The sequence below is a fragment of the Cynocephalus volans genome, chromosome 17 (assembly GCF_027409185.1).
Source record: "Cynocephalus volans isolate mCynVol1 chromosome 17, mCynVol1.pri, whole genome shotgun sequence".
Lineage (NCBI taxonomy): Eukaryota > Metazoa > Chordata > Mammalia > Dermoptera > Cynocephalidae > Cynocephalus > Cynocephalus volans.
The window spans coordinates 40,789,198-40,861,286 of NC_084476.1; the positions used below are offsets into that span (position 1 = coordinate 40,789,198).

At 39.5% G+C, this 72,089-nt stretch overlaps 2 protein-coding genes and 1 non-coding gene across 7 annotated transcripts in view; 1 reads left to right on the forward strand and 2 right to left on the reverse strand.

Annotated features, from left to right (window-relative positions):
* Positions 1–13,349: 13,349 nt before the first annotated feature.
* Positions 13,350–13,455, reverse strand: LOC134366304 (U6 spliceosomal RNA). The gene has a single exon (XR_010022284.1). It is a non-coding gene; the product is annotated as a U6 spliceosomal RNA (small nuclear RNA).
* Positions 13,456–21,212: 7,757 nt separating this feature from the next.
* On the forward strand, positions 21,213–59,708 carry GNE (glucosamine (UDP-N-acetyl)-2-epimerase/N-acetylmannosamine kinase). Of its 3 annotated transcripts, none has more exons than XM_063081838.1 (12): positions 21,213–21,379; positions 26,741–26,949; positions 34,354–34,805; positions 38,573–38,725; positions 40,816–41,028; positions 44,694–44,781; positions 45,829–46,039; positions 51,458–51,587; positions 51,954–52,175; positions 54,194–54,376; positions 56,986–57,102; positions 57,695–59,708. In XM_063081838.1, the coding sequence occupies exons 2-12, from the start codon at positions 26,786–26,788 to the stop codon at positions 57,928–57,930; spliced, it is 2,169 nt and encodes a 722-aa protein (XP_062937908.1). In that variant the 5' UTR covers positions 21,213–21,379; positions 26,741–26,785; the 3' UTR covers positions 57,931–59,708. The 3 variants fall into 3 exon arrangements, with proteins under 3 accessions (XP_062937908.1, XP_062937909.1, XP_062937907.1); XM_063081837.1 differs by having other exon boundaries at positions 21,304–21,379; positions 54,257–54,376; XM_063081839.1 differs by lacking the exon at positions 26,741–26,949.
* Positions 59,709–61,951: 2,243 nt separating this feature from the next.
* Positions 61,952–72,089, reverse strand: part of CLTA (clathrin light chain A) — a 22,143-nt gene continuing 12,005 nt past the window's right edge. The window contains exons 4-6 of one of the 3 annotated variants that reach the window (XM_063081967.1): positions 69,272–69,383; positions 63,351–63,386; positions 61,952–62,402 (exon numbers count right to left, since the gene is read on the reverse strand). In XM_063081967.1, the coding sequence (XP_062938037.1) occupies positions 62,231–62,402; positions 63,351–63,386; positions 69,272–69,383 (320 nt within the window). In that variant the 3' untranslated portion in view covers positions 61,952–62,230. Of the gene's footprint in view, positions 62,403–63,350; positions 63,387–64,628; positions 64,683–69,271; positions 69,384–72,089 lie in introns of all 3 variants that reach the window. The other 2 variants (XM_063081969.1, XM_063081968.1) reach the window with 2 other exon arrangements.

The window sequence follows — 72,089 nt, forward strand, 5'->3', positions numbered from 1 at the left end:
ATGTCAAGTGTCCTTATAAAGACACGCAGAAGAGACACACAGGAGAGGAGAAGGCCATGTGAAAACTGAGAAGAGACTAGAGTCATGTGGCCACAAACCAGGTGAGCCAAGAAATGCCTACAGTTACCAGAAGCCAGAAGAGGCAAAGAAGGATTCTCCCCTAGATCCTTTTGGAAGTGTGGCCCTGCTGACACCTTGATTTTGTACTTCTGGCCTTCAGAACTGTGAAAGAACAAATTTCTGTTGCTTTAAACCACAAGTTCATGGTGATTTGCTATGGCCTCCACAGGAAGCTAATATAGCTGGGAAGTGGCAAGATGCTCACCACCCTCACTTCTCTACTGTGGTGGCTAGTCCACACCACGCACTTGTGCACACACGCGAGGGCGAGAGGCGATCATCTCTTCCTCAGCGCCCTTCACCTCTAGCCTCCTCCCACCTCCTGCCCAGTCCCACTCTGCCCAAGTGGCTCAGTTCTGCTTCCCCACCACTAGCCAGGATCTCCTGCCTGCTCAGACCCCACTCCTGTATGCCTCACTCTTCAGACTGCCAGTCTCCAAGGATCCTGATTCTCTCTTTTGGACCTAGGAGGCTCAGTCCTGGATTCACCCACTGTCACTGTCTCTCAAGTCAACAAGCATTTGTTGTACATCTACTATGGGTTAGGCACTCTTCAAAGTACTAGGGCACTTAGAAGTCCCTGCCCTCCAGAAGTTCACCGTCTGCTCAGTAATTTCTCATCCATTCACCTCTCTGAAAACACGGCCTGTGGCCACTGGTTTCCAGCAATCCGATTAGTACCTGTTCCTGAACCGAAACGTAATTGGAGAGCCTCTTTCAACTGTGCAGTTTCATTTGTTGATCTTTCCTGTGGAAGAAACCAAATGCCAAATGAAAGTAAGGCAGGGGCCAAATCTGACACATGGAGTTACAAACTGTTATTTCATTACAGCCATAGATCTAAGGCTTAGTCTTCTTTGTATAAGAAAAGATAAGGAACAATGAGATTACATTTTCCAATCTAGAGCAGTTAAAATATACATAAACGTTGACTCAGTTGTTAGAAATACATGAGGTTAGGTCCAATTTCAAATCCTGCATCTTTAAAAATGATCATATGATAAAATGTATTTAAATAATCAAGATATTTAATCAATACAGATTTATATTTATTTATCAACTTATCATACTCTGAGTATGAGTATGCTCTCTCTGTATCTGATTTTCCTTTAAAAAAAGAATTCTCATTCAAATCTTCTGATATTGTTGTTCTTATTTTGAATAATCCAAAACACATTTAATCACATTTAATAGATTAGATAATCTACTTTAGACAAAAAGCATGAAGATTAAGACTGAACTGACCTTTAGTCCTCTATTCTGTCTCTCTAAGGTTTCCTTAGCTTTCTCATAAATATCTTACTCTCAGCCCATTTCAATTTAATTCACAATTTATTGAGTGTCTGCTATGTGCCTGGCAAAATGCAAGATTCTGGAAATACAAAGATGAACAAAATAACCATGGCATACCCTTTTGGAGTTTATAGTCTACTAGAAGTGGTTCTTGAAGTGTGGTCTGGAAACCTCTGGCGGGGGAAGGAGAGTTCTTGAGGCCCTTTCAGGGCTGTGTAAGGCCCAAACTACATTCCTGTATTCATAGTAACACAGTCAATTCTCATTATTTATGGTAGTTATGTTCTATAAAGCTGCTGTGAACAATGAATTAGTCAATACTGAATTATTGCTCCTAGGGGAAATACAGGGTTAGGTTCCTGTGAACCTCTGGTCACAGCATTTTCATCAACCAATCAATATATAACCTTGTTCCACGTGTATTTCTATTTAAAAATACATTAACATGAAAGGATAGGAGACGTGTAGGCCATCTCCCATCCACTTACCCATCTTGTATAAGACGATAATCATGAGATGATTTCTTATGGCTTTCCAGATTCTGATGAGGTCTGGGGCTTTCTGATCTGGCTCCCTCCAAATAGAGCTGCAGAATATTTAACCTCTTAGCAGCAGCCTAGAATGGGCTCCTCAGTAACAAGATGTCCCACAACTCGTGTTGCAGTCAATTGGGCCCTTTTGTTTTGGTGTCATCCTTTCGGTGAGGCACAAAAGACCACGGGAGCTGCCACCTTGAGCTATTCTTTCTTTCGCTATCTATGTAAGTATTAAACAGTTTGAATCTAGAAGTGGCTTATTGTACCCGCTGTGGATTGATTGAATTGTGTCTCCCAAAATTCATATATTAGAAGCTTAATTCCCACTGTAACTGTTGAGGGTGGGAAATCCTATTATGGTAATTGAAAGGTGGGGGCCTTAAAGAGGTAATTAGATTGTTGGACCATGCCACAGTGAATGGATTAAAAATGATGGTGAGGGATGTGGTTCTGAGGGTTTTAAAAGCAGAGCACGTGAGAGTCTCTCTCTGCTCTGCTCTGCTATTTTCTGCCACAGGAGACCTCTGGGTCACTGTTGCCACCACTAAGGCCCTCACCAAATGTATTCTCTGGACTTTGGACTTCCTAGCATCTGAAACTGTAAACAATAAATTTCATTTTCTTTATAAATCATCCAGTTTCAGGTATTTATGTTATAAGCAACAGAAATAGACTGATATAGTACCTTTCCCATTCAACAAGTCAGGCCTTGTCCTTGGCCTTGTGTGTGCTCAACAAACAGGAGAGACTGAGAGAGAGATGTTGGACAGGTGTACTGCCTAGGCACTCTGCTCATAACTAGGCCATTTGACCCTCAGCCTTAAACCCAGTGATGTGAAAAAAATTCCAAGTTATATTCCTTGTAAACGGCATTAACTTCTCCTAGAAGAAGATGCCATTGCAAATGATTTTTAGATGATCTTGTGAATAATATTTGCAGTATCTACAAATTCAACCAGTTTATTTATATTGCCATCATTGTAGCACCCAGGGGTAAAAAAAAAAAAAAAAGCTGTGTTTGAAGAGAAGCCTTCACCTCTCCAAAGGTCTCTTTGCTCTTAACTCTCAGGAAAGAGAGGACTTTGAAGTAGCCCACTTAAAGTAGACCGTACAACATGGCTGAAGATTAGGCCTGCCCAGAAGGCCAAGGCTTATCACAACTTCCCCTGTCATACTGTAAAGCTTAGCCTTAAACAGGCTAGGGCTCTGCCTGGTTAAAAACTGTATCCTCTGCTTTATCAGAGAATAAATGTATTTATTCTGTTCCTGTCAATGACCAAATCCAACCACCTCATCCAGAAAAAAAATCGAGCATAAGCATCTCCAAAATACATTCACTTTTAGGTTATTACATAATGATAATATATATATATCATTATATAATAACTTAAATACCCATCAATGGATGAATGGATTTAAAAAACTGGTATACAGGGGTGGGACAGGGGAGGGGGATTAGCCAGAAATTGGTAAGGGGTGACAAAAAAATGACTACATTGTGTAATGTTGAATATACTAATTATCCTGATTTAAACATCACATATTGCACACAGGTATTGATATTCAACACAGTACCCCACAGATGTGTACAATCAATTATGTTTCAATTAAAAAAAACTGTGGTTAGTATATGCATTTATTGAAACAACACACCATACCCCACATATATGTATAAAAAAATACATTAAAGACATTAAAATTTAAAAATTCACTTTTATTTTTAAATTCTTATTATTTACTGATCACAAAGTAATAATGCTCATTATAAAAAAAATGTGCAAAATACAAAAAGTGTAAATAAGCATAAAAAAATCAGTCACACATCTACAATAAGACAACAATTGCTAATATTCTGATGTATTTCCTTTAAGTCCTTTACGTATTTTTTCCTTATATAATCACTAGTCCATATGAGTTTTGTGCCTTGACTTTTGATTCACATGTTTTCTTATTTCTCCATGATTTCTCATTGTAAACATCATGAATGACTGCAGAGTAATTTATGGATGTGTCAAAATTTACCTAACTCTTCCTCAAACGTGTGGCATGATGGCTGAGAAGCCTGTCACTCTTGACACTAGCTGAGTAGAACACAGACAGTATGGTGTGATTGAAATAGCAGTGACCTTATAGTCATATTCTAGGTTTGAGACTGAGTCAGCCACTTACTTGCTTGTGGGATTTGGGGCAAACCAATTAATTCTTCTGAGCCTCAATTCATTTCCCCACATACAAAATAGGGCCAATAATGTCTACTTCACTAGGTTGTTCTAAATCAGGAGTTGGCAGAATTGGCTCAGGGGCCAATTCCAGCCCACCACCTATTTTTGTAAATAAAGTCTCATTGGAACCTGACCATTCTCATTTATTTCATATTGTGCATGGCTACTTTTGCCCTACAAGTGGCTGTGAAAGAGACATGGCCCACAAAGCCTGAAATATCTGGCTGTATATAGAAAAAGTTTGATGACCCCTATTCTAAAATAATGGTTATGAAAGTAACTACGTAGACAGAAAAAGCCTAACCAAAGGTGAGAGATTATTCAGAGCAGAGCTCTTGGCCCACAGTAGGCACTCACCAAATATTTGTTCAGAGGATGTATAACCAAATATAGAATTTTTTTCACTTGACTTTCTGCATTCAGAAGAATGGGTCACCTTTTGGGAGAGGCATGAAGAAGGAGGTGATTCAGAAGAGTAGAAGCATGAGGAGCAAAACGTGTGGAAAGAGACAGGAGAGATTTCTAACATCTGGGAAACTATAGGGACGAGAAGAACTGTGTAAAGATGTTTAGGAGCTTTCTGGGTAATACTCTGAATAAAAGTCCTGAGACGCTCAATTAAAGTAATCTAGAGTAAAGATCAACATTATTCTTTAAGACTTCAGAATAAGACTGGTTTTATTTAATTTCAACACAGTGTAGGGATTCAGTCACAAGGACTATAGCTTTCAAGTAAATTATTGAATGAATGGGATAAAAACAACTGCCAGTATATACCTTTGCAAGCTATGTGACTACCATTCTTTATGTACTCCTGCCCCTCCCTACTCATCACTTAGGCTAGGGACATCAGAGTAAGTTGTTTTGCTTTGTTTTGTTTTCCTCAAGAAAAAACAAAAGAACAAAACAACAGAAAAACCCACTTCATTTAAAAAGCTCTACTACCAGATTTCTTTTAATTTTTTTAATGATAGCTTTATTGGGTTATAATTCATATACCATACAATTCATCCATTTAGAATGTGGTTTTTATTATATTCATAAAATTATTCAACCATAACCACAATTTTAGAACATTTTCATCACCCCCCAAAAGAAACTTTGTATCCATTAGCAGTCAGTCCCTCCCTTTTTCCCAGCAAGTCCCTCAGCCCTAATCAACCTCTAGTCTACTTTTGTTCTCTATAGATTTGCCTACTATGTATGGAATGATACAATATGTGGTCTTTTGTGATTTGCTTCTTTCACATAGCATACGTTTTTTAAAGTTCATCCATGTTGTTGCATTTGTCAGTACTTCATTCCTTTTTATTGCTGAGTAACATCCCATTGTATGAGTATACCGCATTTAATTTATTTATTCATCAGTTGAAGATAGGTGTTGTTTCTACTTTTTGCTTTTATGAATAATGCTGCTATGAACCTGTATACAAATATTTTTGGAGTGTGGGAACATATGTTTTCATTTCTGTGGGATATATACCTACAAGTAGACTTGCTGAGTCATGTGATCATTCTTTTCCTGAACCTACTCCAGCACTGGGCATTTTATTTTTTATTTATTTTGTGGCAGCTGGCCAGTACAGGGATCTGAACCCTTGACCTTGGTGTTATAACACCATGCTCTAACCAACTGAGTTAAGTAGCCAGCCCTGGACATTTTAATTTTTTACTTTGCTAGTTTGAGAGGCAAAAATATTTGCACTCTCTCAAATAGTAAATAAGGTAGGACTTTTGGTGGGAGGTGCTCACTGAGTAGGCATTTCTTTTTTTGTGAGTTCCCGAGTCCTACCCTGCCCCTTTTTCTATTGGAGAGGTCTTTTTTTTTTTACCTCCAGGTCCCAGAGGGAGTCTCTGAGCGGTACATTAAGTATTGAATACTTTTATTAGCGGAATGTCTGCCAAGATTAACCAAGAGGAAGTGAGAAGGCATACAAATTATCTGTGAAACCCATAACTTTCCCTACCTGAAAAAGAGGATACTGCCCTGGCCCACTTTAGAAGTGCTCTCTCCTGCCCCTCCAAAGAGGGTCCACCTGAGCTTTAATGATACAGGCTAAAAAAGGGGACAGGGGAGAAGAGGACTTTTTTTTCACTGTTTTTAGTTAAGAAAGGAAAAAGACAGACTGGGTGTGAGGAAATGGATGGGAATGAAGAGCAGAGATTAACAAAAAATATTGTTGAGGATTATGTATCCATCTCATCATATTTGAGAAGTATTAAAAAAAATAAGTTATTTTAAAATTACTCTTTAGTGGCCCAACCAGTTTCTCTGATTGCAGCACTGCTTTAAGTTCACAATTGAGTCTATGGCTTGCTTTATAATATGTAAATAGATAATGATTAAGAATTCTGTGCCTTAGGGGAGACCCATGAGGCGTAACACCCCTAACTTCCAAATCAAATTACAGAAGACTACTCTATTATTTTCTGTGTAAGCACAAATTCCTTAGGCTTTCTACATATGGTGAAAGGAGAGTGAGCATAATATGTACTTCAGCAGAATTTCTCAACGGGAGTGGTCCTGCCTTTGGGGGCAGGAGAATTTTTTGTTGTGTAGGATAATTCCTGGTATTGCAAGAAGTTCTTATCAGTGAAAACCAAAAGTACCTGTTCCTCATTGTGATGACTAAAAATACCCCACTCCCCCTCCTTTGGGGATGGAACTGCCTCCTGTGAGAATCATTGCACTTAGGAGCAGATGGAGAATATCTATGAAATTCAGCTCAAGCCTCCCTCTGCCTGTGTCATGCCATTTATTTCACTCCTTGCAGCCACCTCATGTTGGTGGGACAGGATAAAGGGGGCCTATCCCGTGAGGCATCCAGAGTCCCAAATGGCAATTTATGTAAAATCTGTTTTTGGCATCCCTGACACGGTTTGAACATTTGTGTCCCCCCCAAATTCATTTATTGAAATACTAACTCCCAATGTAATGGTACTAGGAGGTGGTACCTTTGGGAGGTGATTAATCGTAAGGTTGGAGCCCTCATGAATGGGAGTAGTGCCCTTATAAAAGAGGCCCAAGAGTGATGCCCTATTCCTTCTTCTGTGTGAGGTTACAGTAAGACAGGCCCACTATGAGGAAATGGACCCTCACTGGACGCTGAATCTGCTGGTGCCTTGATCTTGGGCTTCCCAGCCCTCAGAACTGTGAAATAAATTTCTGTTGTTTATAGGCCAATCTACGGTAGTTTGTTACAGCAGCACATATGGACTAAGACAACCCCTTTCAACCTATCAACACCCCACGACCACACTCCAGATTTCAGCCTGGAGAGCGAGAAATGTAAGTCACACTAACTTGATCATTTTCTCATCATCCCACCCCATCCCACTCCCATTGTTGTCCCACCATCCCATGGAGCTGGAAGAAGTAGATTATTCTCTCATCCTTCTCCTTCCTGAGGTGGCATTTGACCTGAGGTCACAATGACAGATGCAGTAGAGAAAAAAGATGTGAGTCTGAAGGTATTTTTAAGTTTTTATGTGCTGTTGCATTCTACCTTTCCGATATTTATGCTTCATACAGAGGAGTCTTCAAAAACTTCATGGAAAGGTGTTTCCATATTATCTTTTAATTCCATTTTTCCACAAACTTTCTGAAGTACCCTCTTATTTGCCTTGTTGCATTGGTTAAGACTTTCAGTGCAGTGTAAACAGTGATGGCGATAGCATGAGAATATTTTTGTTTCACTATCTCATGTGATGTTTGCTACAGATTTTGGCAGTTCTTCTTTATTAAGGAAGTTTCCTGATTTCCGACATGATGGAAAGGGATTTTTTTTTTAAATCATAAAAGGATGGGGCCTGGCCTGTGGCTCACTCGGTGCTGATAACACCAAGGCCACGGGTTCGGATCCCATATAGGGATGGCCAGTTAGCTCACTTGGGAGAGAATGGTGCTGACAACACCAAAACAAGGGTTAAGATCTCCTTACTGGTCATCTTAAAAAAAAAAAAAAAAGAAAGAAAGAAATGCATGTAGCAAATGCTTTTTCAGAATCTAACTTATTATATGGTTTTTCTCTTTTGATAACTGTAAGAAAATAATCTAAGTGATTCATTTTCAGAAATAATTCAGGCCCAGCCTGAAAGTTGTCTGACTGGTCCAGCCCATTCCTGGGGGGGGGTTGTCAGTGAATAGATAAAGTTCTCCTTGAGATGGTAATGTGTTACTAGCCCTTAATTGTTTACTTCAAATGGATAAAGTTTTCCTTGAGATGGTAATGAGTTAATAGCCCTTATTGTTCTCTTCATTTCCTAATGTTTCTCCTTTCACAGAGTGGGCCTCCCCCCCCCCCTTGTCCTGAGCCCTCAGACAAAGAAATTTCTTACAAGGGGGTAATAAATCAGGGTAATCTTAGACGTCATCCGGGAAGACTGTGCACCCCAACCAATGAGGAGGCGGGGGCAGGGACTTGTGCACTAGGGAATAATTGCTTGCTACAGCCCTTTTCTGTGTGCCTGCCGGTCAGACACCCAAACCTTACAAGGCCGTAATTAAAGTCTAGGCTTCGCTGTACCTCCTGTCTCCGTGTCCCTTGGACGGGTGAGGGCATGTCTCACAATAATACAACAGATTTTATCAAAAGATTTTCTAAAATCGAACCACACTAACAGCCCAGAGACAAATGTCATTTGGTCTTTAGCTATTTTTCTTTTCATACACTGTTGAATTTTATTTACTATTTTATTTGTGTTTTTTAACATCTATTCACACAACTTCGGTTTGTGCCAGCCTGTGCTAGTTCAGTAAAATGTGCTAGCCTATGCTAGTTTATGTCTCCCATCCCATTCATCAGTTTTTTAAAATGGCAGTATAAAGTATCCTCTTCTTAAAATTGGATTGCTTTTTATTACAGCTTTCCCCATGGAATGTAAAGTGGTGTGGTAGATAAGACTAGGTTGCTCATGTGTTCAAATGAGCATTATTCAATGGAATAGAAAGTCATGTTTCACCAGCAGATCATCAGTCAGTATCCCTTGCCTCCAATCTGGCTGTGGGGGTCCCTAAGCACGAAAAACACAAGGTGCATTGTTTATAAAATGTAGCACATTTTCCATTCTAATGTAGCCTAGATAAAATGCAACAATATTGATTTTCCTTCAATCTCATGAAACTAAGGGGTCTAAATATCTTGAGGTTTGTGGCTATTAAGGAAACTTTAAAAATCCTTTGCTTTTACTTCTTTGCTCAAAGTTGTATATCAATAAATGTCTTGAATGTACCTCTGTGTGAAAACAATGTGAAAAAGACTATTGACATTTTGATTGTAGATTTTTTTGTTTCTACCTTCAGAAACTCAGAAGATTTTTCCAGTGGAAAATAAAATCATTAGGTAGAATGGTATAAACAGGGGAATAACACTGAGATGCTGACTGTCCTCCCACTTTCAACCTACTGTCCAGGAATACAGGAAGAATTCAGAGCCACATTAATCTTTCTTCCTTTTCACAGAGGCGGGGCTTAAGATTTAGTCTGGAATTTGAATGCCTATTATTGACTACTCTGTGGCAGCAAAACCAAGAGAACAAACAGCTGCTCTGCACATTAATTTAAACCACACCAGAGTACAAAGCTTGTGCTTCCAGATGGAAACCAATGTGTATCCTCCTAGGGAGTCCTGCTTTCAAGGACCTCATGTAAGTAACTTAGCAATTCAATAGAGCTTTATTACTAAAATTGCAATTAGAAAAAAGGGGTAATTACAAGGAGGAAGAGGAAAGCTTTGGTTTTAAATGTCACATCCATCATTTTTTTTAAATGTCATTTTTTTACTGCTAACTCAGGTTAGTCATTTTGTGGTTGCTATTTGTTTCTCAGGTACTGTGCTGAAACTCATGGTCTCACTGCACTTCCAAACTGGAAGCTGAAAATTAAGTCTTTCCTTCAGACTCCTGATGCTTTTATCAGATAAAATGGGTTTGCTTTCATTTTTGTTTGCGGCTGGCTGGTTTGAAGATCCAAACCCTCATCCTTTGCTTTTACTTCTTGAATTCTGTGCTTCATAAAAACAATTTATTTCCAAAAGAGGCAATGTTTGCTGCAACTACTTTACTTTTTTCTTTTGCTTTTGAAACATGGCATATAGAGCTGCCTAGTTTGTACTTCTTCCTCCCCAGTTATTTAACTATTGACTGACCACACTGGCAGCAGGTAGGGGTGTGTGTGTGTATGTGTGTGTGTGTGTGTGTGTGTGTGTGTGTGTGTGTGTGTGTGTGTGTGTGTGTGTGTGTGTGTGTGTGTGTGTGTGTGTGTGCATGCGTATTTACACCAAGTTAATTAGTATCTAAGTCAAATAAGAAGGAAATTACCATGTTTATCAATATACAAATATGTCATATAATATGCTATACTATAATATAGTTTAACCTAGATTTTTATTGAGGTGTAAGGAAATCCAGATGTTTTAAGAAATCATTATCACATTTCAATTGGATGATTAACATATATGTATGCATATATACTCAATTTAAAGATTATCTATAGTTAAGGAATGGCTTATAAGAACTTTTCAATCAGGTGATGCCATTCCTGTGATTATTTTCAACACAGTTTGCTTCTAGCTATATACTAATGCAGTAACAGACCTAATTTCAATTTGCTTTCTTCAATGAGAATTTTAATTATTTTTATTTTTCAGTAGCACACACATTTAAATTCAAAGTTGAACTTTCTGAGCTTCTAGCTGGAACTTATAAGTTTTTTCTTCATGTTTCAATGAAACCTACTAAGAAATGGTTATCTCTAGTTACAAAGGTAATAGTTGCTCTAACTCATCTCTCCACCCATTTTTTTATGACTGGCTTTTTAAAAATGTGGCTTGAAATTACCATATTTACCTGCCTAATGTTTGGTGGTTTCTATGACTACATCAACTCTGAAATACTCTATGTGACCTTCAAGTTACCTTCCAAAGTACTCTCCCACTTAATCTAATCATATTTTTCAATATTCCTCAATAAAACTTTTCTCCTGTCAGGCTGGTCTCCCCTGTATGCTATTCTCATTTCCATTTTATTGTCTTCAATTATACCATGTTCTCTTCCAGGAAAATACTCTGAAAATAAAAAAATTGATAGGTTTTCATGGCATACTGAATGTGAGACATAAAGGAGGGGGAGAAGTCAAGGATGCCTCCAAGGTTACTGCATAGATGATAATACCATTCACTGAGAATTAGAATGGAGGAGAAAGCCCAGGTTTATGGGGAAAAAGAAAACTTAATTTTGGACAGTTGATTTGAAGTATCTGTAGAACACATCCAAAGAAAGATGTTCTATGAGCAACTGCATATTTGGGTTTAGAATGAGAAGACTGGGCTAGAGATTCAGACACAGGAATAATTTTAATCATTTGTTTTTTACTGATGGATCCTTTTTTTTGGCTGCTGGCTGGTACTGCGATCTGAACCCTTGACCCTGGTGTTATAACACAGTGCTCTAACCAACTGAGCTAACCGGCCAGCCCCAAAATAATTGTTTGTTAAGCCACAGAAGTGGATGAGGTCATGCTGGGTGTATACTAAAATGAGATGTAAGGGATGCTAAATACAGAATCCTAGGAATTATTAACTTTTAAGTAGGGGTTTGAGGAAGTATAACAGCCAGAGATGTTGGAGGTAGGCAGGAAATTAGGTGTCTTGGAAGCCCAGGAAGTAGAACATTTCAAGAATGAGGCAGTGACCAACAGTGTAAACAAGGGGTTAAGAGAAGAGAAGTTAGAGGGCAGAAAAGACTAGGTTCATGGGCAGCTGGAAAAAATGAGTTGGAAAAGAGGGAACATGACCAGGAAAGCATCACAGAATGTTTAACATAAAGTGCAATAGACTAACGTCCCTGGGTTTCTGCAGAACTTTATACCCTATTAAGTTAAATAAAGGGCCAGCCCATGGCTCACTTGGGAGGGAGAGTGTGGTGCTGATAACACCAAGGCCACCCTATGTAGGGATGGCTGGTTAGCTCACTTGGGAGATAGTGGTGCTGACAACACCAAGTCAAGGGTTAAGATCCCATTACCGGTCATCTTTAAAAAAAAAAAAAAGAGTTAAATAATGTCTGAGAATCTACTAACTATCTAAGACTTAGACAACTCCTATATGTAAAATACTATAAAAGAGTTCTGAACTGGCCAAGAGTAAAAAGTGTAACAAACTGAGAGTCAAGGGCAGAAAAATCTGGTGGAACAGGTAAGGCTAGAAACATAGCTGGGTGCCTTGGGCTAAAGAGAAAGTAGTGTCTTTCAAAACAGAAAGACATGAAGTTTATGGAGTAAAGAATGCTCATCACAAGTCTGTGTCTCCCATCCATACCTTTCTCCAGATCCTCAGGCTCATGAAAATGTCTTGTAGGTGCTGCAGATTCCAAAATTAGGGTTCATTACCTTCTCACCTACTCCAGCCCATTCCCAAATCTGCTTCTCCTCTATTTCAGATAACAGCATTGCTAGTCACTCAGTTGCTTGAAATAGAAACCTAAGTCATTCTCTTCCATCATCATCCCTTCAATCTCATCTCTGCCACCAAGTTCTGTACATTCTTTCTCCACATTCCCTCAATTCCATCCTCTCATTTGTTTTCTTTTTTAAAAAAGATGATCGGTAAGGGGATCTTAACCCTCAACTTGGTGTTGTCAACACCACACTCTTCCCAATTGAGCTAACTGGTCTTCCTGATATAGGGATCCGAACTTGTGGCCTTGGTGTTATCAGCACCACACTCTCCCAAGTGAGCCACGGGCTGGCCCTAATTCTTGGATTTATTTCTAAGTGACTTGCTCTGTACACAGCAAGTCTTCCAAATGTCTGCTTGATGGAAAGGGAGAGGGAGTGTCCTTTTTGTTCCATCTTTACCTCTCCTTCCTTGAATTTCATCTTTCATCTCCACTTTGTCCAATGGCTTTGTCTCTACATGATGTTTTTGATACCCCTGTGTTCTGTTTCCAAATACCACTGTGCATTTCATGGCAGGCACTGGGGGACTGGCATTAGAGAGTATTTAAAGTCAGACTCCAGGGCTGGCCCGTGGCTCAGGAGGGTGCAGCGCTGGTAGCGCTGAGGCCACGGGTTCGGATCCTATGTAGGGATGGCCAGTGCACTCACTGGTGGAGCGTGGTGCTGACAACACCAAGCCAAGGGTTAAGATCCCCTTACTGGTCATCTTAAAAAAAAAAAAAAAAACTATTCAAATACTTCATGAATTAGTGTGTCATTTTTGCACAGGGGCCATGCTAATCTTCTTTGTATGGTTCCAGTTTTAGCATATGTGCTGCAAAGTAAGCATTATCATCTTGTTCTTAATTCCCATGACTATGGCTTTAATTCAGGTCCTGCAATATTATTCCTAACTGGTCTCCCTTCTTCTAGTCATTCCTCATCTTCCCAATTCATTTTCCATTATTTCAATTAAGCAAATCTGATCATGTCACTCCCCTGATTAAAACCCTCCTAATTATAGTGAGGAGAAAGTTTGACCTCCTTAGCATGACATCATGCAGGGCCTTGCTGGCTGGGCCTTACTCCAAATCCTAGCTACGCATCCAACTACTTTCTGTCTCCACACATCTAACATATAACATTGCTAAATTTCTCCTTGTTCTTCAACTCACCATGCTCTTTTATACTTGATTGATTATAAAGACTGAGCAACAGTGTTGCACTACTAAAATTATACGCCTAGATGGTGGAGGATGGTCAATGGGGGAAGTTGAATACAAGTGACTTGGCCTACCCACAGAGCAAAGAAGAGGGATGGCAATGAATCTTTGGTAAGATGTGATCCTCCCTTGACTCAATGTTTATTGACTGTGTTTCTTAAGTAAGGTATGATTCAAGTAACTGTAAGGGAGACAAGCATACCTAACAGGTTAACTTCAAGGAATTTATGATCTGATTAAAGAAATAGGTTATATATGAGGGTACTTCAAAAAGCTCATGGAAAGTGGAATTAGAAGATAATAAGAATCTTTCTATGAACTTTTTGGTTTTTTTCCTTTTTTTCTTTTTTCTGTTCTACGAACTTTTTGAAGACCCCTAGTATAGTGAAGTTACTGATGCTACTGATTTTCTTAGGTTTCTAATAATACATCAGATGCATAACTTTACGCTCACAAATATATACATTCAAGGACAACAGGTAATTAATTATAAGCATGAAACAAGCAATCTAGACAAGTGCTACAGGAATTCAGAAGAGGAAGAAATTATTTTGGGATAGGGTGTTCAGATTAGGTTTCACAACAGAAATAGGATTTGAAACCTAAGTAGAGCATAAGTAGCAGACAAGGAACAGCTTTCAAACTGTGGAGAATGGGGCCGACCCCGTGGCGCACTCGGGAGAGTGCGGATCCTATATAGGGATGGCCGGTGCGCTCACTGGCTGAGCGCGGTGCGGCCGGTCACAAAAAAGACAAAAAAAAAAACCAAAAAAACTGTGGAGAATGACATAAAAAAGGGAGCAAAGGAACTGTTTAAGGCAAAAGGATCTGAGTAGGAGAATAATGTTGGTAAGATCAGCAAGCGATCAGGGACCCTAAACTTTGGAGGACCTTAAATGTCACACTTTATCCCCTAGGCATTCTTTATCCAGCAGGGAATGAGGAGCCACTGAAGTTTTTCTTAAGCAAAGAAATAACTTGATGAAAGCAGTCTTTTAAGGAGATTGATCAAGCAGTAGTGTGTAGGACAGATTAGAGGGAATGCAGGCAGGAAGAGTTAAGTCGCACAGTAATTTAGGTCTTTGATGCCATATTTTCTCGATTCTAAGACGTTATTGAAATAACAGAATTTTATAATAAAACACTCTACATTCCAAATATACATTGATTATAAGATAAATCTTGATTTTAGGTATATAAAATCATACAAAAATAGGCATCTCAGAATTGAGAAAATAACAAAGTCCTGAGATAAGATGGTAGGCATGGGAAGGGAAGGTCAGATGCAAGAAACATTTTGAAGAATTTGAAAGATTAGATGTTAGAAGTCAGAGAGAGTAAAGATTAAAATATGACTCCATGATTTTGAGACTGAATGAAAGCAGCAAATTAGTACAGTTGTTCCTCAATATCCATGGGAGAATTAGTTCCAGAATGCTCAAGTCCCTTATATAAAATGGTGTAGTATTTGCATATAACCTATCTCCCTCCTCCTGTATACTTTATTTAATTATTTTTCTGGTGCTGGCCAGTATGGAGATCCAAACACTTGACCTGGGTGTCCAAACACGGCGCTCTAACCAACTGAGCTGAGCTAACTGCCAGCCCCTCCTGTATACTTTAAATCATCTCTAGATTACTTATAATACCTAATACAATGTAAACGCCATGAAAATACTTGTTACACTGTATGTTTTTAATTTATAAATTTTTTGTTGTAGTGTTATTTTTTTCCGAATATTTTTGATCTGTGGTTGGTTGAATCTACTGATGTGAAACCCGTGGATATGCAGGGCTGACAGTACCATTAAAAGAAATAGGGAAGTCAACAGGAAAAAAATTGAATTAAATTTTATATACTGAGTTTGAGTGAGGAAATATCCAGCAGGCAATTGAAGAAATGGGCTTAAAGCTGGGAAGAAAGGTCAGGCTGGAGTATGTATCCAAGGAATTATCTACATAAAAGTCAAAATAGAAGGCTTGAAAGTGAATGAAATTCTGAAAGATGGAGTATGTAGAGGACCAGAGGCAGAAGCATAATCAAAAAATATTTCGGGGCAGGAAAAGGGATAGGGAAGAAAAACAGAAATGATTTGAAAGGTAAATTTAGATCCATTCCAGAGTAGGGGCATGAAAGACATGAGAAGAGAGAGGTTGAGGCCTTATGTTCATGCTTAGGCTTTATACTTATTAATTATGTATATTTGGATGTCTCTTGAGCATTCATGCAGGTATGAAGAAGCCCACTTCAGTACTCCAATGGAATATCCATGTGGGACCCCATCTTCCTCCTTAGCTGCACGCTAACAAATGTAGGCTATTCCTCAGCTTCAGGAGTTTTGGACCAGTACCTTGGCTGTTTCCTTAGCCTATGTTGGGAAAAGATGAAATTTCTGTAAAGGCTTGTTGCTGGTATTGAGTGCTGTTGATCTTAGCTAGTTCCTTTAAAGAACAATACTTCTTATATAACTTTCAATGAGCAGTTATTTTAGAACACAACTGTGTTGATCCAACTTTTTATTACAGAGTCAAAGTTACAGGCAAACTAGTTTTTAACACTTTCCCACTTCTGCTGGAATAGCTGTGCCAATTAAACTTTCTGAATTTCTATTAGTCAGGGATGACTGAGCCCTCTCTGGCTTACCTCATTTCCCTAGCAACCAGATAAGAAATAAAATGATTTATTGGTTTAAAGCATAACACTTTCATAGCCCATAAAGAAAATACAGTTTAAAATCCCATTAAAGGGAAATATTTCACAAAAACAAACACAAAGTCATATTTATTTGTACCTCTCTTCTATAACTGGGAAAGCTAGCACAGAGATGGCTCACCACTGCAGGTGTTCTAAAAATCTGATTGCCTGGCATGATAAACTGATTAGTAACTGGAGCTATGAATAGTGATTTAATGGTCCTAAAATATGAATTTCAAAAAGGATTCTCTTCCAGTTATGAATATTTTAATCAGTACACTTGTAAGCATACCTTTCAATCTCATGCTCTTGCAAATCTAAAGTTGACCCGTACAGTTTAGAATGTTACTGAGTTTTCAGCCAACATAATCTTAATTCCTTCATGCTTTTCCTAGGGGAAAAGAATTGCTTTCTCTACGTAGTGTAGCCTTGTAAGGCTACCAGTGCTACAGGAGCAAATCTCTCTGTTCTGAGAAGGCTATAAACAATTTGGCTTAGGCAGTGATACCTGGTTTGTAAGTTGTGTTTTACCTCTATATTCTCTAGAGACTCTGACAATTAAAAGTATTGTGGTTGAAATACAGAGTGAGGGGAGGGAAACAGCGAAGGAAAAGATATTATTAAACAAATATTCAGCTTAATATGGTGATTCATTGCTCAGTTTTTTCCACCTCTTGGTTGATTTCTTCATGATATCAGCATAGGGTAGAGATGGCAAATACATGGCACCATCCCTGCCTGCCTTTTGTCCCCCTAAAAAATAACACTACAGTGGCAGACACTACAGCTATTCTTCATTGAACTCTTACTAAGCCTTAGGGTTATTTTTGACACAGTTCTTCAGGCAGTCACACCAATCAGTTGGAGTTGGGGGTTGAAATGATGAGGTTGGGGATTCTCCCTGGCTTACAGTTTTGTTATGAGTATCTTCTGATTGCAAGGAACAGGGCAATGTAAGAAAAAGAGGATTTATTTTAAGGATATACATGAATCGAAATAAAAAAGTTCAGGATCCAAGTCAAGTCAGAGGCTAGATTGTCTCACTAGGGCTACCTGTACTACCTGTCATAGCATATCTGTGTCTATGTTTTTAATGTGCCCCATTTCCCTCTCACTTCCAACTGGCCAATCCTCTCTGTATTCCGCAGTCCAAATGCTTCAGAGAGCTAGTTTAACATGCTTAGGTAATTATCGTTGTATCTACTAGCTAACCACAGCCTTGGCAGCAGGTCTTTTCATGGGTTATAGATAGATAGCTCTTGAGTGGGCAGTCCATGGGCACTGGTAATGTTTTCTTTCTTTAACTTAGTGGTAGTTTTCACTCCATGACAATTCAAAATTCAATACCTGCTTAGATATCTGTAGCTACTTCAATAAAAAATTTATTAAAAAAATTTTTTTGCCAAACTAATCTCATTTTCTTTTTTGAAAACTTTATTAAATTAGTAGATCAAGAGAATGCCATAGATACTATATATCTTGATTCATAATGTGTAAGGGCTCTACTTAGTATAGAGAGGAAATATAGAGAAATAGCTAAACAAGTCGGATGAAGGGCTGGACTCATCTGTTTAACAGTTGTTTAACAACTTTGCCTTCTGTGCTTTGGTCTTATCTATAAAATGGGGGTGATAAAAGGTACATAGTAAGGTTGTTATGAATATTGAGTGAATATAGATAATGTGTTTAGAATAGTTAGCAACTAATACCTGGGTATAATTAACAGAGAGGCAGAGTACTTTATAATAATTAAATCACCAAATAAAGGAATAAGACAAGTCCCTGTGTACCTACAAGAAATGTTCTCAAAGTGGCCAGATGAGCATCTGTCAGGAATGCTGTAGAAAGATCTCCTTTAATGAGAAGGTTGGATTAGTGATCTCTTAAGGCCTAGGATTATTTGATAGTCTAATTATGCCCTGAATGCTTGAAGTTATATTTCTGCTTATGAAGTAATCTGTAGAAAAATCTGATTTTTATTATACTACAAAGCCATACTTTTCTGCAACTTGTAAAGCCCTCAAACGAAAAGCCAAAGGAAACCAAACCAAACAAACAAAACTTCACTTCTTGGGAAGATTTTTGACATGTTATTTCAGAGTGTTAAATAGCAAAGTAACAGAGATCCAGAAATGTAATATTATTTACACATAGAAAAGTAATCTCAAAAAGTGAAGAGAAAAATGTCTCCTAAGGCTCCTTCCTGCAACATCATCTCAAGAGAACATAGGAGAAAATTCTAAAGAGAAGGTCATTTCATTTAAGATTAAATGGTTCCATAAATACAGAACTACATGACTATTTAGGGAAATACAAAATTCTCAAAACTGATCAAACAAAATGTACAAGTAGCTTAATAAGTGTGCACAAATTCTCATTAAAAGTATTTATATTTATAGCTACATTTCTCCTAACTATAGTCATAAGCATTAGGTATTTAAAAAACATATAGTATAACATACACACAAAAAAGTGCACATATATTAAGTGTACTATTCAAACATTTACAAAGTAAACTTACCCGTATAATTAGCACCCCTACTGAAAAAAAAAGAACATTCAGCATTGTTTTTGAAATCAATTTTTCTTAACCTTCAAGACACAAAAAAGAACATCCTACTCAATATTTCATGGTATGGCATGTGCTTTTATTTATTTATTTATTAAAAGATGACCGGTAAGGGGATCTTAACCCTTGACTTGGTGTTATGAGCACCACACTCTCCCAAGTGAGCTAACCAGCCATCCCTATATAGGGATCTGAACCCGTGGCTCGGTGTTATCAGCACCACACTCTCCCACGTGAGCCACAGGCTGGCTCTGGCATGTGCTTTTAAAAGCAATATGCCCATCTTGAACATCTCCCATGACTTTGAAAAACCACTCATGGTATGCAGAATAATGGCTCCCCAAAGATATCTGCATCTTAATCCCCAGAACCTATGAATATGTTACCTTACATGGCAAGAGGGACTCTGCAGATATGATTATGGATTTTGAGATGGGGAGTTTATCCTGGACTATTGGGTGGACACAATGTAATCACAAGGGTCTTTTTAAGTGAAAGAGGGAGACAGGAGAGTCAGAAGGAGATGTGACAAGGGAAGCACAGGTCAGAGGGGCCATAAACCAAGGAATGTGGGCGGCCTCTAGAAGGTGTTAAAGGCAACAAAACAGATTCTCTCCTGCAGCCTCCAGAAGGAAAGCAACCCTACTGACACCTTGATTTTAGTCCCTTGAAACTCATTTTGACTCCTAACCTCCAGAACTGTAAGACAAATTTGTGTTTTAAGACAGTAAGTTTGTGGAAATTTGTTACAGGAGCAATAGGAAACTAATAAACAATTTATACTCTGGTGAGTCTGTGTGCCAATTCATATATTTTATTGCCAATTTATTAGCTTCAGGGGGCTATTTTATAAGCAACTCAATCATAACATGTCCCAAATTAAAATTTTACTTTTTTCTTCCCAGAACTGGTCACTCCCCCAACCTTTCTCATCTTTGTAAATGGCACAACTAATCACCCCAATTACTAATGACAGCAACCTGGAAATCATTCTTGACTCCTTCCTTTTCTTTTTCCCTTATATTTAATTCATAATTTTCATCAGTTTTACTTCCAAAATAAATCTCATATCCATCCACTTCAGTTGAATTTCACTGCTACCATTCTTGACTCTCATCCTATCCATTCTCCACACAGCAAGCCAAAGTGGTATTTAAAAAAGAAATTGATGGCACTTACTTGCACAAAACCTCTTAATGTCTGTCCCTTTGTGGCGGATGTAACCTTTTAGTGGCTCTATGCTAGGTGCAGGGGAACTGCCAGTTCATAAGTATTCTGCAAATTAGAGCTTCATCATTAATTGAAATACATCACGAAATGCAAGTTTGATGGGATCTATAAGTTATAGCAAGACATCTCAATGAGTTGTTAGATTGTTTAAATAATTTCATCAATGGTAAATTTTTTAATGGCTGTACAAAAATTTTTTTTAAATGTTTTATATCATCGATTCACTCAAAGTTTCTCGTCAATGGGGACTCAGGAATTTGAAAAGATTATTAAAAATCTTCATCAGGAGTTGTGTGAACCCATTTCCGCCATATTTCTCCCTTGGACGTCCCTGGGCCTTGGAGATGGCTGGGGTTTCCCTGCAGTGGAGGCCGACACCAAGCTGATTGTAATAATCAGCTAGCAGCTGCCTTGCATTGGTCATCATTCAACGCTCCACCAGAGCCTTCTAGTACACACGGCAATAAGTGGCCAGGCTTAACCCCAGTGACAGCTCGGATGGACCGGCTACACCACAGTATTCTTTTGGTCCTGGTCTATGAAATGACTGAAATGAAAGACATAAGAAACCCCACGTTGGGTGCAAGTCCCAAACAACTACCCCGTCGGAGACCTCGGGTTTCGGTGCCCGCGTGACCGTCGGAGGAGAACGCTTCGGGCGGGAACAAAGGTAGGCAGGCCAGCTCCAAGGCAGGCCAACCTCTGCCACGGCAACGGAAGACGCTTGTCCCGCCCCGCTTCCGGCTTCCTGCTCTGAAAACCGTTGGAAAGGGGTGGGGTGGGGACGGGCAGCAGCCAATCACGGGAACCCTCCCAGGTGACGTCAGGGCGCGATCGCCGATTCGGCGAGCATGGTGGGTGTAGAGGGGCGAGCAAGAAGAAGGGCCGGGGTCGAGCGACGAGTCATCGACCCGCGCGTCGGAGTGGCGGAAGCCGAGGGGGGCGCGCTTGCGTCCGTCCTGCTTTCTGGCGCTGGGTTCGGCTCTATCCCTCGAAGCGCGGCGGCGGCGACGTGGAGGAAGCTTCTGACCAGCGTCTGGCAAGAGCAGCGCGTCAGGTCAGCGGGGACCCCGGAGCGCATCCTACCGACTTCCAGGGCCCCTCCTCCCACCCCCTGCCCCGAGGCCTCAGCTCCTGGGCTGCCCGCAGCTTTCCACCGCACCGCGCCGCCGGGCCCGCACCCCGACCCGGGCCTCGCCCTAAGTTCCCCGGGCCACACGATAGGGTCCCTCTTTGGCCTCGTTCAGGGCTCCGACTTGAGGTCCATGGAGCAGACAGGCTCAGTGCGGGCCCCGGTGAATAGGGGCACGGGGTGTGGAAGGAGGCCTAGCTTGACTCAGTCCCCACGGGCAGTGCTGTCCTGCAAGGAAAGATAGTGTCACGTTACGGAGGTGCGCGCGAGAGGGTGGAGCGCTCCTTGACAGACAAGCTCCCTGGGGTGTAAAGGGTTGGACTGGAAGATGATCTTGAAGGTCCCCGCTCAACTTTGAGTCTAAACTCTGAGTCTGGGCTTCCTTGGAAGTTTGATAAGCCCCGCTCCCCCCGCCTCCCGACCTGAGCACTTTTGTAAAATTGTTATGACATAGCAAAGTATTCTTTGCGCCTCTCATAGGAGAGGTGGGGTACAGCTTAGCACACCTCTGGGAGCTCTGGAAGGAGAAGCCAAATAGAATCATGTCTCGAGAACAGGGTTTTGAGTTTCAGACTTTATACGAGGGCGCTTCAGAAAGTTCGTAGAAAAATAGAATTAAAAGATAATACGAATCTTTTTATGAATTTTCTGAAGACCCCTCGTATAGCCATTTCCTTCTTATTCCTGAGTCTCATCCTCTCTGCACTGAAGGAAGGGTGATATATCATGTTTTCTTCAAGGAAGATTTGCACTAGTGGATGTTTATGGAATAAACAGACACAAGGCAAACGCTGGGTGTGGGGCAGTATCCTGAGTGCTGGAGTCATTCAGATCTGGGTTTGATTTTTGGTTATATAAATTATTAACTATTTAACTGATTTGGGGGAAGTAAATTATTTTCTCTGTACCACAGTGCCCCTGTCTGTAAGATGGGGCTAATAAGAGGGCTGTGGGGATGAAATGAGTTAATGGTTGCAAAGCTGTTGGCACAGAGCTTGGCACTTTGAAAGTGCTTAGAAAATGTTTACCGTTGTTTCTTCTGTTCAGTAACCGCTTGAACAAGGTGTTCATTATTTTAGGTTGATTACCTAAAAAAGTTCTCTTCACAAATAACTCTTTTTCCACAGTTGAGTGAGACATTATTTTTCTGCACAGGGTTGATCACCTTTTGTCGGTATTTACAATGGACAGTCTAGAGTTGAGAGACAGCAGAAAGTGGTCTTCGAGAACTGGGTTTCTCAGAGATTGCCAGTGAGTTCAAGATGAAAGCATTCTTTTCTGCAAACTATCTATCAATCGTCTATCTAGCTTGTGGTGGCTCTGGTTAAAATTATGGAATTGAAGAGTGAAATGGATGCAAATATCCAATCCCTTCTTCTGACTTTCTGAGCTTCAGGCTTGAGGGTATTATGGATAATACACCTACTCCACATTGTTCATTTAAAAGATTTCTTATTTTTATAAATGAAATATTTCGAATATCCTGAAAAGTACAGAAGTCAATATGATACCCTCTACCAACCACCAAGATTTCACACACATGTTGCCATGTTTGTTTCCAATCTTTGCTTATGGTATGGTTTTTAAAAAATAAATGTTTATATAGACAGCTAAAGCCCTTTTACCCCCATTTTCCTTTCCTTTTCCTCCCTCTCCAGGGGGAATTACTTTCCTGAGTTGGTGTGTAATTTTACTATATATAAACAAGCAACATATAGCAATATTTTGCATATTTTTTTAAATGTACAAAAATGATACCCTATTGTAGCTAACTTTTTAGAATTTTGCTGTTTTCCCCTGATGCTGTGTTTTTGAGATTTATCAATATTGACAAACATAGACATAATCCATTTATTTTCATTGCTGTCTAGGATTCCAAAGAAACTAGTTTTATCTTGACATTGTACTTTATACAACTTAAATTCACCTATTGTAGTTCAAGTCCATTTTGTCACTTTTTTTCACTCATGCTATTGATGAAGACTCTGTTCACAGTTTTCAGTATAAAAATGTATCTTTGAGTATGGCATGTTATCCAGAACAAATAGTAACACATACTGGGTGTAGAAAAATTTATTCGTTTTGTTTTTGGTGTTTTTATTTGGGAAAGCGAACTGGCTGAGATCTATTGTGTGGTCTGGTGTCATATATTAGGTTATAAGTTCCTAAAAATGAGTGACTAGGTCTTTCTCAGCTCCATGCCTCTCAGTTTTCTTTACAGTGCTCTACGCAGAGTGGATAATCAATAAATGTTTGTGACATTGAGTGTTTTTACTTTCAGGGCTCCCATAATCCTTCATATATTTGAAACGTTGATGGCCAGCAATATTCAAAACTTTGCCCTTTTAGGTTTGGCATTTCCAATGCCTTTAAACTTTCCTATTTTGCAATTTAATTCAGGAACATAATTAAAAGCATTTTAGAAAGCAAGGTAGGGGCTGGCCAGTTAGCTCAGTTGGTGAGAGCAGAGTGTTATAACACCAAGGTCAAAGGTTCAGATCACTGTACCAGCCAGCTGCCAAAACAAACCGAATACAAAACAGAACAAGCAAGTTGTGCAACAACAGTTTGTAGAATATGTTACCAGTTGCGTAATATACATTACATGCATTTATAAATAAATATATATATGTTTATTTATATAATCATATTTTATCTATAGAAGGATAGATAAGTTAGTTTTCAGGGAGAACTATATCTGGGGAACACAGAGGAGAAGACTTTTGCTATAAAACCTCTTGTGACTTTAATTTTAAACCATGAGTATATACTACCTATTTTAGTCCATTTTGTGTTTCTATAACAAATACCTAGGTTTATTTGGTTTACAATTTTGGGACAACTGCATCTGGCATGGGCCTCAGGCTGCTTCTACTCATGGCGGAAAGCGGCAGGCAGCCGGTGGGTACAAGCAGATCACATGGTGAAAGGAAGCAAGAGAGAGAGGGAAGGAGGTGCCAGGGTCCTATAAACAATAAGCTCTCGCGGGAACTAATAGAGTGAGAACTCACTCCTTAATTCCCCCGCCCCCAGGGAGAGCATTCATTCATTCATGAAGGACCCGCCCCCATGACTCAATCAGTTTCCAAAACTGCCACATTGAGGATCAAATTTCCACATGAGTTTTGGAGGGGACAACACATCCAAACTCCATCACTACCTAATAAAAAAGTAAGTTAATTAAATTAAAATTATTTTTAAAAACTCCTCACGTTAAAAAGGCATCTTACCATTGTTTTCTTAAGATTTAATTTTTCCTTAAAAAAGCTTTGGCCTCCGGCCGGGCCCCATGGCTCACTGGGAGAGTGCGGTGGTAGCTCCGAGGCTGGTGCGCTCACTGGCTGAGCGTGGTGCAGATCACACATTGCCGAGAGTTGCGATCCCCTTACCGGTCAAAAAAAAGCTTTGGCCTTAAGTATCATTGTTGTATTTTTCATAGCTTGTTTATATGGCTAGCTTATTCTCAGTTTAGGTAAAATAACCTTTTTTTCCCCCCTAACCACTAGATAACCAGAGAAGAATAACCGTTGAGTAACTGGTAAATACTAAGCATTTTAGTACTGCCAAATGGAAAGTTTACTGTTCTTTGTAAAATAAATACAAATTGACCAATTGTGAATGATTTGCCTTGTCTCACCCAGCAAATTAAATATCACCAACAATTTATTCAGCTCAGATTTGATCAGTGGAAGGATTATGTATCAGAACATCTAGGACAGCCATTTTTGGAAGAATATTTTTGTCTTTTTAATGATTAGATAGTGCTTAGTTCTTCTGAATACAAGTTTCTTGGCCAAATGCTCATTTCATTATCTTATAAGTGCTTTCCATTGGGTATGACAGGTGGGCAGAGGTGTTGAACAGTAGTATATTTGTGTATGGTAGGGCCATAGTGCTCAGAGGGAGACAGCAACTAAGAGAGGTGGGGTGAGGAGGAACTGAAGTTTATGTAAGGCCTTTCCAGAAGATATAACACTTAGACTGCGTTTTGAAGGCAAGAGGGAAAGGAGGGCTGGCTGGTTAGCTCAGGTGGTTAGATTGTATCTTTATGACACCAAGGTCACGGGTTTGGATCCCCATACTGGACAGCCACCAAAAAAAAGCCCCAAAAACAAAACCAAAAACGGGAAAAGAAGTTTAGGTAGAGATACTTGCATCTATAAAGGCACAGAGATATGAAGATCCATTAGTTGAACTGTAGGCAGTTTGGTATGGCTGGTGTTTTGGTACAGAATAAGGGTAATTTTAGGTAGGGGAGAAATGGTTGGAAAGATGGGTTAGGTCCATATCAACAGTTTGGACTTTATCCTGTAGGTGATGTACCCTGATTAGCATGATAAACAGATTTATAAACTTTGGAAAGATCACTCTGAAAGTTTGTGGGAGGCAGGACAAGACTAAAGACAGGCAAACTATTTTGACAGCTGTTACAATAGTTCAGATCTAAGATGAGGGATTGGACTAGGGGAAGTCCTGGTGAGAATGTAGAGGAGAAGATGGATTTGAAAGATACTCAGGAGGTGGAATTGACTTCAGAGGTATGGTGTGAGGAACAGGAAAGACAAGGATGTCAGAGCATTTGGATTAATGGAAATACATAACTGAGTTAGAGAACAGTTAAGGAGGAACAGATCTGGAAAAGAAAATGAATTCAATTTGGGACTCTGACTTTAAGGAGACATCTGGTAGGCATTTGGAGTTGTCAGTTTTGTAGGCACTGGTGTATAGGTGCTAATGAGGGTTTGAAGGTACAGTTTTTATCTTACTCATCTTTTTCTTCCCCAGCACTAATCAGTGCTTTTTGTTTAGGGGGATGTATAGTGTAAGTGTGGATAGATTACATTCCTTATAAGATGTGATCTTGAAATCTTTGAGAAGTAATTTCCCTCTCAAGACCTGTGTTTCCTTCTGTAAAGTGAGGGAGTTGAACTAGATCATTAGTCCTCAACCAAAGTCTGGTATATTGGGCTCAATTGTGAGGTATGGCAAGAAACTTTAAATAATAATAGTTAAAGGGCTGATAGTTCCTCACCTTTTAAATGAGAGTTGATTTATATCACTTCTTAGTTGCATCTCACTATGTTTTCTTGAGAGTGAAAGAAAAGGATGGAGTTATAGTTAGTCTGCTGGAATTTTGTAACTCTGGATATATCGATGGGAGTGTCACAGAGCAGTTGGGGTAGACAAAAATATTCAGAGTCACAATACTAACAACTGGAAAGTTCTATTTTTATATCTAGGAGTTATTGTTCTGATTATAAACAATTTTTATTTTTGCAACTTCAGGAACTCTATTTTAAGAACCTTTCAAAACGCAAAAAAAACGAAGTCATGGAGAAGAATGGGAATAACCGAAAGCTTCGGGTTTGCGTTGCTACTTGCAACCGTGCTGATTATTCTAAACTTGCCCCGATCATGTTTGGCATTAAAACAGAACCTGAGTTCTTTGAACTTGATGTGGTGGTACTTGGCTCTCACCTGATAGATGACTATGGGTAAGATGAAAGTATTTTCTTATTTTTCATTACAACACTATACTGTAGAGAACTTGGATTTTGTAGCCATGTGGACCCAGCTTCAAATCCCACTTCTCACACTTAGTTTTTATGTGTCCTTGGAGAAGTCACTTAGCATCTCTGAGCCTGTTTTCTCAATTATAAAATGGAGTGAAACACTATGTTGTAAGTATTATGAAGAGTGGATATAGTGATATAAATAAAGCATCCATCACAGTAATGCTGCTTAGTAGATGCTTGATAAATGATAGCTATAAATAATATTATTGCTATTTGTTATTATTACATTCAGGAGAAATGCCACTTGTAAATATATATTGTGTGACTATAATAATGTGATTCAATGTAATCTGTTTTGTGAGTTCTAATGGCAATTCTTTAAAACTGGTTGATAGGTCAACAGCATTTATTTTTTTTATTTTTTATTTTTAAAAGATGACCGGTAAGGGGATCTTAACCCTTGACTTGGGGTTGTCAGCACCATGCTCAGCCGGTGATCGAACTGGCCATCCCTGTATAGGATCCCAACCCATGGCCTTGGTGTTATCAGCACCACACTCTCCTGAGAGAGCCACGGGCTGGCCCTGATAGGTCAACAGCACTTAAAGCAGTAGATATGGAACAAGATTTTAAAAATCTAATTGATCTACAAAGTAAAGTGGAATGTTATATTACCATAACCATTGATATTTATTTTGGTGACGTTAGAGTTTTTATTGATCACAGGTACATTTGAAAGATAAAATTTGGGTAATCTTTGAGGGAGCAGAATATATAAACTAGAAATGAACATTCGTTTTGCGATATGTAATAAAGTGGCCTTTAGTGTACCCTTGTGGTATGAAAGCATCAATGCAGCCTCCAAAGATAGTAAAAAATACAATATTATATATGAAAGAAGCTTGTGTTAAAGCAAAATTGCCCTTTTCAGGCTATTCTTTAAAAATAAGACAACAGCAGCAAAACAAATAAATAAAAACTTGTCTTCAAAAGCCAATTTGGCAATTTGCTCTGAGAAAATACTTAAATAGTAAAGAAGAAACTTATGGATAGCTTGGGGATTCATAGATTTTTTTAAAAAATGTGAAATGAATTCTGGCTATCTAAGAAAATCCACTTGGTGATAGGATCAGGTAGAAGAGAAATGTTAGCTAGAACCTGAGATGAAAGTTTGAGTGAGTTCTTTTACTTCCATAAGAAAGCTTTGATAGGAAGACTAGTGAGAGGCTTTCAGGGAAATTGTAATAAGTTTCTTGTCTGCCTGCCACAATAATTAAGGGTGGAAAAGTAGTATTTGTCTGGTGAGATTGTTAAATAGGAAATTTGACTAGTACTTAATGAAAATGTATATTTAAAGTGCATTCTAACACAAGAAATTGTTTTGGGGGAGAGGAACTGGATGCCTGGGAGACACAAGTGAGACACCTTTCACTGTATAACCTTTTGTACCTTTTGAATTTTAAACTATATGAATGTATTATCTACTTTTAAAAGACATTTAAAAAACATAAAAAGTAAGCTACCTTCTATTTTAACTACTTGGATATTTTTTAAAAATCAGCATTTTTATACTCTTAAGAACTGGGTAAAAAAAGGAAATCAAATGGATAACAACAAACTACTTAGAAATGCATTTGTTCCTTTATTTATTCAACATATATTTTTTAAGCATATAAAATATGCCAAGTGGCAAATAAGGCAGAAACAAAGTCCCTACTCTCATAGAACTCATATTCTGGTGGGGGAGATGGGCGATATACAGACAAACAATAAAAATAAGAGATAATAAAGGAAATAAAATGATAAAGGAAAACCTGTAATAAGGAATAAATTTATGGTCTTAAGTGCTTTCATTACTGGGGAGAAAAATTAGGAGTAACTGAGCTAAATATTCAATTCAAATTATAAAACACTTATTTGAGAAAAAGAAGTTCAGATTCTAGTAATGGCAGAGGAGCATGTATATCTGACTAACTCTTCCATAGCTACCCCTTATGAACTCTGGGAAAATATTTTTTTAAAAATTTGAAGGCACTGTACAGCAACCAACAGCAGTCAAAACTGAAGGAGAGGGGCTGGGTGGTTAGCTCACTTGGTTAGTGGTTAGTGTGTGGTGTTGGTAACACCAAGGTCAAGGGTTAGGATCCCCATACTGTCCAGCTGCAAAAAAAGCAAAACAAACAAACAAACAAACAAACAAAAAAATGGGGGGAGATTCAGTCCACAGAAGAAGGGAACTATAGTGGGTGAGATCCATGTTTAAATAGCTTTTCCCCTGAAAGTATCCTTCAGTTCATATGGTTTAGGTTGGTTAGAAGTTGTTTAGATTGAGGTGCCAGAAAATGAGACTTGGGCTGCCATAGCATCTGGAAATTGAGGGGAGAGTTCTGGAAATGAGGTAGCCACAGAGGAGAAGCCCCAGAATCTGTACATAAACTCTTCTCAAATTCTTCATTGACCACTGAACAGCACATGTGTGGGACTCCAAGAAGCCCAGTAAAATGCAACAGCTGGAGGATGAAGAAACTGAGCAGAAATTTCATCTGCTGTCCACCTCAGGGGAGACAGTTTGGAGTTTCAGTTCTACCAAGTTAGAGGGCTTTATAAACACCCCAGGCTTTTCATTGAAACCCCAGAAGGGCCACACCTTAGAAGTAAAAACTACATCCATCTTTAAGAGCAAAACTGAAACAGATTCACCCAATAAATTGTTAAATCAAGCTTCCACAAGGTGCTCAGCCAGTAATTTATCTGCCTACTCAAACAAAAATTAGCAGTCTTAAGAGGAAGATAACAGAACCCAGAGTCTCTTTAATGTATCATCCACAATGTTCAGTATATAATAAAAAATTACTAGATATGTGAAGAAACAGAAAAGTTTGACCCAACATCAAGAGAAAAAATAGTCAATGAAAACAGATCCATAGATGGCTCAGATGTCGGAATTAGCAGACAAGAACTATCTCAACAATCAGCTATTTCTTTTTTTTTTTTATTTTTCTTTTTTCTTTTTTTCTTTTTTTCTTTTTTTCTTTTTCGTGACTGGCACTCAGCCAGTGAGTGCACCGGCCATTCCTATATAGGATCCGAACCCGCGGCCGCTGGGAGCGTTGCCGCGCTCCCAGCGCCGCACCCTCCCGAGTGCGCCACAGGCTCGGCCCAACAATCAGCTATTTCAACAGAGAAATGGGAACTATAAAAATAGAACCAAATAAGTCTACAACTGAAAAGTAAAATATACTAAATGAAGATGCAGTTGATGTAGATGCTGAAGAGAAGAGAAGGATCAGTGAACTTGAGGACAGATCAATAGGAATTGTCCAGGTGAAGAACAGAACAAAAAATTAAATAAAACAAAGAAGAATAGAGCCTCAGGGATCTCTGGGACAGTATCAAAAGCAGTCTAATGTATATTTAATTCACATCTCAGAAAGAGAGGAAGGAAAAAAGATGGGGTAGAAAAATCTTAAAAGAAATAGTGGCCAGTTTTCCAAATTTGGTGAAAAAAATCAATGTACAGATCCAGAAAGGTCAACAAGCCCCAAAAGATAAATACAAAGAAAACTACATCTAGTCACAGTATAGTCAAACTGCCGAAAACTAAGGAAAATCTTGAAAGTGGCAAGAGAAAAATGACATTTCCTACAGATGAACAGTGATACGAATGATAACTGACTCTTCATATGAAACAATGGATGCCGGAAGACAGTGTAACATCTTTAATGTGCTCAAAGGAAAAAAGCTGTTAATGCAGAATTTTTTCTCCAGTGAAAATATCTTTTAAAAATACAGTAAAGATATTTTCATATCAAAGTGAGCAGCAGGTATGCACTACAAAAAATGGTAAGGCAAAATTTTCAGAGTGAAGATAAATGATATTTTTGGAAACTTTATAGGAAGAAGTGACAAGAAATGGTAAATACAGGGGTAAATATAAGAGAATAACATTTTTATTTTTTTTAGATTGCAAAAAATTTATTGTAAAAATAAAGCTTTGTGCACAAATCATAAAATTGTTCTTTGAATTTGATAATGTAAATAGATTTAAAATATATGACAACAGTAGCATAAAGGATAAGAAGGGAAGTATACTGTTGTAAGCATCTTATTATACATAAAGAGATGTGATAATAATTTAAAGTAAACTGATAATATTCATTTCCATAGATTAACCACAAAAAATAATACAGAGATATATAGATAAAGGTGCAATTGAGGAATTAAAATGGACTACTAAGAAATAATCTATTAATCCAAAAGGATGCAGGAAAAGAGGAACAGAGGAACAACAACAACAAAATAAAGATGAGACAAATAGGAAACAAATGGCAAAATGGTAGACCTAAACCTAGACATATAAATAATTGCATTAAATGTAAATGAATTAATTTCTCCAGTTAAAAGGCAGTAATTGTCAGATTAGGTGAAAAAGCCATATGCTGTCTACCAGAGAGACTATAAATATAAAGACATAGGTAGATTAAAAATAAAGGAATGAAGAAAGATACCATGCCAAAAATAAGTATAAGAGAGTGGGTGTGATTATTTTTATATCAGACAAAGCAGACTTCAATGAATATTTCTAGAGACAGAGATTACCACTCCTACAGACATTGAAATGATGAAAGATCAATTCATTAGGAAGCTGTAAGAATCCTAAATATCTATGCATCTAATAACAGAGTTTCAAAATACATGAAGCAAAATCTGAAAGAACTAAAGGGAGAAATAGACAAACCTGTCATAATAGTTAGAGATTTTACCCTCTTCTCAGGAACTGATGTAACAAATAGCTAAAAAATTCCCAAGGATACAGAAACCTGGAGCAAAATGACCAATCACATTATAATTGATATTTATAGTTCACTGTGCCCAATTACTGCAAAATACAAGTTCTTTTCAAATGCCTGTGAATATTCAACAAGATAGAGGATATTCTGGGCTATAAATAAAGTCTCAATAAATTTCAAAAGGCTGAAATATTAGAGAATATATTTGCTGATTACAACAATTAAATTAGAAATCAGTAACAAAAAAGAAAACTAGAAGAGCTCCAAATATTTGAAAATTAAACACTATATTTCTCAATAGCCCATGGATCAAACAAAAAATCATAAAGAAATTAGAAAATATTTTGAACTGAATAATAAATATTACAGTATATCAAAATTTGTGGGTACAGTTGAAGCAGTGCTTAGAGGGAAATTTATAGCTTTAAATGTATACATTAAAAGAGAAGATTAGAGTCAGTGATCTGTGTTTCCACTTTAATAAACAAGAAAAAGATGAGGAAATTAAAACCAAAGTAAGTAGAAAGCAGGAGACAATAAAAAGTAGAAATCAACAAAATATAAAAACTAATAAACAATAGAGAAAATTAACTGAGTCAAATGTTAATTCTTTGAAAATATGAATAAAATTGACAAATTCCTAGCAATTCTCAAGAAAAAAGAGAAAACACAAATTACCAAAATAGGGATGACAAAGAGGATGTCATAACTGATCCTACAGACATTAAAAGGATAAATGGGGAATATTATGCCAATAAATAACAGTCAATTTAGATGAAGTGTACAGATTCCTGGAAAAAACACTATTTACCAAAACTGATACAGAAGAAATAGAAAATCTAAATAGCCCAATATCTATTGAAGAAATTGAATTCATTATCAAACACTTTCAAAAAAATAATCTTCCACAAGGATGGCCTCACTTATGAAATCTCTTAAACACTTAAGAAAGAAATAACACCAGCCTATTGAGAAAATAGAGGAGTAGGGAACTTTCCCAGCTTATTTTATAAGGGCAGCATAATCCTGATATCAAAACCTGACAAAGATGTAAGAAAAGAAAATTCAGACTAGTATCCCTCATGAATATAGACATAAAAAAATTTAAATAAAATATTAGCAAATCACATTCAGCAATATAAAAAACATATCTTGACCAAGTGGGTTTATCTGAAGAATTCAAGATTGTGTTGATAACAGCAGGGTCAAGGGTTCAGATCCCCATACTGGCCAGCCACCCCCCCCCAAAAAAAAATTCAAATTGACTTAACATTTTAAAATCAGTGTCATTCACAAATAACAATAAAAGGGAAAACCCATATAATCATCTCAATAGGTACCAAAAAAGCATTTGACAAAATTAAGCAATCAGTTATGATAAAAAGTCTTAGCAAACTGGAATAGAAGAGAAACCTTAATCTGGTAAAGGCCATCTTTGAAAAACCTAAGGCTAAGATAAAATTTATACTTTCTCCCTAACATTGGAACAAAGTAAGGATTTCCACTTTCGCCACTTATCTTTAACTTGTACTGGATGCATAATAAAGCAAGAAATAGAAATAAAGGCATAATGATTGTCTTATTTACAGACCACATGATTGCTTATGTAGGAAAATCTAAAGAAATCTACAAAATGACTACTAAACATTTGTAAAATTATATACTTAGAATCCTTAGTGATCTGAGAAAATATTAAGTAGATTACAAAATTGTACATGCAATGTGTTCTCAACTATGTTAAAATATTTGCATTAAAATGGCTAAAAGAAATAAATGAAAACACTTGCTATTGCTGAGTGGTAGGTTTGTGGATAATTTTTGTATTTTTTCAATTTTTAAATAATAAACTTATACATATATTTAGAAAAAAGACTGTATCTTTTAAAATTTAGTCATAACAGGAAACTTTACGGTATTGAGAGTTGCTGTTACTGAATCATGAAGCAGTCTTGAAACTGCGTTTCACAGCCACTTAATTCTGTAAAGCCTGTATTTTCATTCCAAACACAATTATGCTTGAATTAATGATATGATACAAAGAGAATTCAGGAGATAATTTCCGTTGTTCAGAAATTTATAATATTGTAGTGACATATCAGGTATCCTGGTTTCCTGCTCTTTTTTTTTTTTTTTGTAGAAAAAAAATGAGCCTTGTTTTTTAAGTAATATGTTTTCCTATTAAGTGCATATTTCTTTTTTAAAATTTATAAAAAAAAAAAGAGAGAGAAAGAAAAAAAAGTCCTGACAACAGTTAAAAATTTGGTCTGTCCTCCTAATAAAAAAATTCTCTCTCAAATGTTTCTCCCTCCAGGTAATGACTGGGAGGGAGCACAAGTGAGCCTTCCAGGGTGCTGTGTTATGTTTTCATCTGGGTGATGGCTTAGAGGTATTCATGTAAAAAAGTTAATCAGGCTATATGTACACTTATGGCCTATGCTCTTTACTTTTATGTGTAACTTATACTTCAATTTATTTACTTTAACAAGTTTAAAATGTTTCTTCCTTCAGAGTTGGTGTTAGATTGCTTTTCTTGCGTGTTATTGAGCTTTGTTTAAGAACATGCTCTCACATCTTTATTTTTCTCCTGCTTTAGAAATACATATCGCATGATTGAACAAGATGACTTTGACATTAACACCAGGCTACACACAATTGTTAGAGGGGAAGATGAGGCAGCCATGGTGGAGTCAGTAGGCCTGGCCCTAGTGAAGTTACCAGATGTCCTTAATCGCCTGAAGCCTGATATTATGATTGTTCATGGAGACAGATTTGATGCCCTGGCTCTGGCTACATCTGCTGCCTTGATGAACATCCGAATTCTTCACATAGAAGGTGGGGAAGTCAGTGGGACCATTGATGACTCTATCAGACATGCCATAACCAAACTGGCTCATTATCATGTGTGCTGCACCCGAAGTGCAGAGCAACACCTGATATCCATGTGTGAGGACCACGATCGCATCCTTTTGGCGGGCTGTCCTTCCTATGACAAACTTCTCTCCGCCAAGAACAAAGACTATATGAGCATCATTCGGATGTGGTTGGGTATGTATATCAGACTTTATTCAATCCAATGGCTGTTTTTGTCAGAAAATGTTGGGTATGTTTCAGTCTTTTTGGAAACTATCATGGATAGAATATTCCATTAGCAATCAGAAGGCTAAGGTTTTAGTTCATAGATATTCTCCCTGTGTATGACTTTATCTCTCTGAGGTTCACCTTTTCTGTAAAATAGGCTTAATCGATTGATTTCTCAAAATCAATGCTGTATTTATACAATTGAATGCTTTTTACTCCATTAATTTAATGTTGTGGGTAAATATTTAGATACAAGGACAGATCCTGATTAACCAAAAAGCTACATACAGCATTATATGTGTTACATGGTGCAATTTTTTAAAAAACTATACCAATGGAAAGGTTAGGACACCTATATACAAGTCATTTTATTATTATTATTATCATTATTATTGTTTCTGGTGTGTGATTATGGGTGTTTTTATTTTTGTTTTTCTGTATTATTTTAGTACAATGGAAAAATTGTTATTTTTACTTTTAATGCCTTTCCTGTAAGATTGTTGGAATACTCTGAGGAGATAATGAATGTTGAAAGCAGTTAGTAAGCCAGAAGTACTTATTAATATAAGGGATTATTATGATGATTATTAAAAAGCAAAAGTCATAGTTGTAGCATTAAGGTTTGTTACCTTTGTAAATAAGCCTTAAGGTCTGAAATTTTCAGTGATCAGTGATATAGCTCTCTGGAAATTACTTCTTGCTATTCAGAGGTAAAGAAAACAGGTTTACAAACAGAATGTCAGCTGGTTAATTTATAGTGAGAGTACTGTCTAGGGGGAAAATTAGGACTAACCATCTGTTTAGGACCTTCCTTTTCTAAGAAGTAGGCCTACTGAATAATGAAATTAATGAATAGAAAATTGATTTGGTGATTGTATAATCAAAGAAATTGTGTATATTTTTAATCCAGATTACATTAGAACAGGAAAGGAATTGGACTTTCCTACTGTATAAATTAATCCATTCTTCATATTTCTTATCCTTGGACAGATTTGTAAGTATTAAGGAACCTGTCTAGATAATGCTGGTGGAATAAACTTGTGTCTCTTCAGTCTCTCTTTTTTGTATGCTTTTAGGTAAACACTCTCACATTCTGTTCTGGTTATTCTGTTAGCTCTGTATGTGTTCTGGAAAACCTTGTATTACTGAAAAACTTGTAATGAATAGAAAATAACCATTAGAAAACAGGATGCATCAAAATGTACTTATAGGGCTTAAAGTCCTGTTTGGGACCATTTAAGTAATTCTTTATGAAAAGGATGACAAAATAGCAAAAATTGGATTTTTTTTTTGTTTTTTAAAACCAGTGAAAAAACAGAGGAGCCATCTATCCCTGGGAATAATACATTTTGTACAAAGCCTGTGCCTACTTCTTGATGTGCAACTTCTTATGTTATCACTCTGCTTGTAGGAAAATAGGGTTCGGTAGTTCACCTACAACATGCAGCTTTGTAACCAGAACATTAATATATTACAATCTTAGTAAAAATACCAGCAAAGTTAAAAAGACATGTTAAATTCCTAATAGTAAAAGAAATACCCCAGTAAATATAGGACTTTACAATACAGAACAAAATGATGTGCCTTAATGCAAAGAGTTGTATGGAAGGGCTGAGGCTGCTAAGTTACAGTGACAAAGGCAGAATGATAATGTCAGAAGTGGCAGGTTGAGAAGCAGGTGCATGCTTTGTACAAATTGTGTTATTGCCAAGGGTGGGTAGCTCTGGTTCATTGTCTTGTGTTTTCTTTTTCACTGGTTTGAAAAAAGACATCTAGTTTTTGCCATTTTGCCATTCTTATTTCATAAAGAAACTGCTTTAATGGCTCCATATAGAACCTTAAGTTACGAAGTGCATTCCTACTACATTGCATTGTATGGTTATTGTCTGTGCACTACAAATGCTTCTTAATCACAATTAAAGTAGAAAATAAGAAGTGGAAAGCTCTCATGGGGTAAACTGCTAGAATTTTTATTCTTCTTCACCTTCTGCTTGTGCCTTAGCAATAAGTAGTGTAAAATGATCCTCTGCATGGGACTGTAGAAGCTCCATAATATCCTCACTGTCAAAGAAAAATTGTCTCTCAAAAGCCCTAAGATCAGAGGGCTTGCCCTATAAGTGTTTTCAAGACAGAGAAATGAAGAGAAAGAATGTGGGGTAAAGGGGCCTCGTGATGAGACTGTATTTCTCCACAGGTTGTTGCCTGTGTTTACATTGGTGTGCCTTGCATTCTGCCATGAAGATTCATGTTTGAATAACTCAACTACCACATTAAAAGTTGACATCATTCCTCTACTTACCAGTCACGGATGAGTTAACTCACATCACGAAAACGTGCATCATAGGAGAACAGACTTGTACCTGTGGTCACATTGCAGCATATATGTAGTATTTCCATATTCTTTGTAGTGAAGACACTTCTTTTATTGCTACTCCTTCCCCTAAGTTTTTTTGGGTTTTTTTTTTTTAAAGATGACCGGTAAGGGGATTTTAACCCTTGACTTGGTGTTGTCAGCACCACGCTCTCCGAAGTGAGCTAACCAGCCATCCCTATATAGGGATCCAAACCCATGGCCTTGGTGTTATCAGCACCACGCTCTCCCAAGTGAGCCACAGGCTGGCCCCTCTTCCCCTAAATTTTTAATTCTCATTGGATTTTTTTTCTTACTAATGGTCCTAATCTGTATCTAGGACATTATCTATGTTAATCTCACCTTTCTAGACTTCTGTTGAGAGGCTGTTTTCCTTTTGATCTTTGAAACTCTCATGTTTATCAAGTTTCTGATAGATTATTTTAGACCTTTAGGTCTTTTTCCTAGTTTGTACAAAATATAATAATTATAACCCCTCTCTCCCCAGTTTAGAAGCTAATATGGGACCAAGAATTTTTTAAAATAAAATTTTGGAGTCAATATGGAATTTTAAATCAAGTACCACTGAAGATTTTAACTTAGTAAAAATCCTCTGTTACCATTAAATTATTTAAAATAATTGCTGCTTGTTGAATTTGGAAATTAATGAGAAGATATATAGTTCATGATAAAATTGATCATTACAATTAATATTACAGAGAAAGATATTTTCACTAAAAATAAGTGAGTGGAGCTCATTTTCAGTTTTATGATAATATAGGCCCTCTTGATAAATGTTTTGTAGTGTTTGGCATAGCACTGTCAATCCAAACGTTTTTCACTTTAAATTTTTGCTGAGGAACTGTCCTTGAGATGTGTGAAGATTTTCTAATCCTTTGAACAGAGTTTGAAACACCTGCTACTTGTTGAATCTGGTAGGAGATGGTATGGGGAAGCTCCTATGCATTAAATGAAATATGTTTAATACTCATTCAATTGTTAGATGCCCTGATTTGCAACATATTATTATTCATTATTATTGCTGGTTATTCATTAGAAACATTAGTTAGAAATTGGAAAGATTCACATTTTTCTAGTGCTTTGGAATCTTTTGGATTTTAAAACAACGAATTTCTAGTGCCTGCTATTTAAAGTTATATTTGTGGTAGCAAGCATCTTTGTAAAATAAGTTTGCTGAATCCTTGGGCTTGTTGCTATGAGTCATGTGATCCTAATTTGGATGCCCTGTTGAGAATGTGACAAACTATTTTCACCTTAGAATTTTTAAAAGCACAGACTTTAGTGTCTTGCTTTTGGAATATGCTTCTTCCTCTTTTAAGATTCTTAACTAATGAAGTAATATGGTTTGATTTTCTTTAAACAGGTGATGATGTAAAATCCAAAGATTACATTGTTGCACTACAGCACCCTGTGACCACTGACATTAAGCATTCCATTAAAATGTTTGAATTAACATTGGACGCACTTATCTCATTTAACAAGCGGACCCTAGTTCTATTTCCAAATATTGATGCAGGTAATTGAATTTGAAAATGAAATGATACCACCTACCTTTTCAAATTTTGTGTTTCTATTACTTCTTCTTTTGACTGCCTGTCTTGCTCATTTGATCATTGAAGGCCACCCTATTCTGAATTGAATTCTGATTTTCAAAGGATTACCAATCTTGCTGTAGATCAAAGAGTTTGTGATGTTTTTCTCAAGTCTAGTAGAAACTCAATGAGAGAAATACAAAAAAAAAGGTCTCTCTAATCTCCACTTGAGTCTCATGTGTAGTCTCTTCCCTGCAGTTTCCACTGCGAACCTATGCCAAGAGACATAAACCTTAAAAGCTGAAGTGAAAGTGTCTCTAGGAAAGTAATGATTCCACTGTAAAATAGCCATTATTATTTCTTGTTTTCTTTCTCATTTATGTTAGCTATATCTTCAAGTAATCTTGAGCTTGAGCAGTTTAGGTCTGGAGTCTCCAACCAGTTGATCCTCAAGCCTGTGCTGGTTGATCACCTACTGGTAGATGGTACTGTGGGCTTTGATGCTACTGAGACCTTAGGCAAGTTAATGGGGGTGTGAGATGTAAATGAGAAATGCCAGAGCAGGGCTTGACACTGATGAATTTTCACATGCTGGCTATGTTAGCTGATATCACTGCTGAACTCTGAGGCATTTTTTGGTAAAGGAGGCAGGACCGTTTCTCTATAATGCCAAAGTGTCACCATCTTACCTTGAAAGAACCCCTCTCAGTGTCCCTTGAATAATCTTTTCTGTTAGGGGAAACAGAGTAGAGTGTTAATCGAAGTAAAATTAAGAATACCTAATCCAGATTTTGTCCAGGTAATGTATCAGTATTTCAAAAACCTTAATATCTATTTTAATTTTTTAAATTTTGTATAAATATTTGTAATTATGTATCTTTCTTATTCAGTATTTATTGTCAATGATACGTTGTTTTGTAATATACTTTCCTGATTGTATACACTGTAGAATTAGAAATATTTTTCCTCTGTGAAAGTAAAGGGTTCCAGGAATATCTAAATCATGTCTGCCACTCGCCTCTACTCTCGATGGGGTTTTTGATAAGATATTAACAGGGAACAATAGGGAAATAAGAATCAAGGCATTACTTTATCATTATCTGGCTTATTACCTAGTTCCCCAAGGTAGGATTCTCTGGAAAACTGGATTAGTGCATGTGGTTTAGGCTTATGGTTAGAGGAGCCTTCAACTGAGTCCAAATATGAATCTTGGAATAGTAGTGCCTTCTAACATGCTGTGTACTATAATAATTATAGATGGCGACTGGCATTCTCTGGCAAGACTGCATATAGGAGGCAGACCTCCTCCAAGAAGATAGACTCTGAGTCTGTTTACCTACCTTCCCACGTAGAGAAAGTTGAAAAGAGAGAGAACAGATGCATGCACAGCTTCTGTTAAATCAGTGGCTTCTGCCCACTGGTGAGCATGGTATGGTCACTGTCCTGCCTTCTAACCAATCAGACTAGCAACTTTTCCTCCCTTAGTACAGGGTAGTTAGGAGAGGGTGAGTAGAGAGGTAAATATTGCTTCACCCTCATACATTTTTAGATTTTTTTAAAGTTCATTTAAAATAAAATATCAGCCACAGTGTTGGGGTCTATCTGTATTTTCTTGGAGTTTAGTCCACATAAATAGGAATGCTATCCAGCTGAGCTACTTTAGTGTGCATAGTTGGGAAGAAGGTCTCTAATCAGCTTCATGTGTGGAACCTGAGACCTTTCCTTTTAGGACTTCCCAGCTTAAGAGATATAATACATTGGCCTGCCTTTAGCTTCTTAATTGTTATTTAAGGTAAAGGTTTTTACTAGGGCATTAATAAAAGGTATTTGCTTTGCTGAGTTCTGTTTGAAAAGTCACAATGGCTGCTGTTCAAGTTCCTAGATGAGTTGAAGCTGGCCAGACATTTTAGATACTCATTATTCATGAAAAGATTGATAATTAAAATTACTGTTTCCCTAATAACTGGTGTGAAATTTTATAGGGAGAGTTCTTTAAGTGGGGCTATACTTGCCAATGAAAATGATGTCTTTATCTCATAAACTATTTAACAATTGGTTCTTTTCATTTTCACAGGGAGCAAAGAGATGGTTCGAGTGATGCGGAAGAAGGGCATTGAGCATCATCCCAATTTCCGTGCAGTTAAACATGTCCCATTTGACCAGTTTATACAGTTGGTTGCCCATGCTGGTTGTATGATTGGGAATAGCAGCTGCGGGGTACGAGAGGTCGGAGCTTTTGGAACACCTGTGATCAATCTGGGAACGCGTCAGATTGGAAGAGAAACAGGTGTTTACCTTTATTTATATTTCAACTAAGTAGGCTTTATACATATGTATGAATTATAAGGTATGTATATATCAGTGTTGGGCATATATTTTTGTGAACAAGTGAGCAAATGAGGTTAATGATCAGTTGTAGCCTAAAATGTGTAAGTAGTCTGTAACACACAGTGATTACCAAATTTTTTCGAGCTCTACTTACATTTTTATTGTCTTAGTAATATCAATTAGAGCTAAGTGGTTGTTATTTAATGATGGTCTTTGATGGCTGTATTTGAGAGGATATGGCTGACTGTGTCATGAGTGTATGAATTCTAGTCTTTCATTTTCTGGCCCCAGTATAGAGTCCCTTCAGTCAGTACTTTAGAGTATGGCAATTCTAGGTAAGTTGCCCCTTAACTAAAGTATAAGTGGGATCATTTTCAGTGAATTTACAAACCGAGCTAGATTCTGTTATTAACATTAATCTAAGTTATAATGCTATCGACATGCAAGTATATATCTGTAACTAATGAAAAATGTGTGTTGTTAACGGTGAAAGAACTGGGCTAGGACCAAGGAGATTAGTTCCAATTCTGTCTTTCTCCTACTCTTCATAATTGCCACCCTGACTCTTGATTATCTTTAGATCTTTTTCTCCTTTCATTCACAGGATATTACTTTGCCCCTAATTTTATAAGGAAAATAGATAGTCATGAGATAGGCATTATTTCAAATTAATTAATTAATTAAGAAAATATTTAACAAGCACCTACCATGTGCTAGGCACTGAGATTTGGGAGTAAACTAGACTAACAAAGTTGAGCTCTCGTGTAACTTACATTCTAGTGGAGAGGAGATAGGCAAACAACAAAAAAAAAAAATCAGGATCTCTGTATGCTGTGCAGACTGTGACACAAGGTGATGAGATGGGCTGCATTAGATAGAGTAAAGGAAGGCCTCTTTGAAGAGGTGACATTTAAGCTGAACTCTGAATGATAAGGAATTGGCTATGTGAGGATCTGGGAAAAGCCAAGGGAATAGCCAGTGTGAAGGCCCTAAGGTGGGAACAAGCTTGATATATTTGAGAAATGGAAGGTCTAGTGTAGTTGTATAGTAGTGGACAAGAGGCAGCATGATATAGATGACATTACAGAAGGAGGCAGACTTGTGTAAGCCAGGTTAAATAATTTGGAATTTTTTCTAAATATGATGGAAACCATTTAAGAGAGGGAATGACATGATATGACTTTCATTTTGGAAAGATTACTCTGGCTGCTTAGATGGAGAGTGGAATGTGATGGGGCAAGAATAGAAGCATGGAGACCAGTTAATGGACTATTTCAGTTGCTCCCATGAGAGTTGATAGTGGCTTAGACTAAGTAGTAGTTAGAGATGAAGAAAAGTTAGATTTGGAGTTTGTCATGGTACTTACTGACACTTGGATGTAGAAGGTGAGAAAAAGAAAGGAATCAATAATAATGCCTAGATTTTTTTTTTTTTTCATGACCGGTAAGGGGATCGTAACCCTTGGCTTGGTGTTGTCCGCACCGCGCTCAGCCAGTGAGTGCACCGGCCATCCCTATATAGGATCCGAACCCGTGGCCTCGGCGCTCCCAGCACCACTGAGCTCCCAGCGCCGCACTCTCCCGAGTGAGCCATGGGGTCGGCCCAATGCCTAGATTTTTATTTTACTTTATTTTATTTATTTATTTTGGCAGATGGCCAGAAGGGGGACCCAAACCCTTGACCTTGGTGTTATCAGCCCTACACTCTAACCAAGTGAGCTATCCAGCCAACCCAATGCCCACATTTTTAGATTGAGCAGTGAGGGTATTCTTTCCTGATGTCAGGGACACTGAGGGAGGAACAAATTTGGGAGGGGATGCAATTAAGAGTTCTCTTATGGCTATGTTAAGTTTGAGATACCTAGATAGTTCCAGGAGAGTTAGAGTTGGAGATACAAACTTGAGGGTTATTGGCATATAGAGCGTGTATAGTTAGGATATCAGTTTGGCTGCTGTAACAGAGAGATCCAAAATAATAGTGGCTTAAATAAGTTACATTTTCTTTCTTGCTCATGGGTATGGCAGCCAGACAATCATTAGAGACTTAGCCCCGACTTCTCTTCTTGATGGTTGCTCCAGCTCTTGCTATCAAGTTCCTATTTTAGCCATTGGGAAAGAGAAAAGGGAAAATGCCCCTGCCTTTAAAGGCAGGACCTCCAAGTCACAAATATGTCTTCTCCACCCATCAGAACTTAGTCACATGGCTGCCTGTAACTGCAAGGGAAGCTGAAGAATATAGTCTTTACTGGGTGATCAGATGCCCAGCTAAAAATTCTGTTACGGCTATAAAGAAAGGAAATTGAAGATGACAGCACTCTGCCATAGATGATGTTTAAAACCAAGGGACAGAGGGCCGAGCCTGTGGCGCACTTGGTAGAGTGCTGCGCTGGGAGCGCGGCGACGCTCCCGCCGCGGGTTCGGATCCCATATAGGAATGGCCAGTGCACTCACTGGCTGAGTGCTGGTCACGAAAAAGACAAAAAAAAAAAAAAAAAAAAAAAAAAAAAAACCAAGGGACAGAAGAGATTACCCAGGAAAAACATGTAAATAGGGCAAAGAGTGGGGCCCAGGACCAACCTCTGGAACCCTTCAGCATTTAGAATTCTGGTGAAGAGGGAACAGCCAGCAAGGAAGAGTGTAAAGGAACTACTGCCAGAGAGGTCGGAGGAAAACCAGGGGTGTGTGGTATCATTAAAGCCCAGAAAATAAAGTGTTTCAAGGAGGTGGTGCTGATAGTTCAAATAAAATGTGAAAGGAGAAATGAACGCTGGATTTGGCAACCTGGTCTCTGTACTTTCCGTTACCACATTTATATAAAGGTACATGCCCATCTTTCCTTTCCTTCTTACTTTCTTTACAGTAGGGTTGGGGGTAGAGGTATATATGTCTCTCCTGACTGTCCATTGCTCATCCTTCTACCTGTGTTCTTAATCCCCATCCCTCCTGCCTTCTCAGGGACTTATCCATCGGTCATCCTTTCTCTTCCATGGATATTTAACCTCCTTATTGTTTAAATATGCCCAGGCCTCTCACATCCTAAAAACAAGACAATACAAAACAATCCCTTCTTTAACCCCACACCTCTTTCTAGCCACAACTCTTCCTCTCTTCTCTTCTTAGCCAAGCCTATTGAAAAATGTGGCCATTTTCTTTATATTTACTCCCTCACATTGGCCAGGAAATGTAGGGTGAGAAAGTGACTGCCTGAACAGCTCATATTTACTGACTGATTGACCAGGCTTGCCTGACTGGCTAATTGAACGACTGGCTGAGTAGATGGAAGGCAGGGTAGATTGAAAGAGAGTGGACGTGATAGATGACTAGGAAAGTGGTAAGTGCAAACCAGATTAATCCAACTTATTTATTTCAATAAACAAACAAAAACTTGATTTATTCTCTTTGGGAATAAAGGACACTAGTGCCTTTAAGTGTTTGATACATAGAAATCTTGCTGAGAATGCTCTAAAAGGTATAAAGTAGAAAAGCTGATGTCTTCCTAATAGAAGACTTATTTAAAATCTGCTGGGTTTCAGGGCTAATTATGAACACAGCACTGTGCTAACTTCTTTATTCTTTGGATATTCCCACTTCCAAATCATTCTAATGTGTCACTGGATTTACCTAGGAGAGAATGTCCTTCATGTCCGGGATGCTGACACCCAAGACAAAATATTGCAAGCACTGCACCTTCAGTTTGGTAAACAGTACCCTTGGTGAGTACACCACCTTTTGTGTGTGTGTGTGTGTGGTTTAAAGGAGGAGCTACCGCAGGCACCATTTTAAAGCTACAATCACTGTTTAATCATCCTGACAGAGCTTTCCTGCTAATGCCTAGGGGGCCCTAGCTGCTGGTGAGACAGGAAATGCAGAATATTTTTTTATTTGTCTCAGTTGTTAATATAGCTAGGAAATACTTCTTTAGCCTAATTTGACTTTCTATAAGTATTAGAAAATAATGTAACTGATTTTCTTTATAAATAGTCTAGTTCAGCATTTTATTTAATTTTGACTGCCCACCTTTCCATTTCAAATTGATGAGATTATCTTATTGGCATTTTTTTCTGAAAAGAATTTTCTCAGAAATGTAAAGATAAATACTAAATGCAAAAGAAAAAAGAAATGGAAGTACTTAGTTACTATGTTACTGAAGAGATCCAGATATTATTTTATTTTATTTCTTTATAATTATGATTTCTAGTGAATTTTTATTTGTTTAATTGATAGATAAAATTGTATGTATTTACCGTGTACAACATGATGTTTTGGAATATAGTCGGCCCTCCATATCTGTGGGTTACTCATCTATGGATTCAACCAACCTTAGATTGAAAATATTTTTTTAAAGAATTGTGCCTGTTCTGAAGCTGTTCAGACTTGTTTTCTCATTATTCCCTGAACAATACAATGTAACAACTGTTTACATAGTATTTACATTGTATTAGGTATTCTAAGTAATTTAGAGATGATTTAAAGTATACAGAAGCATAGGTTATATGCAAATACTATGCTTACTATGCTATTTTATATCAGGAACTTGAGCATCCACAGATTTTTGTATCGGAGGAAAGTCCTGGAACCAATACCCCACAGATAAAAAGGGATGACTGCGTATATACATTGTGGATATGTTGTTATTTTAAAAGGAAGAAGCATGAATTATTTTTTACCTGAAGTCTCACATTCCATTAAACCACGCCCTCAATATCATTTAACATGTATGGCCGAAGCATTTAATTTAATTGACTTTTTGGGTATTGCAGTTCAAAGATATATGGGGATGGAAATGCTGTTCCAAGGATTTTGAAGTTTCTCAAATCTATTGATCTTCATGAACCACTACAAAAGAAATTCTGCTTTCCTCCTGTAAAGGAGAATATCTCTCAAGATATTGACCACATTCTTGAAACTCTAAGTGCCTTGGCTGTTGATCTTGGTGGGACGAATCTCCGAGTTGCGATAGTTAGCATGAAGGTAAAATAATTCCTAAGCTCTTAACTTTATAATTGATTTTTTAAAAAAGTATAGGTGGAAGGTAGGACTGGAAACATACACAAGAGTTTGTAATCATTTGTTCATAGTATTGACTTTTGAATCCATTACAGTGTTTGTCTCACTATTTTACTGATCATTAACATTTCAGAGTAGTAAAATCTAAAGGAATCCAAAGTAGTAGACTGGAGTTGACATTGGGGAGACCCTTTAGGCATTAGAGAGAGAGGGCTTTTGCCACTAAGGAGACCTGAAATTCTATACCTGGTAACAGCTTAGAGTGTGGAACATGCTGATTACTTTCTCTACCCAAGTGAGAGTATCTACAAATGGTGAAGAGAATTGCCTGTTCTCTAGAACATGATAAATTATATGGGTTCTCTATTTTGCATTTTTACAATGCTTTTAAATTTTTTTTTGAAGGAATCTATTTTGTCATTGACATGAATTTATCATACACATTTATGGGGTACAGAGTTATATTTCAATACATGTATACAGTGTATGATGATCAAATCAGGGTAATTAGCACATTCATCACCGTAAAACTTTATCATTTCTTTGTGATAACATTTGAGCTCCTCTTTTCTAGCTGTTTGAGAACATGCATATATTATCGTTAATTATAGATGCCTAGCACTACTGTACACCACTAGAACTTATTTTTCTTATCTAGGTGTAATTTTGTGTTCATTAACCAACCTTTCTCCATCTCCTACCCCCTCTCCATTTCAGCCTTCAGTAACAACAATTCTACTCTCTACTTCTAAAAGTTCAACTTATTTTTATTTATTTATTTTAGCTCTCATAAATAAATAAATAAACATGGGGTATTTATCTTTCTATGCCTGACTTATTTCACTTAACATAATGTCTTCCAGGCTCATCCATGTTGCCACAAATGACAGGATTTCATTCTTTTTCTGGCTGAGTAGTATTCCATTTGTCGGGTCTGCCACCGGCTGACCCGAACAGCCCTTGCCTTGCTATCAGTCCCTCCCTTGGTGTCCCTTCTGGTGGGCGGGCGGATTGCCCAGATTCCTCTTTCCCTGGTCCCCGTTGGGAGGAGATGGAGGAAGAGAGCTGTGAAGAGAGATGAGCACAGCCGCCGGCCCCAACCAGCCCATTAAAGTACACTCAGACGCGGCAGGGGTTCTGTCGAGCAGTTCCGTTTATTATCACACAAGCACTTGCTTTTAAAGGCAAATGGGGGAGGGAGGTATTTACATCCTCCAGTCAGCTTAAAGGTTACGAGAGCATTCATCCTGTCTCAATGCCTAGCTATTGCAATCATGCAGTGTTCACGAGTGCGGAAGTGTGTATTTGGCCAATAAGGGCTAAGGCAAGATTCCCGCAGACACTCCCACCCTACCTCCTCCCGGCGCCATCTTAGGCTGCCACGTTAATATACACTTGTGGGCCCATAATGGCGCTGCTTGTAATGTCACTTAAGGTGGCATTAGTTTTTAAGGCCCGACACCATTGTTTTTATCCATTCATCTGTCGGTGGACACCTAGGTTGATTCTGTATCTTGGCTATTGTAAATAGTGCTGCAGTATACATGGGAGTGCAGATATTTCTTTGGTATGCTAAATTCTTTTCCTTCGGATAAATACCCAGTAGTGGGATTGTTGGATTATATTGTGTTCTATTTTTAATTTTAGAAGAACCTCCAGACTGTTTTCCATAATGGCTGTACTAATTTACATTCCCACCAACAGTGTATAAGAGTTTCCCTTTCTCCACATCCTCACCAGCACTTGTTATTTTTTGTCTTTTTGATAATAGCAATTCTAACTGGGGTGAGATGATATAGAATTGTGGTTTTGATTTGCATTTCCCTGATAATTAGTGATGTTGAGTGTTTTTTCTATACCTGTTGGCCATTTGTATGTCTTCTTTTAAGAAATGTCTATTCAGGTCATTTGACCATTTTTTAATCAGATTGTGTGTGTGTGTGTGTGTAACCTTTTTTGTGTATGTTGTTGTTTTTTAATTTTTGAGTTGTTTGAGTTCCTTGTATATTCTGGATATTAATCCCTTGTTGGATGAATAGTTTGCAAATATTTTCTCCCATTCTGCTGGCTGCATCTTTGCTCAGTTGATTGTTCCATTTGCTGTACAGAGGCTTTTTAGTTTGATGTAATCCCATATGCCTGTTTTTGTTTTTGTTGCCTGTGCTCTAGAAGTCTTCATAAAATTTATGCCCAGACAAATGTCTGAGTTTTTCTACTATGCTTTCCTCTAGTAGTTTTATAGTTTCAGGTCTTAAATTAAATCTTTAATTCCTTTTGAGTTGATTTTGGTATATGGTAAGAAATATACTTTGTTCTTTCTGCATATGGATATCTTTCCCTGCATGATTGAAGAGGCTGTTCTTTCCCCAATGTATGTTCTTGACACTTTTATCAAAAATCAGTTGGTTATAGATACATGGATTTATTTCTGGGTTCTCTATTCTGTTCCATTGGTCTGTGTGTCTCCTTTTATGCCAGTACCATGCTATTTTGATTACTATAGCTTTGTAGTACATTTTGAAGTCAGGTAGCGTATTGTCTCCAGCTTTGTTCTTTTTGCTCAGGATTGCTTTCGCTATTTGGGGTCCTTTGTGGTTCCATGTGAATTTTAGGATTGTTTTTTCTGTTTCTGTGAAGAATGCCATTGGTTTTTGATTGAGATTGCACTGAATCTGTAGATCACTTTGGCTAGTATGGTCATTTTGGTAATATTAATTCTCTCAATCCATGAACGTGGAATGTCTTTCCATTTCTTTGTGGAGTGAGTGGCCCTGGGGGGGTTCACTGGAGCTGCTGCAGGACTGTGTTCCCCTGGGAGAGGTGCAGCAAAGAAAACAGGGCTGCCTCTGGTGACAGAAGGCCCTATTAGTTGGCTGTCAGGATCTGGAAAGTATAAGCGTTGGTTTCCTCTGTTCTGGGGGTGGCCTCTGCACTGTGCTGGACCACCTGTTCCCAGGAGTGCGGGGCTGCATGGCTCAGGTGCGAGAGTCACAGTGTGATGAGAGGGCCTTAGGGATGTGGAGATGCCAGGGCTATTGGGCCCCCGAGCAAAATGCACTCTGGTGTTGGCTCCGAACCCAAAATGGCAATGGGCTGTGGTTGCCCGGGACCCAGACGGTGAGGGAGGCTCAGCTTGAACTTCCTCTCTGGAATAACGCAGTCATGTGGGCTCCAAGCTGCACCCCACACTGGGCTCACAGACTGTAAGGGCCACGCAGCACCCTTGTAACTTGGATTGCAGGCGACCATGTCAGGAGCCAGGATTCCCTTCCTTGTCTACCTTTGCCCCAGGGCAAGGGGTCTCTCCATCTAAGCTGGGCGCTTCACTTGTCTTTCTGTGCTGCCATCTCGAGTTTCTGAAGCTCAGAGGGTCTTCCTCATCATCTTGCTGAATTCTCGTGTTTTCTCCCAGACACTGTTTGACATGTGACTGTCCACTTGTTTTGGACTTTCTTTGCATCAGAAGCAAGACCTGGGTGCCTCTCATCGGCCATCTCGAACCGCCATCTTCATGCTCCATTTTTACAACTCTGCTGTTTATCAAGTACAGCAAACCTTCAATCTGTTAGCCAAACCATCACCACAATGTTGACAGGTTGGGAGAGCCTTCATAAAAATAACAAATTGTCCATATTAAAATGACTTCTGATGACTTAACAAGGGAGAATAAACCTACCAGCAAAACCTTTGCTTGAAATATTGTAGATGTATAGTTTCAGGAGTCCATGAGAAATAACAATGATTTTAAATACAAAGTTATAGGAAATTTGTTAATAACATTAGGTCAAATAAGGAAAAGTAAAACAAAACCTAATTTTCTCAAGAAGAGCCAAAAGACCTCCCTTATAAATACTCTTTAAAAAGTGCTGATAGAAGAATATTTTCTTAACATAAAGATGATTTATTTCATATCAGTGGCCAATATCCTTTGTAATGGTGAAATTTTAGAGGCATTTCCAGTGAAATCAAGAAGAAAAGACGAGACTGGTCAGTTAGCTCAGTTGGAAGAGTGTGGTGCTTGGAACACCAAAGTCACAGGTTCGGATCCCTGCACCAGCCAGCCACCAAAAAAAAAATAAATCAATTAATTACAGAAGAAAAGAAGGATTTTTTTGCAATATTATTTAACCTAATTCTGGAAGTAATGAAGGGAATAAAGCAAGGAACGGCAAAAATGAAGATTATGGACGGGGTAAAACAAAAAGTATTATTAACAGATAATACGAATAAATCAAGTAGCTTGTTCAGTTAACAAGACAATTGAGTAAAATGCCTGGATATTATGATAAATATTATAAGTATCACAGTTTTCTGCTTATATGAAATTGCAGGCAAAAATTGTAGGTAAGTGTTTGTCAGCTCTGCCTGTACATTATCATTACCTGCAAGCTTTAAAAAAATAAAAATACAGATGCCAGGCTCCTACCTAGACTAAATTGGAATCTCTGGGTATGGGAGCCAGGCATTTATATTTCTTAAAAACTGCCCAGGTGATTATGATGCATAGTGAAGGTTGAGAAGTCCTACTCTAAGTTTATTTTTAATGACAGTCATTAGTGACAGCTCTAATCCTTGTAATTGATATATTAAAATCCATTAATAACAAAAGAATATAAATGGAAAAAGAGATCATATTCAGAACAACAAAAACTCCTAAAGAATAATTGAAACCAGAAAACTATGTGATCTACATAAAAAAAAAAAAATTATAAAAACTTGAAAATATAAAGGCTTGAAAAAATGTCCTGGATGGAAGTGCTGAGTATTTTTAAAAGTCAGCACTTTCCAAATTGGATTATAAGATTAACATAATTCTAGTCAACATTTCAGTGGGATTTTTTAAAGTTTAATAAAATTATTGTAAATCACAGTGGGATTGTTTTAAAGTTTAACAACGTTATTCTGAAATTTAATTAAAATACTACACAAGTAAGATAAGCAAAGAAAAAATGTTAACACAAGAGTAATAAGGAGGGACTATCCCGGTTTGGTATTAAAACATTATCACAAAGCACAATAATTTAAATGATGTAGCACTTGTGCAGCCAGCGTGGGAATTGACCCTGAGTGAGTAGAGTGTCCGTATCATGATCGGCTTCAGTTACAGGAGATGATTCAGACTAACGAAGAGAAGAGCCCATCTCATTGGCTGTGGAGTTGTCATTGCTTCAGCAGCCATTTGTCAGGACAGGTTCCCAGGAAACTACTTGGGCTTATTCCAGGTTTGACCAAGCCAGACAGTGGCTCTCTCCCTAAGCAGTCATCTAAGTCTGTGATACTGTTCTACAGCAATGTCTGATTTCTCATGAAAAAGTCAAAACATTCATGGTGTACTCCTTAGCTAAGACTAATGAGATGATCTTTTTGGTTTTTCTCTTTTAGGGTGAGATAGTTAAGAAGTATACTCAGTTCAACCCTAAAACCTATGAAGAGAGAATTAATTTAATCCTACAGATGTGTGTGGAAGCTGCAGCAGAAGCTGTAAAACTGAACTGCAGAATTTTGGGAGTAGGTGAGATTGTAAATTATAAATCCAAGAAATGTTCATTTTAATGTACAAAGTTTACTAAGTTCCAATGTACAACTGACAAGTTAGTGTCTGCTCTGTGTATAGGTGGCTCTGGGTCATGTCTGGGCCCCAAGCATGGGGACTTCCTGGGACACCAGCTACCATTATGGGAGAAGCATTGATAAGTTCTATAAATCTGTGATGACCTACAGATTTAGCTCAGAATTGCCTGATATTTCCTTGCAGTCCTTGGTAATGTTTGTCTTAGACCTTGGGTGAATTAATTTGTGTTCTGAGCCAAGAAATTTGGCACACTTTCCTGAGACTGCTAATCAGAATTATTCTCCTTGTGTTTGTGGTGGAGCTCAGGCATTTCCACGGGTGGCCGTGTAAATCCTCGGGAAGGAATTGTGCTGCATTCAACCAAATTGATCCAAGAGTGGAACTCTGTGGACCTCAGGACTCCCCTGTCTGACACTTTGCATCTCCCTGTGTGGATAGACAATGATGGCAACTGTGCTGCCCTGGCAGAAAGGAAATTTGGCCAAGGAAAGGGACTGGAAAACTTTGTTACACTTATCACAGGCACAGGTAAGAAGGGTAAGGAAGGTTGCCTCAGGAGCTAGAATGTATATTGGGGCACATCTTCAACATTCAGTCAGGCATAACTCTGCCTTAGTCTTAACTTCCTGCTTGAGTACAGCCTGAAGGTAAGACACATGTAAGAGTTTAGGGCCTTCTCAGCCCTTTTCTCAGCCCTAGGCATGCATGTGGCCTTCTAATTTCCCAGGAACTTGTCAGAGCTATTCCCAGCTCTTATTCCCCAAAGCTTCTCCTTCCCCAGCTTTTCCTCCCAGTCTTTTCAGTTAGTCTATTGTATGCCCCAACTATTATCCTTTGCTCTAGGCAGCAGAGACTAATACATTTTATTTTTAAATGTTTTTGACGAATACCCCCTGGGTCACCACCTCAGCACTGGGATAGTTCCCAGTTAGGTGAGATAAAAGCAAGCCCTGTGGATTGGTCCTCCAGGTAGCTACCAGGCAAGTCAAAACCAACAACCACAATTTTTTTTTTGAGAATAACTTGGTTCTGCTCAAGTACTGGTATCTGGTATTGGTATCTGTATACCAGTACTGGGAATGTGGGCTGTTGTTTAAGGTCACTGCAAAGCTGGGGAGTGGGTAATGGGACCAGGGTAAGTTAAAACACCAGAAAGCTCTCTTCTGGAGATTCAGCTATTTTGTTGTTGTTGTTATTGTTTAATTAAGCATTCCCCTGGTTGTTGAAAACTTTTGGTTAGTTTCTAGAGTTCCAAAAAAGTTGATTCTGACAGTTTTGCCGGTTTATTCATTGCTTTAGAGGTGGGATGGATTTTTGGAGTTATCTACTCTGTCATTTCAACGTCCCATTTGGGGCTTTGTTTTTTGGTCTTTATAAATTTTATTTTTATCGTATAATAATGTGTACAGTTTATTTTTAAGTGAAAAAACAGACTCAGCTAGTAAGTGGTTGAGCCAGCATTTGATTTCAGATACATCTAACTTCAAAACTTGTGTGTGCTTAAACTCTACATCACGCTACCTCCCCTTTAAGCTCGTATACTTTAGTTCATGCATTTCCTCTCTTAGTCTCAGACACAGTTTTAGCAAGCTTGGATATCATTTCCTAGGTCGGAGAAGTTAATGAGCTGCAAATCAGAGGGGTGGGGGTTGAGGAATAGGTGCCACAAGAAGTGACAGATGGCAGGTCAGCTCTTAAAAGCAGAACCTTTTAAGGCACAATGCCCTTTTTACTCCTTAGTAACTCCTAAATACCATAATGAAAGGCAGTCATTGATATTTGCTCTTATTGAATCATAGGTTTCTAGACATGGTGGCATCAAGAAGAGCTGAAACATTTCATATTCTCTGCTTTAGAAAGCAGGTGGTATGTGATACATGTTACAAAGGTTGTCTTATCTTGGGTTTCCCTCAAAGCAGAGCCTGAGACAAGAATTTAGGCACAGGGTTTTTTTTTTTTTTTGGTGGTGATTCTGAGACGCAGGAGGGAGAGTGGGAAGAGTGAAACAGGGTAGGAGACAACCATTAAAGGATGCATTATTGAAATAGCCTACAATGCCAATGGGGGCTGAAATCTACCAGAACTTCCTAAGAAGTCTGCTGAGAATTGCCCACTTGGGTCTGCTGGCTCCTGTCTGGCCTTGGTTGAGAGTTGCCTCTGGGTACTGTGCTTGCATGGCTGACTAGCCTCTTACTTTAGTATTGGAGAAGGCCTTGGTACAGAAAGATGAGCAACATGTGCTTGAGGGAGTAGACTGTCAACATAAGGTGAGTCTGAGCTTCTACTGAACTGTCTGCCACAGCTGTGTTTGAAATCATAGTGAGCCAAGCAGATATGACACAGGGAATCAGAGGACCTGCTATAAATATTTCCATCCAGAGTCCTGCCAAATAGTTTTAGGGCTTAGTGAGCCTCAGCTATGTAGAAAAATAGGCATTGTATAGAACTTCACATTCTAAAGCTTTGCTAAACAGATGAGGCACTGTCATATCATAGTTTTCTGTTTCAAGTAAAGAGCCACCTCAGTAATTTTTGTTTCACTGTAGGAATTGGTGGTGGAATCATCCATCATCATGAATTGATCCATGGAAGCTCCTTCTGTGCCGCAGAACTTGGCCACCTTGTTGTGTCTCTGGATGGGCCTGATTGTTCCTGTGGAAGCCATGGGTGTATTGAAGCATATGCCTCTGGAATGGCCTTGCAGAGGGAAGCAAAAAAGCTACATGATGGTCAGTATCCTTCTCCTGAAGAATTAAGTAATCGAATGGTAGACAAGTACTTCAAAGTAGAAATTCCAAAGAGAGCTGAACACTTAAGCCAGAACTTTTAATCTTTTCACTTTCTAGAGGAACAGCAGGGCTTCCTCATACGGAAGCTCCAAAGTGTCCTTGGTTCTGACCCATTTTAACACTCTTTCTCTCCAGGTAGAGGTGGACAGGAGTCTAGGGCTCCAGATAGCAGAGAAGATTTCTTTCATTTTTGTTTTCTCAGCCACTAGCACAGGGTGGGTACTTAATACACATTTTAATAAAGAAATAAATGGATAAGCATGTTACAGTTTTTGAACTCTGAGAGATCTACTTGTACCAAAGCTATTTCTGGACATGTTATGAAAGTCAGGATGGTTTCTAGTCTAATGCAAGAGAGAGTCATTTTGTATCATTATAATATACTGTGCAAGTTCAATGAGAATGGTGGTCAAGGAATGTAGATGCACGTCAGAAGGAAACAAAAGATTATTCCCTGTCCTCTCCATATAGGGAAGGGGGTGCTAGGGTGCTGTGCTGGGGGTTGAGAGTCAGAGAAGAAACAGAATTAGGCAGATTCGGATGGCCAGGGGAGCTCATGCAGGCCTGGGAACAGTGGTGTTAAGAGCATAAAGGGGCAAGGCAGGATGTGGTGTGGCAAGAGGGAAGCCAGGACCAGCAGGTGGTAGAGAAACCATTAAAAATTTTTAGGAAAAAGACATGGTCAGATCTTCATTGAACTATAACTTTTTGTTTCTGTGGGGAAAATGGAGGATGGCTTTAAGGGGGACAATTTTAGAGTGGCTTGCCACTTTCTGGATGGACCACTCTGGGTTGGGAGTATAAGAGGAGGAACAGGTTAGGTGGGAGATGATGGCTGGGTGCCTATGGGACATTGAGGTGGAAATGCCTAGTAGGTAGCTGGATCCAGGAGTCTGCTGCTCAGGAGAGATGACTGGGCTAGAGAGAGGGAATCATGAGCACTGAGGTTGTAGTTAAACCTGTGAATGAGACCCAGGAAGGGAGGCAAAAGATAGAGTCAGGGATGGAATCCCTAGAAACATCAGCATTTGAGGGGCAGGCAGAGAAATGAGAGGAGAACCAGAAAAGGAAAATGTCACAGAGGCCAAAAAAGGGAGAGCGTTTCAAAGAAGAGGGTCAGTAATGTCGAGTGCTGCTTATGAGTGAGAGAAAATTGGAAAAGTTTGTTGGCTTTGGCCATGAGGACATCTTAGAAGCTCTTAAAACAGTGTTTATTTTTCAAACTTCTTTTCATTATCACCCCCTTAAGGGAGCCTGTTTAGATGGTTTTTTCCTAATTACTCCTCCCCCCCGAAACGTCAGCACCACAGATATGTTATCTGTTCACGTACTGTATGTATATCTGTGCTTTATACATAAAAAGAGGAAGATATTTTTTGCCCCCCAAACCAATTTGTGAGCATTGCTGATGGAAAGGAGACAGTGGGAATGGCAGCGAAGTTTGAGAATGCAAGAGGGAAAGGGTGTAGAGTCCCTACAGTAGGATCCCTGCAGAGGTGGGAAGAGGGCCCAAGAGAGTGAAGGAAGAGCGAAGTGTGCAAATATGGATGCGTTTACAAGTGGGGGCAAAAAGAAGGAATCCCTGCCTGGTGTCCTTTATCTGAGAGCTAAGAAGTATGGAAATCTGTTCAGGGCATGGGGGGTAGACAGATTGAGGAGGTGGTGAAGGCATGGAGGGGAGCAGTGAGGGAGCGTGGCAGAGAACTGGGCCAGGTCGCTGTGAGGGCCCGGGGAACACAGGAGACCAGCAGTTGGCGTCTGGGTAGTAGTCTGCACGGTTGGGGATTTTCTTCCTTCAGAGCCCAAATATAATAGCTGATTAGGAGGCAGATTGATCTGGGTTGCTGACTGGCAGAAAGACAAGGACTACAGATAGCAGAAATACCTACTGTTTAGTTAGCATTAATTCTAGCCAACACTTACGTACTTTATGTCCATTATCTCATTTAATCCCTAAAATAATCCTGCAAGTGTAGGTATCATTACTCTGATCTTCTAGAAAAGAGAAACATATAGAGGTGAAGTGACATGGACAGGGTCATGCAGCTAGTAGTGGCAAAGCTGGAACTGAACGGGACTGTGTCTGTTCCTCAGCTGTGTGCCTCGCTGCCATAGAATGTGGGGCACTGGCAAGTAGTGCAGCACTGGCAAGTAGTGCAGCACTGGCAAGTAGTGCAGCACTGCCTCTGGGATGGGCAAGGAAGGAGGTGTGTGCAGGATGAATCTGATAATATGGGGGCAAAGAACACCTCAAGGACTCTCTAATGAGAAATCAGGGAGCTAGAGGGGTAGGAGGCTGTGGTCAGACTTGAGCATCTTCCAATTAGGGAAGTTCTGAATTATATATAACCAGGTAGTAAGAGAGCAGCAAAGGCTTTTGGGGCAATGTATATGAATGTTTGTGAATGACAAAAAGCTTTGCAATTGTGGAAGGAAAACAGTCTTCCCACTTAGTGGCTGGCTGCCATCAGGCACTGTTGTAAGCTTGGCCTCTCCACGGGGCTGCCCACAGTTCATAAATGACTGCTTCTTCTAACTGGCTCCAACAGAAGACCTGCTCTTGGTGGAAGGGATGTCAGTGCCAAAAGACGAAGCCGTGGGTGCACTCCATCTCATCCAGGCTGCAAAACTTGGCAATGCAAAGGCCCAGAGCATCTTAAGAACAGGTAAGTGTGCGGCTCTGGACAGCTGTGCCACAGGGGGCGGCCTTAGACATCCCAGGGCTCCTGCAAAGACCCCACTTTCCTCAGTGGACCAGTGCTCTGTGATGTCTGTTCAGAGGTATTTTTCCTACTTACTGAGAGAGAAAAGGGGAATTGCATTAAAGGTATTTGACAGCATTGCCTTTTTAAACAGGTGTTTGGTTTGGTTTTACAACTATGAAAATGCTACTTGTTCATTTTATAGGAAATTTAGAGAAATAGAGTAGTAAGAAAAAGTATCACTTAGGGTTTTACCATTCAGAGATATCAACTATCAACATTTCCTTCTGGTCTTACAATTCATTTTTTTACATAGTTGAGATCGTATAATATAGTATGTACAATTTTATACCCTGCTTTTTCCACTTCAAGATAACATGTAACCATTTTCTCATATTAAAAATAAATCATGAACAGCTTTAAAATACTACTTCCCACTACATAGTGTGAATGTACTGTTATCATTTCTGGCTGCTGGCTCTCTTCTACCTTCCCCTTTGGTGTTTTTGATTTAGCTCTCTTCGGGAAATTTATGTTAATTTTTGTTTTCCTATAGCTGGAACGGCTTTGGGTCTTGGGGTTGTGAACATTCTCCACACTATGAATCCTTCCCTTGTGATCCTCTCTGGAGTCCTGGCCAGTCACTACATCCACACTGTCAAAGATGTCATCCGCCAGCAAGCCTTGTCCTCAGTGCAGGACGTGGATGTGGTGGTTTCTGATTTGGTGGATCCTGCCCTGCTCGGTGCTGCCAGCATGGTTCTGGACTACACGACTCGAAGGATCTATTAGGCCTTCCAGGAATGGACATAGACCGAAACTCGAGAGCTCCCTACTGGAATCAAGTTCTTGTCTTTTAGATGAGCCATTTCTTAAAAAGCAAATTTAGTACTCAACTGCAGGTGACTTTGGCAGAGAAGTGTTTTTGCTTTTCGTCTCCTCTTCGAAAGTCACCTTTCCCAACCCCCATTTTTCTAAGTGTTGCTCTTTCTGATGTTTTCCTAATAGGCGTCATTTTAGGTCAAATCCTGTAAGTTCCAATCACAATTTTCTGTGCCAGAAGGACTCTGCTTACTAATGCACCACTTACACCTGCAGGCCTTGCTTGGGATGTGAGCTTCATTTTCAAGTTTGGATAACAATCCTTCCTCCCAAGCTCAGGTCACAGAAGGGGAACAGAAGGAACTCTTACCAGGAAAAGCTGAAGTAAACTTTTTTTTAAAACAGCTTCATTGAGATATTTTTTAAAGTGTACAATTTGATAAGCTTTGACACATGTATATATCTGTGAAATCATCTCTGTAATCAAGACATTGGAGATCTGTCACCCCCAAATGTCATTTGTTGAAAGATGTTGTAACTTCCTCTAGCAGAACTTGTAAGAGACTTTAGACCAGGGATCTGAATTACAGTGGCCTTAGTGACCTTGTCCTTATCTTCTTAGGGACAGGTGAGAAACCACTAGACTTACAGCCTCTGAAAGGAGATTAACTATCCCAAAAGGATCTTTCCTACTGACCAGCAGACTCCCTTCAATAGCTTTTTAAACTATATTGAGTATGACCCTAGATTGTCTATTAAGACTGTTTGTGTTATACCTAGAGCCCAGATCTGTGAGTCTGGATTCTGGCAAAGAAAGAATCTATGCTTTCGCTAGTGTCAAAATATTAAAGCCAAATTTCTGGCTATTAATTGCAATGTAGAAGAAATACTAACATCCACCACTTCTTAAGTGCCTACTGTGTGCCAGGCTCTAAACTAGGTGCTTCATATATATTATCATAAATTGTCACAACCTGTGAGGTAGGTGTTTAAATTCCTGTTTTATAGAAACCAAAAGTGACAAACATAAAGCTATGGGGCTAGTAAGTTTTAGAGGGTTTGATCCCATGTCCCCCTGTGCTTTTTCTGCTAAGCCACACAAGCTCTCATTTAAAAAACACTTTCAAAATGCTAATACATTCTCATGTACTCAAGGCTACCAAAAGATTTAATAAGAATATCTGATTTGCAAATGACTTGATTTATTTTTGACCCTATCTCTGTGCTGTGAATCTAATCAAATATTCCTTTCCTCTCTGCAATGGAAGTGTTGCCAATACAGTATTTGGTCTAATCTAAAAAAGGATATGCATAAATTTTTCAGATGGTTTTTTATTTTAGGAAAATGAAGGTTTCTACAATGTATTGTCTCAGTGTTAACATATAAAATGAAGGAATCAAAATCCTATTTCAACTACTTCCTTTCTGTTGGGTTAATATGAAGAAAAATTGGTTGGGTGATTCCTAGAACTTTACCAGCCCTTAAATAATCTCCAGGGACTGGTTATTGTTCCAATATTCCAGGGTGACTCCTAGGAAAGGAAGCTCAGCTGTTCAGCCATCAGTGTCTAGGGTGAGATAATGTATCCTGAAGGGACACCAGTCATTCCTTGATGAAATCTGTAACTGCTCTGTACACCAACAATTGCATTGCTGCCACATTTCATACTAAATATTAGAAAGGATGATGGTACTGAATGTAAAACCAAATCTTAGTTTTTATTAAATTCATGAAAAGGCTAATATATTCCAACATAAATTATTACATATGGTTAAATAATTGCATCTTAATTTATCTTAATGTAAATATTTTTATGTTACTGTTCTGAGCCAAATTCTAAAGAAAAATTAAATTTCCTTGTTGAAATCCTAACACTGTTGTTCTTTTGTTCTTAATTAACTCACTAGTTAAAAGCATTTCCCTTCCCAGAAGAGATTTATATTGTTTCATTTCTTATTTTTTATGAAGGTTATATATAACTCCTTTAAGGCATCTAATATTGCTTTCTTAACCAAAAAGAAATCTATTAATAGCATTATTATATAACATTTAAGATTTGACATAAAAAGCAAAGTGGCCCCAAGAAAGAGGTTTGAAACTAAATGTTGGGCACCCATTGAATTGCTGGACCAGCTCCCTCCTTTTATGAAGCTGCATGTGGTAATATAGGCATTAGAGACAATCCCAAGTTACTACTGCTGTGTAACAAATCACCTCCAAACTTAAATCTTAAAACAAGTCATTGTTTTCTCTCTCGTGGTTTCTGTGGTCAGGAATTTGGGAAAGGCTCTACTTAGCTGTTAGCTCAGGTCTTGCAGTTGCAGTTAGACAGTGGCTGAAGCTGGAATACCTAGGGACCAAGGACTGGCCAGGGAGCTCTCTTCTGCATGTAGTTACAGGGTCTCCCTAGTAGTCTGTCTGCATGAGTGAGTTTGGGCTTCCTTACAGCATGGTGGCTTCAGGGTGGTATGGCTTTTAATGTGGCTCAGGGCTACCAGTTAGTGTGTTCCAACAAGCCAGTCATGTTGCCTTTTATGACCTAGCCTTACAAGTCGCACAGCATCACTTTTGTCACAGTATTCTATCACCTCTTGATCTGGAGAATGTCAAAGATTTTTTTGGACATTTAAAAATTACCACATTCCCCAAGCAGCACATCTGGCATGGAGGCAGACTGGCTCAGATGATGGCACCAAGGCAGTACCAAGCTGCCTCAGGTAGAGGGCCAAGGGAGTTCAGGGGAGAGAGTAAGGGAAGGCATTGTGGAGGTGGCCTTAGCTAGTTCTTAAATTGGATTTTGACATTTTGAAAGGCATTAGCAAGGCCCAATAGCAACAACTGGTCTGTGAACAGTGAGTGAGTGCTTGATCATCACCCCAGGTGACTAAAGGGAAGGAAAGAGTAAAGAGGCCAGAAATGTGGGCCAGATCAACAAAAGCCCAACTAAGGAGATTGGAAAGGGGGAGGCAGCAGTTAAATTACTGAAATCTCCTCTCCCATCCAAACGTAATTAGCATTGGAGAGATGGTGGACCTTCCTTTTCAGTAATGGCAGACCTAACCCCCATCCTGAGCATGGTGTGACACAAGTTTACCTCAATCTCCAGCTTGGAAATAATATCAGGTGACTGTAAGCAGAAGAGTACTGAAACACAGCTTTATTAATTGCTTGGAACATCACCTGAAATGTGCCAGGTACTAAGTCAGGTTCTAAGGGCAGATAATGAATGTACTGGTGCCTGAATGGCACATAGTCTCCTGGAAGCACCTGTTATATAGATCAGCATGATCCAATAGAATTTTCTGTGATGATGGGAACGTTCTATAACTTGTGGTATCCAATTCAGGTGTCACTAACCACCTGTAGCTATTGAGCACATGAAACGTGACTAGGGCTAGAAATGTCTTTTTAATTTTACTTTAAATAGCCACATGTGCCTAGTGAGTACTGTATTGACAGCACAGGTCTAGATGAGGGATTTTACAATAGAAATACAAGCCAACTGCTTGGGATGGCACAGACCTCAACATGTGCTGTGGGAATAAGGAGCAAGGGCTAGCCACACTAATGCCATCCTGAGTCAGGTTTATCGGCCGAATTCAAAGGACTGAAGGTCTTACTATAGTCTACATACCTCAACAGACTTCTGTTGAAATATACTAAAGGAAAGCCCAACTAAGAAGCTAAGGGACAATGACAAACAACCCATCTGGGAGAAAATGTCTAGGTTGGTGAGAGGATTCACAGCTATGTCTCGGGTAGGCAATGAGAGGCTAACTTTTAGCCATGGAACTCCCTTTCCAAATGAAAATTTCCATAGAATCCTACCACAGAAAATAGAAACTTGGAGCCTTTTTTGGTTCAAGGCATGGGTGGGTGCTCAATGGCTGTGCCACCTCAGCCCTAGCAACAATAAAAGGAAATTCCTCATCCCTTCAAGCCTCACTTCAAACTGCAGCACATCATGAGGTCAATAAGAAGCTTCACGTGTATGGTTTGAAACAGAAATTTATTCTCAGAATGATGCACGAAAGCACGAGTTGAGGCTACTGTTGGGAGGCTTTCCTCCCTTGCTCCTCGTCCTCCCCCCTCCTGTCTGAATGCCAGGGAGAACACAGTTGAAGGAAACATGCAATCACAAACAATGATCAACTCTAAAGACAAAAGGTTTGGTCCAAAAGAACTGAACATAATTAATCCAATTACTGTGAACAGCTTCACTGAGTAGGATTAAAATATTGCAGATGTAGTGTTCCACGGGGTGGCTCTTCAGTGCACCAGGGGGGCCTGCTTGAGGGAGATGAGGACTGAGCGCATGCGGGAGACGTCTTTGGCCTGCTTGCTGGACTTGGGGTTAAAGTCACACAGCCGGGCCACCCGCTCCCACTCAGTGCCTGGGGATGACTCGTCAATGTCACTTACAAAGGCTTCTTCTGCTGCCCTGGAAGCAACAACAAAATATGTTGGTTTAATGTAGAACCTTTTTTTGAGCCACCTGCCTTGCTACAGAAGCGAATGCCTCTTCATCCCTGACTTAATGGCATCCTGGTTTTCCCAAGAGTAACAGCCCCTGGCCCAGGTCAGACGCAGGGGCAGACATGTGGCCAGCTTTCCAAGACACAGGGTGTCCAGACTGCTGAGTAAAATGGTGGAATACAGGTGTTTGGTTCAGGGCTCACTCTGTCTGTCTGTCTGGCTATCTGTGCTCACATGGAGCATTAAAAAGCAAGTCCTTGGACAGCTACACACTGCTTCTAGTAACGAGCAAAGCAGCAGGCTGGTCAAGAACTTGAAGAGTAGTTTATGCAGGGCTGAACCAAGTTTCAAGGAAATTTAGAGACTTCTAAAAAGCCCACAGGTCATTGCACAATAGCCTCTAGTTTTATTCCTGAGGCTGGAGAGAAACAGGGCAGATCAAACGGAATTCAAGACAAAGCTCCCATGCTAGCAGGCACTAGAGACTAAAGCCATTCTGGAAAAGGGTTTGTTAGAACATTCTCCAGATCAGCCAAAAGTTTGCCAGTTTCTCTCCAGCCAGGTGTCTTGGGGCCACTCGGGGCACACGCTGGCAGGAGAGCCAACATTGGTTGCTTTTTGGCAGGATGTTGCTCTGCTTCCACATCAGGGTCAGCCCACCCCCAGCTAGGAACTAACAGGTGGGAGCTACAGCCTGAAAGGACAGTGGTAGGAGGCAGAAGACACACTATATTCATCTACTCCAACAAGCATCACGGGCAAAGCAAAAGCAATGGAGATGACTGGTCTGTGGGGACGGAAGGGTGGCACTATCACAGGGATGGCCGTGGGAAACACTGCTGAAGCCCAGAGCCACTAATAAACACTGCGACTTCATGGCACACACAGGGGCAGTGAGAAAGGTTTACTTAACTGTTCTAGGCTGTAGCAAGGATGGTTTATGTTTGTGCTTAAAGGTGAAAAGAAAAGAAACAAGGAGAGAAACTTTAGGTCAGATATAGAAAATGAGAATGAGCTCAATGCAGATGGTCAGTAAGCTAGACATGCCCTTGCCACTCTATCTACGCTTGGGAACGTGCAGCTGGCTTTTGCTTGGGCCACCCTGCTGCCCAGCAAAACCAGACTCAACCTCTCCAGTCTCCATTTCTACTCCAGAGAGAATGTGCAAAAATAAAGTCAAACACCACCTGTAAGTCCAGCATTTCACGAGTCTCACTGCAAATGCATCTGGAGGCCCAGGAAACCCAGTTCTGTCTTCTGACGGGATAAACATCTCAAGGTCACAGACTTTAAGAGGCTTTACAGCCCTCCGCCTATCACCCACCTTCCACAGGCTCCTTTCCTCCCCATTCCACCCTCATCTCCCGCATATAAAGAGCTGGCCCTAATTTTTAATGAGGGAACAGTGACAACTCTTTCTAAGTTTTTAGCAGTACTGTTTTGGTAACAGGAATGCTTTAAAAAGCAAAAACAAAGACATTTCCAGAAGATGAAGTTTTTTGGGGGGTGGGACAGATGAAATGGCCTGTATCAGACAGCTTTGGCTATCTTGACCTCAAAGCTGGGGCCCTCTATGTGCTGGGGTGGCATCAGAAGCTGGCCACTAGTAATTTCTGATATGTAAGAGCATAAGGAAACAATTATGGACACCCATTGGAGACAACCCCCTCTGTTCTGGGCTCTTCTGCCTGAGGGAGAGCCAACTGTCCCCACATTCTTTGAAGGAACCAGGTACAGAAAAAGGTGCCCCCACAGCTTTGATGCTGGCAATGCAAGGTGCTGCTGCTCACTGGCTCCTACCCTCCTGGGAGCCTTCTCCTTCCCACCTGGGGCAGGCAGGCAATAGGGCACTGGCAGCAGCAGTGGTGACAGCAACAGCAGGAGGTCAGAGTTCTACCCAAGTCCCAAGCTCTTCCCAGACAAGATCGCAAATGGCTCATATTTTAGAAGGGAGTCAGCTTTCTTCCCTCCAAAATCGCAAATATAAAAAATGGCACTCAGAGGGTGTAGGGAGTTGTAATTCTGCAAGATCATCAATGGATCATACCCCAGCTAACCAACTCTCAGGCAGCCCCTACAGTGCCAATTTGAAATAATTTAAAAAGCAAAGCAACTTGTGACATAAAAGGAGCATTACTCTAAACAAAAAGAAAGAATCAAAACAAGAAAAGGAATTAATTTTGCAACATACACATAACCAATCACGTCAGCGAAGGGTTGTTTGTAGAAAGCTTCATCTGCCACCCTAGACAGCAAGAGGTCCAAAGGCGGGCAAGCAGGCAGGAAAAAAGAGAGAATATTGAGAAGCAGAAACATCTAAAATCCACAGTAGAGGCGTGACTATGCTCTGGGGAGCTGCTCCTAAGGCTCCATCCTGACCCCCATGAGGCTTCCAGCGCTGGAGATCACAGCAGGCCGAGGGTTCCCACTGGCCTTCCGCACAGGGCTCTCCACGAGAGCGAGCACTGCTGACTTCATTCCTTTGGCTCACCCCAGCAACATGAGCACTTATTAGGCACCCAAGCCCTTTCACATACATTGTGTCGATTCAGTCCTCAACTGTAACAACCTATGACAGTGTTCTCACCCCCACTTTACAGATGAGGTTAACTGAGGCTTAGAGAGGAAGCAACTTGTTCAGTTACACCACAGTGGCAGCCTTCAGAACTCACAACCAACGCAGCCTGCTCTAAGTCCTGCATATCAATGCTTCTTCCTGGCTGGTGTCTGCTCAGGAAGCCATGTCACCTTCCTGATAGCCTCAGTAAATGTCACTGAGCATAAACGTGCCAGACATCAGACGCACTAGGTCCCAAAGCCAGTTTTATCTTGATTATCCAATTATCACTTCCCCACACTGGCTGGGTGGGATAAGTTTTCAGTAACCTGGGTACATATATGGTCATTTCAAAATCCCTACCTCACAGAAAAAAGCAGCTGGAAGCAAGTGGTCTGGTGGAAGGAATGCTGGACTAGGGTCCTAGTTCTGGCTCTGGCTTCTGTGTCCTGGAATAAGGCTGTCTGCTCAAGAAGCTGGTGTAGTTTCTGAATATGTCTACCCCAGACTTAACTGGCTTTGACAAGGTACAGCCCAGAATCCAGAACTTTATCTCTTCTTAGCTGTCACTGAGCTGGGGGAGTGGATCAACACAGCAGGGATCTGGGACAAGAAGGAGAGGGGCTTACTGGGTGGAGAAAGTTACATGGGACAGTCTGGCTTTGACTCTGTTGCCCAGGCTGAGTCCATGGGCCCAGACAGCCCAGCCTTGTCCACCGTGGCTGAGCAGGGAAACTCCCTCAGGGAGTCTTATCCTGTCCTTTGTCAGGTCAGTTTGGGGTAGGCGAGTGGAAGGACATTTTTTAAGGATAATCATGCATGGTCATTAACCTAAGCGCACATATTTATTTGAAGGGCAATTCTAGTAATTTTAACTTCAGTCTATTTTTTTAAATTCAAACATAACCCTTCCTTCTTTCCCATTTTGGTTTATACACAGGAGGAAATTTAAAGAAAGCAAAAAGAGCAGTCCAATTATAACTCCAAGTGACTCAGCAGGAAAACAGAGACTTGTTTGTGGGCAGAATAAGTGGGAGGGAAAGGCACAACAGGCCAGCTTGTAACCCCATAATCCTTTTAGTTGACACAAAGGGCTGAACCTAATGAATTTCAACTCAGTCTGCTTTTACTAGAGGAGAATAAAGGTTTAATGACTCCTGCCAAGGCATCAGGAAAATAACAAGAGCAGGAACATCAGGCTTTTGCTCCTCGCAGTTATCCCCAAGACTAAAGAGCTGTCAATGACAAGCACAGACCCTGTCAAGGTTGGGCAGAACACAGAAACCACACACAACCAAAACACAAGCGGCCCTCCACCTGTCTGTTCTTCACCCTACAGAAGAAGGGGGAGCTGAAAGCAGCAATCGTCAGCCAAGGCAGGGAGGGGCTTGGGGACACCTGGGAGAGGAGGAGGAGGAGAAATGCCTAACCACAGGACAAGCTCCGGTGGCCTAAATATAGTGCTGAACTCTACTCCACAAATAGCCCCAATGTGGGCAAGGAAAAAGTGTTTGCCATCACTGATAATCATGGATTCTCCAAACCTTTTTAAAGTCTTGAGAAAGCTGAAAAGTCTCAGCACAAAAGCTACCTGTAATAGTGGGAAATGCTTCTATTATGGTTTGGGAAGGAACACATTCTGGGGTTGTTTCTGATGAGTAAACTCAGCCAATGGCAGGAGCCAGTCAGAACAGTGCCTGGCTTCTATGAAAAGGGAATTCTTTTCCACAGGCTGTCAGTTAATAATTCATGGCTCTTATGCAGTGACATTTAGGTCCTGACTTGGATTAAAAGGAGGAAGATGCAGTCTGGGGATTGACAACAGACTTGCGTGTTGTGCGCCCACCACTTAGCACAGTGCCTGGCACGGGTGTGTTCTTAATGCTTTGGTGACTGACAGGGGTGAGGGCATCTGGAGGGCAGGAGGCCTGATGTTACACTCACAATGAACTGGAAGCCCCTTCTATCCCCGAGTCCCCTCTTTCGAACTTCTCTTCTGTCTTATCTTTGTGGTCCCCTTAACATCCAGCTGCTGCAGGAGTCACCAAGGGAGAACAACACTTGCTTGAAATGAATGCCCCATTTTCTTTCCTAAAAATATTCACTATTTACCTATAGACAGACAACGAGGCAGATGAGTCACTTTACATATATGTAAGTGGGACCTATTCCTTTAGACTCTAAAGTTTAGAGTCAAACATGACTGGGGGAGGAGGAGGAGTCAGCAATATCAAAATCTCCAGGGGAGGGTGTATATCACTGGAGGAAGTTCCTCAAAGTGACTCTGAAATGGCTCCTACCTCCACTCACTGAAGAACCATCAGAATAAAGTATAAAAACATCCCTTCTGTCTTAGACCCTGGTGAAAACGGTCAGTGTGCCACTAACTTTTTGCACTAAGGGTCAGCCCTGTACTGCAAGGTTTCCACAAGGCAAGTCACCTGGTTTCTAAACAGCTCTACATTCTCAGTGAGTGGTGGGGAAGCCCCTTCTCTCTGGAACTGGGGAGGTTTACCTATGAGACCAGTCAGCCCAACATTCTATAATTCCAAGTAAAGAAAGGTACCAAAGCCCTAACTTGATGCCTGGGGGAGCTAAACCTTTAAGACTCAGCTTCTAAAAACAGGTGTGATTACTCTCTCGAAGGAAAATTGATTCTGCATAGAGTTAGGTATCCTTTCTTTACAGAAGCTCAGCAAAACTGGCTTGAAAAAAAATCTGCAACAGGAAGTCTGTTCCCAACATATTCATTATTTAAGCTTGAAAATCTGTGTCAAGTTGCCGAAGCATCAGGGGCTCTGCAGAGGAAGGGTCAGCACAGATCTGCCAAGTACTTCAGAGCAGACTCAAGTGCCAAGCAGCTTGCTGGGGAATGTCATGGGGCCTTGCTCAGTGCTTGCACACAGCACCTGGTCTTCTTTCTTTATAGATTTGAACTTGCATCTGGGGGAAAATTATTCTGAGTGAGCACAGGACACAGTAGCCTGGACCTGTCAGCATTTCACACTGACACAAGCTCAACAGAAGCCCCATGGAGCTGATGGCAACCATTACCACTGGCAACTCAATACCCAGACCAGAGAGTAGTCCCCACCACACTTGTCACTGAACCTCAAATGGACCTGACAGGCACTCCTCAGCAGTGCATCCTCCAGAGAAAGGTGGCCAGGACAGAGGCTCAAGCCTGGCATGTGAGGGGCAGCTGATAGAACCAATGATGACCAAAGGGTGACAAGGAGCTGAGGGCTGCTGTCTGATAGAAGGAGACTATCTGTTCTGTCAAGGTTGTACCACAATGGCACTGGCTGGCTGGCAAACCAGTTAGCTCCCTCTTTCCCAGCAGATTTTTGTATAATAGAGTTGCCAGCAACAAGGGGACTTAATCCAACCCATTTCCTGCCTCTGAGCACAGGAACCTAAGTCTCTATCCTGAACATTAAAAATATCCCCAGGCCCGGTCTGGCCTGTTTTTGTTTGTTTGTTTGTTATTAAAGGGAAGTGAGTGGAATGCTATTTAGGGAAAACGGGGCTCTGAACCCAACAGAGGGAAGAAAGCCACTCTGTCTACCATGAGGGAAGCAACACTGCATATGCTTCTCTAAGCTACTTGCAGGCAGGACTTTAAGTGTAGAGCATTAAAGACCACAGCTGCTAGTTAGTAGTGATACTCGAATGAATGCGTTTTCTCCTCATAATTACTTAACCTTCAGTAAGTGAGCAAAATATAATCTGAAAAGGACATTTTAAGAAGGCAATTCAAGATTTTCTTAGCACTGGTAAGTACCCAGAGAACACACGTGGCCACCTGATTACAAAGCACATTTCCCTGCTAATGGACCCCTTCGTGAAGTGGCTTTCAGAGGGTAGGGTTGTATTTAGAGGACGCAACATGACCCATCTATAATCATCTCCAAAGTAATGAGATCTGGAATATTCATGAAATTGACCTTTCACTTCACGATTCCATTTTTACATGTGGACGTAATTCATGAAATAACCTTTCCTTTTGCTGAATCACACCATTACAAGTGATGCATGTTAACCAAACTCTTAAGTTAAAGAGGTACACTCACTACAATTGGGATGGCTACAGGACAGGCTGAAGTATGCTCACAAGACCCAAGAGACTTGCAACCTCTGTGTTTCAAGCACTTTCTTGAAAACCTGCAAAGACATTTCACACTAAAGGAGGCAGCAGCCAAGAACCTAGATTGGATGCTAGAAAATGCATTTGATTCAGTCTTGAACAACAAGTGCTAGAACTGCCATGGACTGACCTGTTATTTGCTTTTGTTTTCTGTAGCTGCTCATCCTGTCTTGCGTACCACTCTTCTAGTTCCTTTATTGCTTTTTCTTTCCATGCTGCTTCTTGCTTCCGAGAATTGGCATCTTTGAAGGGAGGAGGGGAAAGGACAGTACAAATGAGGCAAAGTACAAATTTAAGTCTGTTTCATCAGTTTATTTTGGACTCGTTGAATTCACAGTGGGTGTGGGTACATGTGCATGTGTGTGTGTCTGGGGAGAATAGCCAGAAAGGGGAAAGACAAAATTCCATTTTCCCCGTTTGCAAAACCAACTCTCAATCTCAGCGATCCTATTACTGGTCTTTCACCATATCTTATCCCAGTTCACTGACACCTTAGTGGGTCACTAGTTTTGTTTTGTCTTGCTTTTGGCAGGGGGAGGGGGAGAGTATGGAAATATTAATTTTTAATAGGAAAAAAAGGCTTTTGGGGCACCAACTGGGGAAAAAGCAATTACAGATGATTCTTAATAATGCTGCCAATATATTTCTTACTGTAAGAAAGCTTAACAACAATGTGATTTAAGATTTTGTTTTGTTTTTTTTAAGTGTGGGATATGAGTGATTCAATTCATGGGTACTTTTAGAACTTAATAGATAATCCCACTGCCTCTGTTTTTCTACATAAACAATTCCTAAATATTTTGAAAACATAAAATATTCCTAAATAAATAAAAATAATAATGCTACCAATATTAGTTCAGGATGGTGTATTCATATTAGATAAACTTTAACTCTTCTCACATTCTACAATCCATATCTCAAGTTTCACAATTAATGGTTTTGGAAAACATAAGGTGGCACTCTCTTAACCAAATATGGCAGAAGCACTCCTATGAAGGAGGGAGCTATAAGGAAAATTACCAGAGCAGAGATGATTCAGAAAACAAAGAATATGGAATATAGAATGTTCAAGTTGGAGAAGTCCACAAAACATCTATTCCTACTTAGACTGCAGAATGAGTGTGCAGCAGAGCCGGGACAGAACTACCAAAGAAACTTCAATGGAGAGAACTGCAGAGGGTAGGGGTGTGGGATCACACAACTAATCAAAAGGTTCTAGAAATGACACCTACCAGGTTTGCCAGATTGGATTCTCAAACATCCGTTTCTTAGGACTAAATATGGTTTTCCCTAAGACAATGAGCTGAAGAGCTGAGTTAGTAGAGAGCAAGAGATAAAAAATACAGGTCATAGCTACTGGTGCAGCTAACACTTGAAATTAAACTTAAATATGTTCTTAAGGGTGTCCTCTCTGGCAGATGTTCTATAAACATCCCATTTAATCTTTACAACAAGCCCAAGAAGGTAAACACTAATCCTATTTTGAGCAGTGAGAAAAACTAAAGCTCAGAAAGTCTGAGTGATCTTCATAAAGGTCACGGTAAGTAGTAGGGCCAAGACTCTAAGCTAGGTCTCACACTTTACTTCATTATGCTGCCTCTAAAGGGAGGTAAAGAAAGGGAAGCAAGCCTAAGAATTATCACAGGATGTGACTAGAAGGTAGTCAACAGTGAGCAGACTGAGTTTTAAAAGTGCAGAGCCAGAGCCCAACCTGTAATTAGTGTCTTCAAGAAGAAGAGTGTAAAGCAGTGGTGGTATCAAGTAACTACTTCAAGAGAAGAAATGAAGCATTCTTGGGCATTTTTAGGACTTTTACAAGAAATGTCTTGCAGTAACAACCTGCAGAAGGCTGTGTCTGTAGCTACAATAGCCTAATAGCAGCTAGAAACTCCCCCAAAGTTTCAGATTTTAAAAAAATTTTCACCTTGTTATCTAACTTAGTGATGAAAGTACTTCCTGTTGGGAAAATATAGGAAAATGGTCAGGGCCCTTCAGACGTTCAGAATCTTGCCAAGCATTTGATGTAAATACGCATGTGCACCCAGTTGTTCCTTGGCTATTGTCTGATGTAGATGCGCATGAGCACCCAGGTGTCCTGGGTTATTACTTAAGTATAAAGGACGAGTGTCTCTGATCCACGATGCCCCCCCACCCTGGGGAGTCACGGGGAGGCTGCTACTGCTGCTGGAGGCTGTTGCTGCAAGCTGTTGTTGCCAGTGCCCTCAGGATGCCCTTAAAGGCTGCCACCACTGCTGCCGCTGGATCTGCTGTAAGCTGCTGCTGCTGCTGAGGACTGAGCTCATGTCATCAGCCAGTGGTTCCTGGGATCTTTCCCAATTACCTAGTGTGGACCTGTGTGTGAGGGGTCTGGTGACCCAGCCTGGTATGTGAGGGGTCTGTGACCCAGTCTGTACAACGGGCTTGAAGGTTTGTGAACCCTAAGCCCTAGCAATATACTTCCAAAAAATTACTTTTTGATTAGAGAATATTTTCTTTCAATGTATTCTCATGATCATCTATAATGACCATATATAATGATCATTATATATCAGGACCAAAATATCACAGAAATTTATCTCTGAAAACTTAATTTAAATAAAAATTGTGATCATCTGTACAGATTGTAGTTACTGCATAAAACAGTATATTTAAATCATCTTCTGGCTTTTGCAGATTTAGGAAGTGCCAATGGCAATAAGAATTTAGAATTCTTGGGGGGGGGGGGGAAAAAAAAAAAAAAAAAAGAATTTAGAATTCTTCAATGCTTAGCCTGGTGGGACAAAGATCCAAGCCTGAATACAATCCAAGTGTGGAAGGGAGGAGAGGAAGAAAAGGATGAAGAATTCCCTTAGAGAGCAAGGCACACTGACAGGTGCCTTCTTCTCTGGCCACCCTCATTATTATTCCTCATTAATAATATAATTATTCTTATTTGAGAATGTAGCCAG

Bases quoted from the DNA above. Each gene is read 5' to 3' on its own strand.
- GNE (XM_063081838.1), top strand. From the start codon at position 26,786: ATGGAGAAGAATGGGAATAACCGAAAGCTTCGGGTTTGCGTTGCTACT. The intron at 26,950-34,353 runs GTAAGATGAAAG...CTCCTGCTTTAG, and splicing joins CACCTGATAGATGACTATGG to AAATACATATCGCATGATTG. The intron at 44,782-45,828 runs GTGAGTACACCA...TGGGTATTGCAG, and splicing joins TTTGGTAAACAGTACCCTTG to TTCAAAGATATATGGGGATG.